Source organism: Sorex fumeus, unplaced genomic scaffold, assembly GCF_029834395.1.
Source record: "Sorex fumeus unplaced genomic scaffold, SorFum_2.1 ptg000061l, whole genome shotgun sequence".
Classification (NCBI taxonomy): Eukaryota; Metazoa; Chordata; class Mammalia; order Eulipotyphla; family Soricidae; genus Sorex; species Sorex fumeus.
In genome coordinates, this window is record NW_026606118.1 from 52690911 (window position 1) to 52759031 (window position 68121).

Sequence of the window (68121 nt, forward strand, 5' to 3'; positions counted from 1 at the left end):
AATAGCCTCAGAAGAAGTAAAAAGTTCTCTCTCTCTCTCTCTCTCTCTCTCTCTCTCTCTCTCTCTCTCTCTCTCTCTCTCTCTCTCTCTCTCTCTCTCTCTCTCTCCCTCCCTCCTTCCCTCCATCCCGGTCCTAGGCTTATCATCATGGTTTCATTTCTGCCCTAGGACCCACATTCAGGCTCAAATGAAGAATTAGGTTATCATTATGTGAGACCAGGCCAATTCCTTACTGGCAGTGAGTGCCAGCAAAATGCCCACTTGGAAGTATTTCTACAAGTTTCAGGCCTGGCCCTGTGTTTTGAGAATGGTTCCAGTTTCTCCACTCTCCGGGAGTGTTGAGAGCCACTTACTGCTTGAAAGCTATTATTCTTTACTTTCAGTGCTTTTCAACATTTTATCAGTCTGGACTCATACATGGCTCTGCTTCCACATGGATTGAATATCAAAATTCATAGATTCAAATATAAATCTGGGCAGTTTGGATAAATCCCACATGCTGGCTGCCAAATTTGGCTCTTTTTTTCCCTAAAGTATCAGATGCTTTTCTTTTCCTTTAGCAAAATTAGATTTTGTTCATTTGGGTGTGTGTGTATGTGGGAAGGGTGGGTGTTGCAAGTGGATGCTACTCTCAAAATAGAAAATACTTACAAAAGTGTAACTCTTTGTACTAAAGAAAAATACCCTTCTCTCTGAACAAGTTCACTGTGAGTAGTCAAACTCAGCTAACTTTGACTGCACGTGAGTAAACGCTGACTCACCTCTCGGAACAAGTCCCTGCCCTTTGGTTCTTGGGGAGGAGAATGGACCCTGATTCTTAGCCTTCCGGTTGTCTCAGACTTCTTCTGAAATACCTATGAGTTTGGAGCACAGCTTAGAGTGTCACTCTCACAATTGCCTCATATCCCCAGTAAATAGGGGAATTTTGAGACCCTAGTTCTCTTGCTTTTATATCTACTATTCATCGGATGAGGTTCTATTTTTACTGCTTCTAATGGTGCATGACTCATAATCATATAAATCTTAACAAAACCACCAGCTCTGGGTTTAAAGATTGCACTCTGAGTGCATACTAAGCAATATCATATGGTAGAATCTAGCAGGTTATAAAATCCTAGACAAGTCTTCAAAATGAAGTCTGCTCAATTTAATATAATCCTGTCAGCTAGGATCCAGCTGGACAAATAATTATTAGAGCAATTTCTGTGAACTAACTGGTGACCCAAAGAAAAATTCTGATTTTCTCTGAGTGCAATCAGATTGCAAATTACAAAATTCTTACCTCACTGAAGTGTCTACAAAAGCCCTCATCATTTTGATCCTTCCATTAGAGGTGATCTAATAAGATTCCTGCCTGAGAGTAAGGCTTATCTTGTCTTCCTGCAGGATGATTCCTATTCAAATAAAGCAAACACTTACTCTCTTTGTTTATGAGTACTATTTTCCATTCCCCAGCCATGGCAAAAACTACCAAGCATCTCAGAGCTGAAATTCCTAAGTCCTTCGGTGAGGAGTGGTAGAGCTATTGGTGGCCACATCACAGGACTCTTGATACCCTAATTGCCACTGTCAGAAATATCTTGATTATCTTCTACAGTTAAGGTAAATGGGCTTCTTGAAGAGCTCTCCTACAACCTGTAGGCAACAGATACAACTACAGAACCCACTGGGAATGGTTAGATGATTGTCCTCAATGTTAGTAACAAGAGTTTCTGTTCATCATGTGCTTTTAATATACAATGTGCCAGAACTAAGAGCTTTACAAAATGCATGCAAATTACTGACAACAAATGCTGATAAGGTAAGACTGTAGCCATTTCTGAGGACACTAATCAAGACATTTCTCTGCACCCTGTTAGCCCGCAAAAGAAATTATCTGAGCTCGAGATCAGTCTGCAAACTCTGAAATTGTTTTCTGTACTTTCATACCTTGCTGTTTCTCTGATGTCTGGAAAGAAATGTGTAATTTTTAGGGCCTCAAATCACCTGGCTAGCCCAATTTTGTTATCCTGGTTAGGAGAGGGTAGGAGTGAGAAAGAGAATATCTATGCACTTTCCCTCTGTATAAATTTAGAATTCAAACATCCAGAGATTGCAGAACAATTTTTGTTGTCCCTGGCAATGAATGAATTCAGCTCTAGGGAACTTGAATGCATGCACCATATTTCCTCCTCACCTGAGGAAAACTCAACTCCTGATACTTTGTAGTTTCTCAAAATATTCCATCAAAGTAAATCCTATTGGTGCCCTTTGTGTTCCATCCAAAAATTATTATAATTACTAAAAATTGAGTCAACATTTTGCCCCCAAGAAATCCCAAATTGTTATATAACTGTCTTTTTTGTATCTTCTGAAAAATTGTGGACAGTATATGCTGAGGTGCTTAGTAAAAGTGTAACGTTAATATTAGAATTCCAAGTGAGTGAATGTAGTATTTATTCACATTGATTTTGCTGGTGTTCAATAAATAAATAAAAGAAAAATTTTTTAAAAGTTCCTTTGCACTTTGAAATATTGGCTCTCATATTTTTATGTAAAGTATGTAATGTATACATGTCTAATACATATAGCACATAGTACATATGAAGATATATCTATAGTAACTTTTGATGTATGAATATCATATTTATGTAGTCAATATTTATTGTCCACATAGAGGTTATGATCAAAGTCAGAAGGTGCCTACATATAATTTCTACAATGTGTCTCATCTATCTGGCACTGCTCTTCTTTTTTGTTTTTTCAAAAATGTTCAAACTAATAATAATTTCTTTTACTTAAAATGGATGGAAAGCAAAGACTGGTTTGAGTTTCAATCTCTTGAAAAATAATTCTTTTCAGAATATGTTCCATACATATATAATTTATCTATAATCTGCTGAATATAAATCAGATAATCTTTGCAAAGAATGGTGCTAACCTGTAGTTTTAACCAGCAGTATGTGGCAGACATGCATAGCTTGGGATCCATTAAGGCTGTACTGCCCTCTAAAACATGCTCTCATATCAACTCCTCTATGGTTTTTACATTTTTTTGCTTTTTTTTTCACAAGAGACATATGAATTGGTCAACTAACTCCAGTCTTGGAGTCGTGGCATGGCTTGCTTTTTACAAAATGCTAATTTTTTTCTATACAGACAGATATTTCCTCTAGGTAAAACATTCCCTGGCATTGGAGTGGTCTTCAAAATATTTGTTCTGCAGACAATCAGAGATCCCTTCAGTATCTAGTCAATAGTTTTTTTTCGTCCCTCCCTCACCTTCCTTTTCATTTTTTTTTCAATTCACTCGTTAGTAATGTTTCCTTTGGTGAATGTAAAGTTTATGTGTAATAGTGCATTTTTCAAGGAAAACCTTAGTGATTCCAAAATTTAGTTTAACATTTAGGTTCTAAACAATCACAATTCTTGATTCTTAAGACAACAGTTTTGATAAAGATCAAATAATTGGGTTTTACTATATAAGCATTTCTATTCCCTACTCTATTTGGGAAAAAATCAAAACATTTGAATCTTATTATAAATCTTGAAATTCAATTTTTCACATTACTAGAGCATTTCTGCCCTTAATTTCATTCCACAAAATTTTTCATATATTCCTTTATTAAGTCATGTATAAATGTAAGTCTACAGAAAAAGAGCAATCCAAAATCAAGAACAAACCCAGAATATGATATCTTACATTCTCAAATTAATATTCTATCCCATGTTTCCGAATCTCTCCAAAATACAAAGTAACTACTCTTTTCATTTCAACAAGTCTCATTCTGTTTCCAAGTGTCTCCTACCCATTCAGTTATGAGAATCTAAAGGAGTATGAGTCCAAGACTTCAAGGTCTGTCTCACCAGGACACAAACTTAAATTGCTTTAAAAAAAAAAAAAACAAGCTAAAGCAAGCCTAAAATGAATTTTTCCAAGTGTTTGGTGACTACATAGTTTTCTCAAATCATTGTAAGTCCCAAAGAAAGGGTCAGAGATTTACTAACAGTCTGGTACACACAAGCCAAGGACCCATTCTTCCTTACTCCATTCAGGTCTAGTTTTTTACCTTTCCTATCAATCCTGACGGATGCCTTCCCTTCCTAGAGCATCATTAAAACATGTAGAACCACATTGCTGCAATGTTCACAATAGCCAAAATCTGGAAAATAACAGAGTGCCTGGAAACAGATGACTGGTTAAAGAAACTTTGGTACATCCACACAATGGAGTACTATGCAGCTGTTAGAAAAGATGTAGTCATGAAATTTACATACAAGTGATATCCATGGAAAGTATCATGCTAAGCAAAATGAGTCACAAAGAGAGGGACATACATAGAAAGATTGCATTCATCTGGGGTATATAAAGTAACAGAATAGGAGACTAACACCCAAGAAGAGCTGAGATAAGTACCAGGAGGTTCACTCCATGGCTTGGAAGCCAGCCGTACATGCTGGAGGAAAAGGCAGCTCAGATAGAGAAGGGAGCACCAAATAAAGGGTGTTGGGAGGATCCTCCCAGGATGAGAGCTGCATGCTGAAAGTGGACAATAGACTGAACATGGTTGCCACTCAATGACTCTTTTGCAAACCACAGCACACGAAAGAAGAGAGAAAACAAAAGGGAATGCCCTGCCACAGGGGTGGGGTGGGATGGGAGGATGGGGGGTGGGAGGGATACTGGAAGCATTGGAGTTATGGAATGGACACTGGTAGAGGGATGGGTACTCAATCATTGCATAACTGAAACCCAAGCACAAAAATTTGTATTTCTACAACTGTACCTCATGATGTTTCACTAATAAAAATTTCAAAAAAAATAATTAAAAAACAAAACATGTAGAACCATAGCATAGTTTACATTTTAAATCATCTTTTTAAAGCTGAAAATGGAAGTTAACTTTCAGATAGGCGCCCAACTCTCCTAGACTTTGTTTATCTGCCCCTCTCCACTGCCATCCAACAAACATACTCTTTCTTTCTCATAAATGTTTTCCAAAACACTCTGAAAAACACTAGATTTTTTTTAAAACTAGTTAAACAGTAGAGTATGTTTAAACAAGTTAAACATACTCTAGTTAAACCTATTTAAAAATAGGTTTAACTAGAGTATTTTTAAACCTAGTTAAACCTATTTTTACTAGCTTTGCCTCTACTCTGAGAAATTCATAACACAAAAAATATATAAATTATTACCTTTCCCTCATCCTACTCCTCCACCTGCAATTTTCCTTCTAAGTAACCAGTATCCTCACTTTTTCTTAAGCCGATTACCCATATCATCAAATGCCTCATCTTCTATTAAGTCAATTACCAGCATCTCCTATATATGAAAACATTTTAAATATACAATTCTCATCTTCACATTTGTTTCAAAATAGGAGTCATATTCAGCAACACTCATGAGGGCACACAGTGGGTGGCTTCAAACTCAGAATCTCATTTTGCTACTCGCTTCACTTGAATTATTTTCCACCCCCTCATGCTCATTTTTGTTTCTTGATCTGGTACCTCAAAAATTGTAATTTTTTATGGTGTTGACTGGTCTCCTACCTTCAAATATTGGACCCTACTTCCATTCAGGAGAGCTGACTTTTTATGTTGATATCAGATTGATCTGATTAAAACTTATAAACCTCATCACTTCCTCTGACACCTGAATATCAGCAGGGTCTCCTCACCATCTTCTATGTTATTGGGTCTGCCATGTCACTTGCCTGATTAACGTCCCCATACCTACATCATCACGAGGACAGTCTTAATTTTTATAGTAACTTTAAGACACAGGGGTGCCTCTTCTACTAACAGTCATAATGTGGGAACTGGAGCAATAGCACAGCGAGTAGGGAGTTTGCCTTGCACGTGGTCGACCCAGATTCGATTCCCGGCATCCCACATGGTCCCCCGAGCACCACCAGGAGTAATTCTTCCTGAGTGCATGAGCCAGGATCACAAAGTGTGACCCCCCAAAAAAAATCAGTCATAGTGCTAAGTGACAGAAGCATAGGATGCCCCAAAATATTTTATGCTTGAAATAGGCCTTCCTAAATTTCAGTCTGGCATATGGATTATTGAAAGCATGCAATGTAAAAACCATATGTAAATAAGTATTTACATCATTGTTATGTGCTGTCAGTGCAATGAAGGTCTTGAGAGTTTTAGAAGGATCTTCTTCACTTCCTTAGCTATTTAGCAAGATAAAAATTGAGAATATTATCCAGAACTTGGATTTTTTCCAGAAATTAATTTTTCCATCTGATAAAAATATCTATTATGGTAGGAATAATTCATGTCTAAACACCTAATGTTTGTCATATGAGTTATTCTCTCCTCATCCTACTCCTCTAACTTTGAGACCCTAGGCCCCTATCCCATTCCTTAGCTGTCACTGTCACTGTTCTCCCATTGTTCATTGATTTGCTCGAGCGGGCCCAGTAACGTCTCCATTGGAGACTTTGTTGTTACTGTGTTTGGCATATCAAATACATCATGGTAGCTTGCCAGGCTCTGCCGTGCCCATTCCTTAGCATAAGATAAATATTCTAATTTTGCCCCCATCTACTCTAGACTCTCCTTTCAGGCTGATTCTCCATTCCTATGCAATCCAGTTTGCTCTTTTCTTTCTACATTTTAGAATTTACCTAAACCCATTATTCACTCATTTCTCCAACTCTGGGGAAAAGAGAAATATGGGTACCAAAGATGATCACTGAGTCAGAAGAGAGGGTCTGATTCTTTGTAAATTCTAAAAAAGAATAAGATGGAAGAGTCTTGAGGGCACCAATAAGATATCTCTCTTTCCTCACTTTTCTCCGGTTAGAATCTCCATTCTTGCTGATTCTCCATACCTATGCAATTCAGTTTGTTCCTTTCATTCATTGCCTGGCCAGCTGGTATCAGAAAGGTGAGATCAGAAGCAGTGGTGAGAACTTGAGCACACAGGAAAGGAGGAGATAAAGGGGCAAGGAGTCATTCAGGTGATTCAGACACCTGAATCAAATATGAGTGAAAAGAATTGCAATGGAGATGATTCATGAGATTAGAAGATCCAATGGACAGTGAATTGAAAGTCAATCCCAGCCTAGTATTTTCATGCCTGCCCCTTCAATAGGTCTCTGGGGATCTGCCCTTGAAAATTATTCTATCTCATTTGTATCTGCATCTGTCTCTTTACCATTAGGCCTCACAAAGCTTTGTTTAAAAAAAGAAAAAGAAAAAGAACTAAGTGAACAAAGAACAAATTTTTTTAAAAAAACACTCAAATATGGCTGTTTTCATCAAACTTGTCTCCAATAATTATAAGGAGTAATGCCCTATTACATCCACTACAATGTAAGTAGATCTTAATGAGAAAAACTCAGGTGGGTAAAATTATCATCATTGGAGAGTTTTTTGTCCTCCAATTCTGAGACACACAAGTGTTTTCCACTTTAGGCATTTAAGGCAAAATTGATTTCCCTAGAGGACTACTTTGTGGGATTGCTACCCCTGGAGTAAGAGAAGAAAGTGGTTTCAGGAATCAGACGCATGAACCAGTTAAAGAGCCATGATCCCACATACTGCCTGCATGATCTCCCGCCTACATGAGCTCAGGGTCCATCTCCCTGTACTACATTAAGAAACAATCATGACAATGTACAAAAATAAATAACCTAATAAGTAAAATTTAAATAACTTAATAGTACAGACAAAATATACTGTTTGGCATGACAGTGGGTTTTCAGTACAAATCCAAAGAATATTCCAGGGAGGCACACCCTAGTAACACTTCTTACAGTAGTAGCCTATAATTGAATTCCCATTTGGTCATTTTAATTTCCCAGAAAATTCTGACTCAAAGAAAAAGAGAAAAGGTGTACAAAATATAAAAAATAGAATATAAAGAGAAAAATGTGATCACAATCAAACAGTAAGAGCAGGGAAGAGGCAAATAAGTGACTAAAATTTTGTCCATGAGAGATTCTGTGTCCATCTTCATACCTCTTGATGAATTTCCAGCACAGCAGAAGACTTCCTGACCGTGGTCACAGTATGCAGCCTAAACACAGAAGAAAACTAATTAACACCTACATGTGTTGCACACATACATACACACACATCTATACATATAAACCTCAAACTTAACTAACATAAAACTTAAAAAATAACAATTTAACTTATAATATTTAAATTCAAAAAAATCCTGCAGGCAGAGTATTCTGAAAATCGAGCCATCAGGTTGGGCCCTGGTAAGTTTGTTGTTGTTCAAGAACAGAACTCATTGCATACCTACCTCCTATTCGGTTGGGTTCTGTGTCTCAATTACTGAAAGGTTGCTCTTGGATAAAATGACATTCAAACAAGGACACTTGTGGGAAATTCAGTGACAATAGCATTGCCAAGTTCAAAACTCTGTTCTTTGTTCCCTATGTTTACTAAAATATAGGAAATGTGAAATGTTTCCATTGTCTGTCACACACACACACACACACACACACACACACACACACTATACCTTTTGAACACCACTAGCCCATCTGAGATTAGTTTAACTGGTCTATCTTGTTCCCCAGTGCCTCAACATATGTGTGTGAAGATTCTAAATGCCTGAGCTGCATTGCCCGCACTTTCTCTTCTCAGGCACTGAAGAATTTCAGCAGCTACTGTAGAAGAAAGCCATCTGGGAGAGTTCATAAACCTTACAAACAGTTGAAACTCAAGACCACTTAAGGCCAACCACAGCATGGGTGCTGTCTGGGCAATATTACTTCTTTCAAAGCTCATTGGAGTTCCTATTACACTGCCAGGGAAGAGAAGCACTGTTTACAAAATCCAGGAGCGTACATCTGGACAGCCAGGTGTGATGAATAATAACATTTCCAAAAGGACTCTTGGCCACATTTATTTTATCTTTGACTCGTCTGTGGATATCAAAGTCTCAGGGGATTCACTTCAGTGGAGAAAGATGAGTTAACATTTAATGAACTGTTAAAATTACTCAGCATTTATTCCAACAATTTCATATTCATCACATTAGCTTTTTTTTTATTTGAACTCAAAACATTTCCCAGGAGCAGCTTCCATAATGAGCAAATACATAATATATTTCAGAGCTTGGAAATTAAAGAACAATGAGATAAATAAATCCAGTTTCATTGATTTGGATTATAGAAACATATTACTAGCTTCATATCTCTTTATCTCACTCTTTGGGCTTCCATAGTACCCATTTTCCTAGCATCCTCGCAACAGGGATAAATCAGACAAGGTTGGGGATTCTTTGGAAAGTTAAGAAACCTCCAGCCACCACCTCAAATCAACAACTCATCACACCTCCTCAGCATTCCTTCCTGAAGATGTGTCAACCACTGGAATCTAAAAACTGCTCCAAGATTTAGCTTTTATGGTGAGAAACTCAAACTCTGGTGTTCGAAAATAGCCCCTATCTTCCTCGTGCAAAAGTAATCACTATATATTGTACAAGCAGCTAAGGGAAGCAGGCAAACTGATCTGTCTCCTGCTGGCTGTTTTTTTTAAAGGGTGGTGACTCCAAAAGGAGAGAGAGAATAAAAGGGAATGCCCTGCCACAGAGGCAGGGTGGGATGGGGGGGGGGGGATGGGGGAGTGGGAGGGATACTGAGATCCGTGGTGGGAAATGGGCACACTGGTGGAGGGATGGGTGTTTGATCATTGTATAATTGAAACCCAAGCACAAAAATTTGTAAGTCTACAACTGTACCTCATGTTGTCTCACTAATAAAAGTTTTTAAAACATGTTTTAAATAGATTAAAAAAAAATAAAGGGTAGTGATTCTAACTCACTTTCTTCCAGATAAATTTCCCTCCATTTTTGGATGTTGATGTGCTGCTCACATTGGTGGGCTAATGTACAGAATCCAGAGTTAGTCTAAGGCAAAGTTAAGTGAAATCTACCTTCAGCCATTCCTTTCAAATTCCCATCCCCACCAGATGAAGAAGTGGCTCATTATTTTCTCCCACAGTTACACTAGTAAAAGTGTTCTCCCCACCTGCACTGATCATGAGATATTAGTATTTTATAAGGTCAAAGTCTTATTACTTTCCAAATAGAGGGATTTTAGCATTTAAATTTAATTCTCAATTCAGTGTAAATGGTGCGTATCACTCACAATGTTTAAAAAAAAACGCATTAAGAGTTGCCACCTAGAGCATCTTCTCTCTCTGTTTTTTCCTGTGTGTGTATATGTGTGTGTGTTTGTGTGTGTGTGAGACACACACTGTGTGATCCTTACAACTTTGTTAGATATTGTTGGATTAGCCTTACAAACAGCTCATCCTAATCTCTAATTTGCCCAAAGATAGAGAGCTATTAAAATAGCAAGATTTAGAGTGAAAAATGGTCTCCAGACTCCATTCACAGCAGGATCTTTTATTTATTTCTTATTGTTTTTTTTTCATTTCATCCTTTGAGAACACCAAAGGTCAAAAGACTTGTCACTAGGCTGGGGATGTGACTTAGTGGTAGAGCACATGTCTTGCATGTCTGAGGCCCTGGGTTGGATCCCCTTAGCACCATCACTACCAGCACTATAACAAGAACTATATTTTTATTTGCCACATGGTGAGGTAAAACAGTAGAGAACATAATTAAGAGATCTAGTAGAACTGATAGGGGTGAGACAGAGCAGGTATGCTACTTATATCCAAGAATGGCATTCATCTTTCCATTGATCTTGCTTTTTAAAAATCATTAGCCAAAAATCAGTAAAAGAACATGACAAAAAGGGCTGGAGTGATAGCACAGTGGGTAGGGCATTTGGCTTGCACATGGTCAACCCGGGTTCAATTCCCAGCATCCCATTATGGTCCCCCGAACACTGCCAGGAGTAATTCCTAAGTGTAGAACCAGGAGTAACACCTGTGCATGGCCAGGTGTGACCCAAAAAGAAAAAAAGTAAAAAACATGGCAAAAAAGTCTTATATCTAATCCTAGCTTTATCTGCATTCCTTAGTTACTTAGGGAAAACTATCTAGACCCCAGGTGCATAGAATTAAGAGGGTTTAGTGAGTCTGGAGCTGTCTCAGAACGTTCATATAAACCTATGAATTCAGGTAATTCCTTCATATGCTTCTTAAATTTCTGGTCCACAGTGAACAGAGCATCACCAGGACCTACTCTGAGTCTTAATCATCGTCAGAGAAAATGGTACTTGATCCTCAGACTCACTTGTTCATTTGGGTGTCAGAAATAGCTTGAAAGAGCGAGTTTTAAAATTCAACAGTTCTAAATTTAAATTCCTACTCTACTACTTCACTGGGAAAACCTGGACAACTTCCAGAATCTTAACCTAACTTGCATCTCAGTTTCCTCATATGACAAGGAAAAAATTAATGTGAGACTCTTAAAAATATAGAACCTGAAAGACAGTAAAAAAAATGTATCTCCCTCTCTTAGTTTTTACCTCTTAGCTATTGATATAAATGTCCCCAAACAGAAAACATTTTTTGTTTATGAATTTAATTTTGGATCATTAGCAAGAAGACTGTTATTCAGAGGGAATAATTTGGTTCCAGATAAGGAAGAGTGAGGAATAATAGTAGATCAAATGTGCATACCTCCATTTTTTTTTACTCTTAATCTGGGGCCTGGGGACACATTCCCACTGTCAATCCATGTATCCAATCCCAACCTATCTAATTATTGGCTTTTACTACTTTTCATGAACATATAATAAAGTCTGCCTTATAAAACAAAGTGATTCGCTAAAGCCTACCTAGGATGACAGCATATCAGCTAGTGTGAGCCCTAGTGTGAGATTTTAAAATAAAATCAATCCATATTGTTTATTAACAACTTCTGAAATGTTACCTGAAGTCTTCCAAAGATTTCTTCTTGGTTGCCCTCAGACCACCAGATTGGCAACAGGCAAATCTGTAATCGATGACCTGATAAATGATTGGATTGTACATTGCTGCTGATTTTGCAAGGAGGGTTGGCACCACAGAGAGTTGAATGGGGATGGAGTTGGGCCTCCCAAAAGCTGACCACACAGAGACCACTGCATAGGGAATCCAGGCAATCAGGAAGCCAGCACAAATCAACATTGCCACCTGGTGAGGCAAAGCAGCAGAGAAGAGAATCAAGAGACCTGGTGGAAATGACAGACGTGGGGAGGAGCAGGTATCCTACTTACAGTCAAGAATGGCTCTTATCTTTCCATTTATCTTGCCTGTAGGAATCATTTCATATGGATCTCTGAGACAGTCAACCAGAATAAGTTATTACAATTCTTTATCCCATTTTCCTCTCCCTATTCATTCATCACTCTAAAATCTGAATACCCAAAATCCTGATGTTTAACCCAATGCAAGTTATCAAGAGTTGCACTACGAAAGAAACCATGCTTTAAAAAAATGTACTGCTCCTGAGATTTTCAGTGTTCTCAACGTATTGCCCCTTAAAAACTCAATGGAAAATGAGTCCACTTTGATGAAATTTTAAATCACCCATATCTGCCCCGGAAAACATAAAAGTCTGCCCTTATTTGAAATTCTAATGTAAATCTTGTTTAGATATTTTTATTAAATGTTATTTCTTTGGGCTCTAGTGGTTCTCAAGTTTGAGTGGAAATGTTCAAAGCACAAAGTAAAATCAAGATTTAACCAACATAGGTTTTATAAAACCACACTTTGCCAGGAAGAAATTTTCTCTCACAAATTTAAAATTATCTTAAGGGTCTCCCAACTTTTGGCCCAAAGAATTAAAAGTATCCTCACTGGGTTCTCATAATCTGAAATTCTGTTTCTTTAGTAACATCATCCTAATGAATGCACTGTGACTACCCAACCGTACAAATCATCTCCTTTTAATTCAAGAAACCCTTCTTAATAGTCTTTTGTGCAGGACATTATCCCAAGTGCATGAAGGCACCATTGCACATACCTTAGTTCCTGGCTGGTGTCGCCTTAGAATAGAAATAACTACAGTACAAGGCAGAATAAGATTTAAGTGCCAGCTCAGAGGAGGACAATATTACATCCTATAGGGGAAAATTAAGAACAGTTTCATGGAGAATGTGCTATTTAAACACATGTTGGTAAGTAAATAAAAGAACAGTAGTTTAAACCAGCATGAGCAACAGTGTAGACAAGTATGTATAAGACTTGTTTGAGAACTAGTGAACAATTCACTTTGGTGTAGACACGTATGTGTAAGGCCTGTTTGAGAACTAGTGAACAAGTCACTTTGGTATATGAAAAACAAAAAAAACAACCAAGGGAGTTGTGGTGGAAAGAAAAAAAACAGCAAAGTATTCAGGCTTCCGTGTAACATATCAGCTGGCTTGCATTGAATTTCATGTGTGCTTTGAGGTATTGAGAGACTCTTGAGCATAAGTGCTGTGCTTAGGAAGTTCTCATGCAAAATCAAATAGAGTAGAATGAAATAAAGGCGGAAAAACATATGTAAATCATTCAATAAAAATGGTATTAATGAGTGTATGCATTAAAGGGGGATAAATCAATGAACAAAGGAGACGTACACCCAGCCTGCATTTTAGGAGGTTTACATAACAGTCTGAGAAATAAAAGGCATCTTAATATAAAAGGAGTATTGTCACTGGAAAATAAAAATCCATGCTTTGGACTTTAGGGCTGGAGAGATAGCGTAGCAGGTAGGGCATTTGCCTTGCATGCGGCTGACACAGCTGACCTGAGTTTGATTCTTCTGCCCCTCTCGGAGAGCCCGGCAAGCTACTGAGAGTATCTCGCCTGCACAGCAAAGCCTGGCAAGCTCCCTGTGAAATATTCGATATGCCAAACACAGTAACAAGTGTCACAATGGAGACGTTACTGGGCCCGATCGAGCAAATCGATGAACAATGGGAGAACAGTTACAGTGACAGCTTTGGACTTTATTTAAATTTGAACTATCCCATGTTCAAGTATGATAATGGAATGTAAAATGCAAAATACTGGGGAAAATGTATACTAGCAGTAATGGAATGTGTTACCCCTTAAATAAAATAAAACCAAAAATAAAATCCCCCCCCCAAAAAGAGAAGTTGAACTAAGTTCACTGTCAGTATACTTATACTAGATTATTTTTTTCTGTAAGGTAAATAATAAAACTACAGTGAGATTAACTCTGTGTAATGAATGCCTGGTTTTTTGGTTTGCATTTATTTTCCTTTTCCCACTATAGTTTCTAACTTAGTTTTGCCAGTGTTTCTCACAAGAGATTTTTTGTTGTTGGCATGGGACGCATCATATGACCAAGACTAAGCAGAAAATGTCATACCTCTGACTACAGCAGTAGAACAGGGGAATACAAGGGTAGAATGAACATAATTAGACCCATTTGGGGGGTTATCAGGGAGCTGTTGGAATTGACTTTCTTTGTACTTTTCAGTTACTAAAACTTGAAAAGATGTTTAAGCTGTGATTATGTGTCTTGAAAGCGAAGAGAGTTGTGTATGCTTTTGTGTTTGAATAATTTAATTGGAAATCTTTTTATTCATAACATGGTCATTTATGCACCAGTATATTTCAATATGCTCTTGTGGAAACAGCACTATCAAAGTCAAGAGAACGGCTTTATAACCCCACTTGGTTTCCAGAACAACCTCTAAATAGGGTGTGTTTACCCTGGGAGCCCCACAGCTGTGGTGTATGTTAGAAAGAAGTATAGAAAATCCACTTTAAAGTGTCAGGTTCCCAACTTCCAGCCCCAAATGTCAAGGTTCGTCTCTAAAACTGAACTGTAGCCCAGAAGCATCTTAGAGTCCCCACCTTGTATTTAGTGATTCTAAGTCCCCAAGAGATGAATCGAGTGAACCCAGAACTCCAGCTTATCATAAACCCTGTGTTAGAGCACAGAAACCTCATGTTTGAGTCCTGAACCAGCTGATACTTGCATCACAGTCATAAAGAGCCTAATTCCCACATGTCATTCTCCCACCTCTTGGTTTTCCATCTTCCTGCAGATGCTTATCCCAGGAATGCTAGTATTTGGTTTGGTTTCTATGACTTTCAATTGTAAATGCAGTGACTACCTCCAAGCTCACTGTGAGCATCCCTTTTTTTTCTTTTCTGCATCCCCAAATAAACAATAACTATATAAATAAAACTTGCTTTAGCAGATGTCTGGGAACTTAACATAGCTGCATCCTTTCTCCTTTGGTGAGTCATATGATGATTTCACAGTATCTCAAAAGCTGTTTTCTGTGTTGCTGCCAAAGTCATTGACAAAAAATAGATTAGCACTTAGTCCATAATATTTTCTACATTTTACATATCTTTTACTTTAATGGGAGTGTGCAATGGGGTACAGGAAGGAAGACTTAAAACATTTGCATTATGTTATCCTTTTAAGAAGGACATAGGAGAATTAAGTAAACCATGGTTTAAATACCTAGCAAATGAATCATTGTGGTTTTACTGAGATTAGAATAAAGTTAAATACTTTAAATGGAATGACTTGAAATCAAGTTCAAAATAGCAATAAAACCCTAAATCTAAGAGGCACTAAGCATGTTACTTACATTTTTGAAGTGTATACAACATTAGTATATGACACATTTTCTATAGCATCTCATGTAAAATATACTCTACAACATATTAAACATTAATATATTAAATATTATAGCTAAAACATACTAGACAAAACTTTTAAAAATTAAGAGTTAGTTACACTTAGTTTTCCCAGCACTTTCTACTCAACTTGGAAATGTTGAATTGTATTTCATCTTTTTCCAACGTGTTTCTAGATTTCTTTACTTCTTTCTGTTCTCCAACATTTCTTCCCCAGATAACCTTAAATCAAGTCTAAACCAAGCATCGTTTTTTATCCATAAACATTTCTTAAATTATTTGTTTTTAAATTGCTTCACTTTTATCAGTGTCTTCGGGTTAACTGGAAAAACAGTGGAACTTTAAATTCTTAAATTAGACGTTTTTGTGGGAGGACATTCACAGAATACATGTTTAGCATCTACAAAAGAATCACACATCTGCAGCCCAGTTCATTTTAAATATATCTTTCTGCATAGGACCCAGGAATATCAGTGTACTCCAGATACAGTTCAAGTCGGCATTACTGTTGCAAAAGCAATAGAGTCTGCATTCTTATCAATTCCACTGAAATAGTTAACTAAATTAATAGAAAACAGGGATTATGAGTAAATGTTCCATATTATGTAAGGGTGTTTGGACCCGGTGCCTAAAAATTGTTCCAACAGACAATGGTTCCAAATGACGCAGTTCCAGTCATCTCTTGGAGTCGAGGTAGAGCCCAACTGTGGGGAAGTTATAGAGGAACAAAACTTCTGATTCACTAAGAACAACTATTCCCAGGCCAACAAAACTCCGTCATTTTCCCTGACTCCCCTAAGGAAGTCTCAGCCTAAACAAAGAGACCCAACATAGGCAAAACGAAAAACACTTATAAAGTAAATCCTTACCCCCAAGCTATTGATGACACTATAGTCTCTCTGGGGAATCCTGTTATCTCTTGGAAGCATTTATTTTTCCTCATTTCTTTTAACAAAACTATTTCACTTCAAAGAAACAAAACTCAAAAACAGCGTTTTACTCCCTTCCACCGGATTCAGTGCCCAGAGAATGGGAAAATTTTAGAATTACTTGAAGCTGCATACTACTTTGAATAATAAAAGAAATGAGAAAAAGACATAGAATTGATGTGTAAATGAAGACTTCTGAGAAGAAGCAAAGGCTATCTTACCCAAAGCAATCTACAGATTCAATACAATCATTATCAAAGCACTAGCATCATGTTTCAAGGAAATAGACCAAATAATTCTAAAGCTTTTATGGAGCTACAAACACCTTCATTACCCAAAGAAATTCTAAGGGAAAAGAAAAAAAATAAAATCATTCTTTGACTTTACATGCATTTTGAAAAAATAGCAATTAAAATCAAGTGAATTTGGAACAAAAACAGGTATAGATACCAATGAACAAAATTAAAAGACCAGAAATAAAGTAGGGAAGTCAAGATCATATGATGGAGGAAAAAAAAACTCTTCCTCTAAATAGTATTGGAAAAACTGGGTTTTCAGGTAAAAAAAAGTCAAAAACAAATTAAAAAGAAAACAAACAAACCAAACGACTAGATCACAAGATGAATAAAATTATATTAAAATGCAGCAATGCAACAATAAACTCCAATTATGAAACTTCAGTCCTCCCTCCAAGAGGAAGCCTAGTAGTTAGTGGTACTACCAATAGCAAGGAGGAAGTTGGGGAATTGAACAACTATGACCTACCTACAATGTCCTCATGTATATTAAAATAAGGGTGGTGGATCAGAAACATGACACTCTCAGTCCACTCAGGTTCAATCCTCAGCACCATAGATGGTCCCCAACCCCTCTAGGAATGATCCCTGAGTATAGAGTTAGGAGTAAGCCATTAGTTCTGCTGGTTGTGGCTCAAAACACAAACAATAGTAATAAAGCATAATAAGCGTTGGTAACTTTCCAAATATTTAGTAATTTGTTCAGCTCTATGTATGTATGGTTTGAGTATCTTCATTTTGTTGACAGAATGACAACTGTCCCAGACCCTCTTTCATACACTTACAAATAAAAAATTTTGAAGTCTACCCATATTCTACCCTGATTGTGATCTAAGTAGAAACTACTAACATGCCTTTTTCTAAAGTAAAAGAAGAATTTTGCACTTTTCTATTGCAATTTTCTCTAATCTTAAAACACAACAATTCTAAACAAGCAAATGCTGTGATTGAAAGAAGATTGTGTAAACTAGGTCATGCCACTATCTACATCTGTACAGATGTCCTTTGGTGTTTTGATCTAAAACTGAGTGCAAAAGTCCCATTAGTCCATATAATATTGTATACTTATACATCATTTTCTCTTCAAAGATCAGGAAATAGTGTGTAAGTATACAATTAAAAATAAAACAAGGAAGACTTTACCATTCATTACAGATGAACCAAGACTTTGTGGTAGGGAGTCATCTACTCAGAAGGTATTCCCAAAGACCTTTAAATAATACAACCATTCTAGTCATTTTCAGTGACTCCTGGAAATTTAGAAAATAAGCTAGATTATTTAATTCCTCCCTTCACTGAGGTGAAATAAAAAAAATCCAGTGAAGCTGATTGCTTGCCCAGAATAAGTAACTCAAGATACAGAAAGTGACTTTGACTAACTTATGCAGAATGTGTTAGTAAAGCATCACTGAAGATGCTAGATTTAGACCTGACGACCAAAATTATACTCCCAGACTGTGACCTGAACTGGCTCTGATGCAGAAACCACTGCTTCTAGAGCCATTTCCTCTGAAGAGAGCTCCCTGTTCCTTCACTTAATGTCACTACTTCTTCAGACAGGCAGATGGAGCTGGTACCTAGCTAGACTCGAGCTGCAAAGTGAATTTTGGAGAATAAATGACCCTTTTGGTATCTTCTAAATTAAAAGTTGATCTTCGCACAGACACATTGTTTCTCCCCCCACAGAACTCCCTTGCAAAACTCAAAATGTTGGAAATTCCTTAAAATAGAAATCTAGGATGCAAAAAAGGAGTTCAGCCAGAAGCAGCAAAAATAAATAACAAATGTTAGTAAAAATTCTCAGAGGCTGTCCCCAGTTTCAAATTCTTTCCACCAACCAATACATAGCACATCCTCAGACAATATTTTTGTTTGGCATTGATGAGGGAAGAAAAATATCCTGGCCAACCTACAAAAAAATATTATGTGAGGACATGCTTTCATTATGCACTGTTTTGCTTGAATTTAAAATTTCCTAGAACCTATGGAGAAACTTGTGTTGTGTGAACTACAGAACAAAGCTTATAAAGAGGTGCAAGTAGAGAGGTGAATGACAGAGGACCTTGGGACACCAGAGAAGTGGATAGTGGGAGAGGGTGTGGTGTTTGAACATTGCATGCCTGAAACTTCATTAATAGCATTGTAAATCTTAGTGCCTTGATAAAAATTAGAAAAATAAAGGAATTGCTAGTCTTCGGAATACTAAGTGAAGAAAAAGATACACAGCTTCGTCTCATGGACCTTACTAAATAAGGTCCATTGAACAAAATAAGTATGTCATTGAACAAAAATAAGTATGTCATTGGCATACACAAGAACAAGTATTTCACTGTTGATGAATTCTAATTCATGACAAGTTTTAAGAAATATATAGAGAAATAGCAATGAAATATTATAATATTGGGACTTGAATTTAGTATGGGGATGCTTCCTTGGGATGTGACATTTCAGATATGAACAACTAGAATGAACAGAGAGATGGAGTTAGTTATTTGGATTTTTAAAAAATCAATACAGTTCAGTACCCCACAAACCTTCCTAACGGTCCATGTTGGTAAGTATCTCTGAATTGGAACCCACAATGAGAAATAACATCCTATAAACCATAAAAGAGGAGATCATTTGAGAGAAGTCTACTTCTGAGGTTTAGAAAGGCTTCATTATCAATGTGAAAGAACAAAGAAAAACAAATGTCTCCTCAGGTACAAAACAAACCAAAGCACTCAAGTCAGGAGGGACTGCTTTGGACTCATCAAGGCAATTAAAGTATAGATCATATTCAACAACTGACCATGTTCATTCTAGTCATGTGGATTAAGCATTAGCAGGCACCAGGCAGGGTGGTGAGGGGACAAGGAGCTTGTGGCTGGGAGATTGAAAACAAACAAGAAATGAAGCATTTGTTTTCTATAGCAAAGAGTGACTAGCACCATTTGGTAAAAGACATGTTCTAAGTGCTCTGATAGCCAGGAGGGTTCAGAAGGTGTTCTAGGAGAAATAATGGAATTGAAGAGAAACCCAGAAACTAAGTATAAGTCTGAGATACTAATGGTGATCTACAAGAGTTAGATGAATAAATGAGAAGTACCAATTAGCATATGCCATGGTCATATTTGGAAAAATTAATCTTTGCTTCTGTCTTTATCTTCCTGTCACCCTCATCTTCTCCCTCATTACAGGGGAAGTTATAGTGTTCATGGTACTATGTGAAGGCTTTTATAAAGCAGAAATACCTGAAGAAGTAAAATACGGTTGAAGTAATCATAAGAATTCTCAAAGCAATCTCCTACCACTTTGTGACAAGCACATTTCCTCATTATTTTACACTGAGGTATAGAATTTTATGTTAGTTTCAGGTAGACAGCATAAAATGTTTAATCGATCCAAACACCCCACTATAAGCTAATACTGCAGTTACCTTGGTCAGTTTCATTTCCAGCACATGGCTGCTATGAATCCGACTGTCGAAATGAGCTACTTCTTTGGAGGAGGACTTAACCTTGGCAATGATCTTCACATAGGAGAATACGATCACAGCCGTTGGCAGCAAGAGGCAGAAGAAGAGGATGTTCAGGATGAAAATCTGGCCCCCTACTGAGGCCTGGGCCAGCCACCAGTCCAGAGTGCAGGAGGTTCCAAAGGGCTCAGGTGCGTAGTCCCCCAGACCTACCAAAGGCATGGTGGTCCAGAAGGAAGCATAGGCCCAAATGACTACCAGGCAGATGTAGGCGTGCTTTCTTTTCAGCCAAACCCCTGGAGATGGAAGAAAAGCATTACCAGGATGTAATCTGCCTACACCCAAATACCTCCCCTTGATATGTCAAATTCCACATCCACAGAGTTATTCCATTGGATTCTGGGAGAAAAGGTGAGATAACTGAAGTCTGAGGGAGGGTGGAATACAGGGAGAAAGTTCCAGAGCATGGACCTTCTTTTCTTAGAAAATAACATGGAAAGCAAATTCACAGGAAACATTTTCTTTAGGCATATGGGAGCCTGGGGAGGGGGAAAATGACAAAAGCTAGGGAAAGGTGACACTAAAAAAAATGAGCGGATCCCGCAGAACATGGACAACCTTGGGAAAACATCTGGAAGGGACTTTGCAATCTTAACCAACGCATGATGTCATCAGATAGAATAAAAGGACCCAGCCTAAGAGCGTATGTAAGTGGGTCATCCAAGGTAAAGTCCTTTGGGGAAGGCGAGAACAGATAAAATATTGCTTGCAATTCTAGCTTTCTTCCTAAGAGGCTCCATACCTCTCATCTTATTTTGTTTTCCTAAGCACTTGTCAAGTGTGGTTGACAGGCCATGATGATGACTGTGTAGTGTGATGTTAGCTGCTGGCATGGCTGGGCCAGCTCAGGGAGAGCAGAGGTTTTTTTTTTTTGCTTTTTGGGTCACACCTGGCGATACACAGGGGTTACTCCAGGCTCTGCACTCAGGAATTATTCCTGGCGGTGCTTGGGGGACCATACGGGATGCTGGGAATCGAACTCGGGTCAGCCGCATGCAAGGCAAACGCCTTACCCGTTGTACTATAGCTCCACCCCTGAGAGAGCAGATTTTTAACTCTTCAGCCATTATTGATACCAGCATCACACTCACACAATCATAGCAGGAGAGGAAGAGTCTAGATGGAGTGTCTCATGCTCTACCAAAGTAATTATGTGAACATATTTCCAGGAAAACAAAAATGAGCTCCACTTTTCAGTGCTAGTTTCCATTAACCAAAAGAGAACTTCAAGAGGGAGAAACAGTGCTGTTTTCTAAGACAAACTGTAGGCATTACTGATTGTTGTTGTTTTTCTCCAAATTCAACATAACCACCAAAGATATGTTATGTCAGCCTGTTCTAAGTCTGCTGCCTGCATAGGAAATTACCTTCACACCCCACTTATCACCTCAAACTAAAAGAATCCAAGAAGGGATTCACTCCTAATGTCTTGATGTTGTACAAGCAGAGAAGAAATATCAGAACGTAGTCAATAAAAGCTGAATGATTGATTTCTTAATAGCAACTAAAGACCTGCCTATACTTAATGCCACGGGAGGTTTGGGAAGTCAGAAGGTCTAATTCTTTTCATTCCTAGATTTACTTCTTCAAGTATCCTTTTTATATGCCAGTGTACTTAGCAGTAAAATGGAAAAATAACAATATATTACTTACATGTCTTAATAAGACAAAATGAAATCATGTAAGTTCCACTTTGCAAACTATGAAGACCTACCTTTGTATCATAAAATACAAATTTCTTGAGTCCATTCAGGTAGGGGTAACAATCATGTAGCCACAATATTTTCAGCACTTATTTATCCCTTACAATGGATAAGACATTGGTACGGGTAGTCACATATATCTATGGGAGTTGCATAGGCAGAGGGATAAGCATTTATGGTTAAGGTTCTCGGTGAGGTGTTTTATACTTACATTCGAGTGTGGTGAAAGGCTGGCAAGTACAGGAGGGAGTAGATTAGTAGATTGGTTCTGTGTTGCTCCAGGAGTCAGAACTAGGACCAATGGGTGGAGGTTACTGGGAGGCAGTTTTGTCTCAATATAAGGAATAACATTGTAACAGTGAGAGCAGACCCACCGGAAAATGGGCTGCCTTGTGCAATAGTAAGCTCCTGGTCACTGGTCATTGGAATTATTCAAGAAGAGGCCAAGTGGCTGTCTGTCAGGGATGTCTTAAAACAGTTCATCACATTACATGGGAGAAAAGTCTACATGCCCCCCAGCGACCTTCCTATTCCAACGTTTTAAGACACTGTGTGAGGGTTGGAAAGTGCGTCCGATCGAATGATGGAACCATACTACAGAGAATCAACCTTAGATGGAGCTGGAAATACACATATGCTGTTCCCCATTTCCCATAAAGAGTTATGCTTTGCCACGATTTCAAGGGTAGGCAGTAATATCTCTTTAACAGACCCAATATCTTTTTCCCTCCCGTTGATCGTCGATTTGCTCGAGCGGGCCCAGTAACATCTCCATTGGAGACTTTGTTGTTACTGTGTCTGGCATATCGAATACTCTCGGTAGCTTGCCGGGCTCTCCAAGAGGGGCGGAGGAATCGAACTCGGGTCGGCCATGTTGGCCGCTTGTAAGGCGAATGCCCTACCCGCTGTGCTATCGCTCCAGCCCCAAGATCTAAATTCAAGAAAATATTTTACAAGAAAGCCCATTCTAACCTTATGAAAATAAAATTTAAAAATTAAAAAAAAGGAAAAGAAAACCCATCCTGCAAATATTCCCAGGAAGCTGACTGTTTGACCTTCTCTTTGGTCAATCTAAAGTTATATTTAAAAATGTTTGTAGGACCAATAATAAATTTACAAAGAATAAAAACGGAATCTAAAATTATCCCAAGTACGTAAAATTGTATATATTTGTTATATTAAAAATTTGGATTCAAGCTGTTTTTAATAGGTGAATTTAAATTATTTAGAAAGAGGAGATAAATTATTTTAATGTGTGAGATTATAAAGAAAATGATTCATAAAACTACTCTCCCTTGAGAATGATTTCCTTGAAGTTTGGGGCTTTGAACTATCAAAATATAAAAAAAAAGGGACTGGGGAAATTACATAAGGGTAAGGTGCTTGCCTTACAAAACAAAGACAGCAGTTAGAATCCCCAAGACCTTATATGATTCCTAGAGCACCATCAGAGATCACTACTGAACACAGAGCCCAGAATATTCACTGAGCACCCTCTGCTGTGTTTAGCACAAAAATTCGCTTTCCCCAACTTCTTTTGACTTATAAAATTGGTTTATTTATAATTTGGTATTTTTAAATTGTTATTAGAATTTTAATTTTTCTGTATTTCCCTGGAAGGCATCCTCTGTTTCCTTAAATCAGGAGGCAAAGGATAGGAAACCTCAGCAAAGTCTGAATTTAAGAGATTTACCTGCTGCTACCATCAGTAAAAGTAACTGTTAACTGCTGATAATTAGAAGAACCAAAAATTCTTTGATGCATTCAAATGATGTCAACGTAATTTAAAACTTAATGATTTTTAAAAGATTCATAATTTTAAAACCAAATTAGTTAAATATAAAAGAAAATTCCATCCCCTTAAGTGTGTCAAGCCATGTGAACTTCCCCACTTTACATTCCAGGCCATGTTTTGTCCACATGGCCACACCCACTTTGACAAAAGAAGGAAGACCTCTTTATCTAAGAACGTCAAATCTGTGCCGGGTTCTCAGTATTAATGTTTTAGGGAGATTAAATAAATTTTCAGGACTTAAAAAAAAAAGCAAATGTAAATAAGCATCTAACTTTTAGCATATAGGATCAGCTAATTATTTTTAAATAATATAAACATAGTGTCTGACATCTTCCTGATCATTTGCTGAACCCCTCACTAATTCTTTCATCTTTCTACCTACCAATATCATAAAAACAATTCTGAGTGATGTATCTGTTCCCGTGGCTTTTCCTGCAGGCACAACTCCACAGCTCTGGGATCCTGCATCCTTGAATTCACAGTGAGCCTGAACATACTAGAAAACACTAAGAACACCATTTTTTTTTTATCATTACCCTTACTATGTGGTAACCAGCTAAACATCATGAACCCAACATCCTTTCATTGTACTTCATGTCTTCTGTGTGATGCCAAAATGTGGTAGAAGCTTACATACACACTCACACAAGGAAACTCATCTAAAAGTACCATAGCCAGACACCAGGCATTGCTATAAAAGTAACACGTTCAAGAAACCTACATGGACACAAGTTCAAATCTTCAAACACAGGTTAGAACAAGATAGGCTATAAGTAGAAACACTCTTGGCATGTCTGTGGTTATTAGTAAGTTTTGTCAATTACCTGCGGGTAAAATATGTGTAGCTCTGACACTCAATTCACCTAACTTTTGACAATCACGGAGGGAGGAACCTTCATACTTACCATAAGAGAGATAGCAGATTTTCAGGTATCGGTCCAGGCTGACAGCAGTCATAGTGATAAGACTTCCACAGCCAAAGAAAAATCCAGCCCATCCATACCATCGGCAACCCATCCAGCCAAACACCCAGCGGTGACAGAAGCAAGAGATGATTGTGAATGGTTTACCTACAACTAGAGCACCAAGCAAAGTGTCATGGGAATGTCCCTCTACAGGAAAAATTTAGCCCTATCTCAACTAACTGCTGTCTTACATTTTATCCTGACAAGTGATTGCCTTTTCAGTCTGATGTGATTATAACCAGGCTTGGATTTCTAAGTTGTCAATGATTTCCCCATTCTCCTTTAGTTCTTTTTCTACAAAGCTTGCTTCTAGTTGAACTCATACCGTACCCTGCACTGGCACTTATTCATTCTTGTCTTCTCTGAAGAGAACGTGCTAAATGCTCCCTCTTTGGCTCTCTGAAACCAGTTTTCGACTTATGATAGGAAAACCAAGTAACTGATATTTATAGTCTCTAGACCTGGCCCAGTATTCCCTTCTTTGGTATGCAAATATTGAATACCCACCTCCCACCCCACAGTAATGACTCAGTGCCTAGTAGGTAACAAGCCCAGAGCAATGCGCTAGAAGGACAAACCGAGGTCAACCAGAACAGCCTTAAACTTAACAGAACAAACAAAAGAACCAAATAGTTCATAATAGGTGGCTTAAATGATGAAATGATAGGGTTGTGATGAATGGCATGAAATACCAAAAAGAAAAAGTAGACAGAAATGTTTCATTAATAGGAACTGGGAAGAGAGCTCTGGGAATGCAATCTTTAGGGACATGCCTGAATCTGTGGTTGAAAGTCAAGCAAATATTTAGAGAAAAACATATTCCACTGAGACTAACACCCAAGAATGGCCGAGATTAGTACCAGGAATTTTACTCCATGGCTTGGAGGCCAACCACACATACTAGGGGAAAAGGGAGCTCAGATCGAGGAGGGAACACAAAATAAAGGTGTTGGGAGGATCCTCCCAGGATGGGAGAAGCATGTGGAAAGTAGACTATAGACTAAACATGATTGCCACTCAATGCCTCTTTTGCAAACCACAACACCCAATAAGAGAGAGAGAACAAAAGGGAATGCCCTACCACAGAGGCAGGGTGGGATGGGGGGATGGGGGGTGGGAGGGATACTGGGATCCGTGGTGGTGGGAAATGGGCACTGGTGGAGGGATGGGTATTTGATCATTGCATAATTGAAACCCAAGCACAAAAATGTGTAAGTGTACAACTTTACCTCATGATGTCTCACTATTAAAAAATTAAATTAAATTAAAAAAAATATTCCAGTAAAGATAATGCAAACTCCAAGCCTAAATGAAAGGTCTGCTGGGTGGTTGGCAAAGGCAGCATATAGTGAGTGTAAATGCCTTGTGTTAGTTAGTGTGTGTATTACTGTCCATGATATCACCTATCAGCTAACACTCTTCCTGGGTAAGGAGACCCATTAGCTTTCTTCTGGAGTGGAGATTTTGATGAACGTTTGAAATGCCATTCACAAATATAAAGTATAGGAGACTAACACACAAGGATAACAGAGATTAGGGCCAGGAGGATCGCTTCACGGCTTGGAGCACAGCCTCACATGCTGGGGGGAAAGGCAGCTGGGTTGGAGAAGGGAACACTAAGTGAATGATACTTGGAGGGCTCGCTCAGGATGGGAGATGCGAGCTCAAAGTAGACTATAGACCAAACATAATGGCCATTTACTACCTTGTATTGCAAGCCATAATATCCAAAGGAAGAGAGAGAGTAAAGGGGAATGTGCCTACCACAGAGGCAGGGAGATGGGGTGGGGTGGCGGGAGAGTTACTGGGAACATTGGTGGTGGAGAATAGGCACTAATGGAGGGATGGGTACTAGATCATTGTATGACTGAACACAATCACAAAAGTTTTTAAGTCCATTGCTATCTCACAGTGATTCATTAAAATGACGCCTTCAGGGTCAGGGGAAAGAGACCCATTGTAATTACTGTAATTACCTCCACTACCTCCACTACCCAGCCTCTGCCACCCTCAAGGACGCTTTCCAGATTCATTAAAAAATTATCAAAAATTATCAAAAATTTGAAAAATTTAAAAAATTAAAAATAAATAAAATGAGATGCCACCTACAATGTCTCTCTCTTCTCGATTAGTGAAATGGTGTTGAACCCAATGTACACAAGAATGACTGGAACATTGGTTTGCTTTTTTTTGTTGTTGTTGCTTTGCTTTGCTTTATTTTAAAGAATAATCCGGGTTCAAAGCCCCAGTTATTCTAACTTAATCTGTCTGGAGTAAACCTACACATCTCCCAGGTGGATTTTAATACATATACACAATAAAAAGTGACTTTTTAATTATAAAAATTTAGTTGTATAGATAAAATATTTCTGCTTCTTAGATTATAAATTGACCCAGGCGGGGTGGCCAGATGGGGACGATGTGGGTAAAAATTCCACAAAGTGGATTGGAATGGAAAATGTAACAGAAATAGAAATACTCAGAGGTTGAAGAGTGATCAAGTTTTATGGCCACAGAGAAAACTATTGTCTGGAAGAAAACACTTAATGGTGAATTGCTCTAAAGCTGAGTAAATGAGGTGGTTTGTGCAATTCTAGTGCAGATTTTGTTCGGTTGAAAGCATTCTCAATGTGTCGAGCCCATTAAAGGGATTTTATTCAAGCCTAGTGTGAATCCAGTTCACTGGTGAGGGGTGTAGCTGAAAGGACAGCTTTCATTCAAATATTTCATGTTCTGTGAGAACCTTCAGGGATCAACCGGGTGAGCTGAACAGGAAGCAAAACATTCATGTTGCGACATCGCCACCGCGTGGTCACAGTCAAAATAGCAGTCACTTGTCATTTTCAAAATTTCCCTTTTTGGCCTTGACTACTTTCACAGCAAAGAGCCGACATGTGATGCTCCTCTTGCTGTATTTTTCCATTAGATCTCAAGACTTTTTCAGTCTGTGTATACTGAGCAAAACTTTCCCCAAAAAAAACACCTACCTCAATGAGGACAATGAGCTCTGTGATAGTGACTCAAAAGAAGGAAGCTAGTTAGTAAAGGCTTGTATTTTAGACATTGGCAGTAGCAGAAAAAATATATATTTATGAAAAACTTTTTAAAAAAATGTTTTGACTTTTTGGGTCATATCTGGTTCTGTTACTCCTGGCCCTTCATTCTGGAATTACACCTGGCTGTGCTCAGGGGACCACATGGGATGCTGGGGATGGAACCCAGGGTGGCCACTTGCAAGGCAAACACTCTACCCGCTTTCCCATCACTTCAGTACCCTAGAAAAATACTTTTGAAGGGGAACTTTAGACAGTAAACCACGGAAAGTTTTCCAGAAAAAAAAAGAGCTAATGAAAGCTTCAAATTCAATCTCTCCCTCTCTGTAATCAATAACAGAATATTGTTATTCAGAGGTATGTTTTAGTGGATCTAGGCAGTTTTGAAATTTTCTAGACTAAAGAAACAGGATGGCCTCACACCATAACATTCATATTTGTAGAAATAAAATACAGTAAGAACTTAGATTCTAAATCCTTGCTGCATTGCCAGAAAAGTCAAAGGAACCTGACAAGGATCAGAGGTTTACAATTTGGACTGCATATTGAATTTTAATTATCCTGATGACAAAGTAATATTTACAACCATTTAAATCAAAATGTTACTCTGGTTTAATACCCAGGACTACTTACGGTTTTCCCAGCACTACTGGGAATGATTTCTGGTCACAGAGCCAGGAGTAAATCCTGAGCATCCCTGGACATGACCACAAAAAAAATTTAAAAAATCAAAGTCTTGGGGTATGAAATTCAAATGTGGGTTTTCTTTTTGTGAGTTCCCCACACACTCCTCGTGGGGAGCCAAGTTTGAAAAGCACTGACTGGGGCTGGAGCATTAGCACAACGGATAGGGTGTTTGCCTTGCACGCAGCTGACCCAGGTTCGATTCCCAGCATCCCATATGGTCCCCCGAGTACCAACAGGAGTAATTCCTGACTGCATGAGTCAGGAGTAACCCCTATGCATTGCCAGGTGTAACCCAAAAATTGGGGAAAAAAAGAAAAGAATAGCACTGACTGTTACATTGCACTTAACTAGCTCCTTCTAGATCACCTCCCACCCGGTAGCCATTCTTACCCTTCAAGGCCTGGACCTCTTGATATTTATTTTAGCAAATTTCTGTTAGGTACAAAGGAGAGTTAAAAACCATCCTTTTGTTTTTACCTGTCTATTTATGATTTCCAAATTGTTTCTACCACTAGACTTAAAGTATCTAATAACACATCTGGGGCCCTGTATTATTCCAGATTTTATACTCAGCCCCTAACCTGTCTGGTACATAAAAAGGAGACAATAGATGTTGTATTCATGTTCTCTGAACGACACTATGGTGATAGTACTTCAAACTCTGAGAAAGACGATTTGTGAAGGGTGAAATAAGGCGGTTTGTGGACATGGGGTGGTCTCTGAGCCAGTGACTGCCATAACAGGGAATGGTTCAAAGTCCCCAAATAAAAAATCATGACTCTGTTACCTGAAATGCCCAGATCACAGACTGCTAAATTGATAGTCATTATTTCAGCAGGTCTCAGCTTCTTCTTTCGTCTAGAAGACATATAAAGGACATACCCATTTCCAAATGTGGACAGAATCCCTACAAGGAAAAATATATAAATTCCCATCATTAAAATGAGGATATAAGCACAAAAGTATTAAGAAACACTTCTCAATTTCAAAAAAAATGGACACCATAGATTTAGAGGGTGGTGAGAGGACTCTAAATAAAAATCTAAATTAAGAAGATGAAATAAAGAGCATGAGTTGTGAGTGAGTGACAGGTGAGGGTTGGGTTACCTCCAAAGGGAAAGGAGTCAGGGGTTATAAGACTGAACTTACCCAGAAAAAGGAACCACTAACTTCCCAGTGAAGCTCAGGAGGGTGTGGGAATCCCAATGGTCAGTTCTTGTACCGGCCCCCAGGGTGGAGTATTTCCTTAGCCACTTTTTGTGGAGTATTTATTGGCTTTATAGAACTCCCTCCCGCTGATCGGTGGGGTTGATAAATTCTGAAGATGAAGAGACCCAAACCCAATGGAGTGTTTTCACTAGCACTGTGGACTCCCGTGGAAGCATCGATATTCGGAAGAGGCACAGGCCAAAAAGGCAGGCACAGCGCCCTGCAGGGAGAGGATCGTCTCCTGGAACCACATCCCAGGCCCTTTGGCCTCCGAGGACAACGTGGACTCGATATCTGCAGCTGCAACTGGACTAGGTCTCAGGGGGAAGTAGGTGACATTGATAATTTGGGTTCTCCCCCTCCCACCAAAGGGAGGGAAAGTGACCCTCAACCCACCAACCTACTAGCAATAGGATAAGTTTTTATATCCTTTTATTAACTACTTGTCTTGGCATTACAATGAAACTGTTCAAAAGTTCTTGTAAACCCAGTTTAAATCCAAAAAGACCCAATCCCTACTGACTTTATTTAAGAAAAGAATACACCTACTTCCAAAGCTTAACATGTAGAGTAGATTTCTTCAGGAATTCTTGCTTCATAGTGTAGCTGTGTATAAATGAGAATCTGGTACAGCTGCCTTTAGTAGTAAGGAATAAGGAGAGTATTAACAGGAGAAACCCAGATTTTTCTAATTTAATTTCTACTTCTCCACCACAATTCATTGGGGGCAGGGGGGGCAAGGAAAAAAAATGTGTGTTCCAGTTGATGGTATGAAACCACCGGGAACTAACTGCATTGTGCTCTCAGGGAATTCAGAGTCTCTGGAGTCAGTGATGCCTAGTGAGTGGTCCAGTTAAAACCTCTTTTAACTTTCTTAAGAGAGAAGAGGAAAAAAATAGAAAAGATTATGGAGTTCTAGGACAAACCAGCTAAAACAAAATTTAAGTTAGTTTAAAGGAAACCCGCTAACAAGGTACACTGGGAAATTAAAAATGTGAAAGCATGGCTTGAAAAGGTATAAATAAATGCCATCTACTTTGCATCCAAGGAGACTAACAATAATAGGTAGACATATGCATTTGGTACACAAAGTTCGCTGAAACACCTTTGTTTTTCTATATTTTGTCTGACATGTTTAATTTCTTACTTTTTCTTATATTAGTATTAATTCTGTTTTCTAAGGTTTATCTGAGTTCTTCCAATATTATTTCAAAAAAGTTTACTCTCTGAGCAGCATATAGATTATTTCCAAAGATAATCTTATCTATAGGGAAGATTTAGAAAATGCTTTCAGGAGACTTAAAGAAATAAGATTAAGAAGATAAAGACTAAAGGCAGAAATGTTCAGATGATCAAAATCCTGGTTCTATGAATACAAAAAAATCTCATCTATAGACTTTTAATAAATTAAACATTTACACAGTGAAAGTGTAAAGTGAAAACTGGTATGCAATTCTCCTTCATTCCAAACTTAGCCTTCTCTTTCCACCTTCTGATTTTCCCTGGGACTTCAAAAGTCCATGGCTTTATTATACGCAAATAATGAGAGAGAAGAAAGTGACATGAAAAAGGCAATTCCATTCACAATTATGCCTCAGAAAATCAAGTACCTCGGAATCAGATAAACTAAAGAGGTAAAGTACCTGTACAAAGAAAACTACAAAACACTACTTCACGAAATAAAAGAGGACAGGAGGAAATGGAAACATGTCCCCTGTTCATGGATTGGGAGAATTAACATTGTCAAAATGACAATACTCCCCAAAGCATTGCACAAATTCAGTGAGATCCCTATAAGGATACACATGACAGTCTCAAAAGAAATGGAGCAAACACTCCTGAAATTCATATAAAACAATAAGCCCGAACGAATAGCTAAAGCAATTCTTAAGAAAAAGAAGATGGGAGGCATCACCTTCCCCAACCTCCAACTCTACTACAAAGTGGTAATAATTAAAACAGCATGGTACTGGAACAAAGGTAGAGCTGCAGACCAATGGAACGAGTTGAATAACCTGACACAAATGCTCAAATATATGATCATCTAATCTTGATAAGGAAGCAAGGAATGTGAAGTGGAGCAAGCCTCTTTATCAAATGGTGCTGGCAAAACTGGACACCTACATGCAAAAAAATAGGCACAGATCTCTCCCTAACACCATGTACAAAAGTTAGATCAAAATGGATTAAAGACCTCAACATCAGACCAGAATCCATAAGGTTGGCAAAACCCTCCACAACATTGAAGCTAAAGATATCTTTAAAGATGCTCGCCACTGGCCAAGCAAGTGGAAACAGATAAACAAATGGGACTGTCTTAAACTATGAAGCTTCTGCACCTCAAAAGAAGCAGTGACCTAAATACAACGACAGTCTACAGAATGGGAAAGGATATTCACCCAATACCCATCTGATAAGGAGTTGATATACAAGGCCTTGGTTGAACTCTACAAGAAGAAAACATGTAACCCAATCAGAAAATGGGGCAATGAAATGAAAGGAAGCTTTATCAAAGAAGAAATCCGAATGGCCAAAAGGCACATGAAAAAATGCTCTACACCACTAATCATCAGGGAGATGCAGATCAAAGCAACAATGAGATATCTCACACCACTTAGACTGGCCCACATGCAAAAGAACAAAAGCAAGCAGTGTTGTGGGGAGAAAGGGACTCTCCTTCACTGCTGGAGGGAATGCCAACTGGTTCAGCTCTTTTGGAAAACAGTATGGACAATTCTCAACTAATTAGAAATTGAGCTTTCATTTGACTCAGCAATACCTCTTCTGGGAATATATCCAGGAGAGGCAAAAAAAAGTGTAGTAGAAATGATATCTGCACTTGTATGTTCATTGCTGCACTGTTCACAATAGCCAAAACCTGGGAAATACCTGAGTGCCCAAGAACAGATGACAGTTAAAGAAACGTTCATACATCTACACAATGGAATATTATGCAGCTGTTAGAAAAGATGAAGTCATGAAATTTGAATACAAGTGGATCAACATGGAAAGTATCATGTTAAGTGAAATGAGTCAGAAAGAGAGGGACAGACATAGAAAGATTGCACCCACCTGTGAAATATAAAGTAACAGAATAGGAGACTAACACCCAAGAATCGTAGAAATAAGAATGAGGAGGTTTTCCTCACGTCTTGGAAGCCAGACTCACATACTGGGGGCAAAGGCAGCTCAGATAGAGGAGGGACCACCAAGTTGGGAGTACCCACTCAAGTTGAAAGATGCTGAAAGTAGACTATAGACTGAACACGATAGCCACTCAATACCTCTATTGCAAAGCACAACACCCAAAAGGAAAGAGAGAAAATAAGGGAATGCCCAGCCACAGAGGCAGGGTGGGGTAGGGGGAATGAGGTGGGGATGGTGGGAGGGATTCCGGGATCATTGGTGGTGGAGAATGGGCACTGGTAGAGGGATGGGTACTTGATCATTGTATGACTGAAACGCAAACACGAAAGTTTGGAAGTATGTAACTGTACCTCATGGTGATTCACTAATACAAAAAAAAATTTTTTTTAAAAAGCTCACCAAGAACCTTGGTTCCACTCTGGCTCCTTTGAGGAATCCAAGCAACCTCCCTTAAATCCATCCCATAAGGAAATGGAAACAGACAAAATAAGTCCCAAGCTTCGCTCCAGTATAGAGCAAATCTCTCCTGCACACTCTCCCCTCACACTTAGGGAATCTTCTAACACACACTTCTGCCTCTACCTACTGTGCCCTGACGCACCTGATACTCCCTTTGAGTATATTCCTGAACCTCATTTTATAGCTCCTTGTCTCTGTGATGAATATGATAGTGGACTTTATTTCCAACCCCACGCTCACTGAGTGAAAATTCTCCTGGTTTCCACATCCAGCCAGCTCTACTGACGCCCCCATCCTGACTTCACATAAAGCCCATCTTCTTTTGCTCCATCTTGCCAGGGTGGGAAATGGATTGATCCACCTTTCCATTTTGTATCATCTAGATAAGTTAGCTAGGTTAAAGATGCTCTTTTTTCTTTCTTTTTGGGTTACACCTGGCAATGCTCAGGGGTTATTTCCTGCTCTGTTCTCAGGAATCACTCCTGGCAGTGCTCAGGGGACCATATGGGATGCTGGGAATTGAATCAGGGTCAGCCACATGCAAGGCAAACATCCTTCTGGCTGAACTATCGCTCCAGCCCCAAAGACACTCTTTTAAAATGTATTCTTTATAATAGATTGAGACAGATTCAATTCAATCAATAAGATGTTTACTTTTCACTTTCATTGAAAGTGTTTATTAAGCTTCATATTTTTTTAAGCGTTGATTTTACTGCTGCCATATACAGAGAAAGTTTGCCCCTTTTGGCTACTGCTATAATCCCAGCAATTTAACGAATGGGCACTAAATATTGTACTTGTGTTTTAAAGGACATGGGGTCCATTTTAGGAAATGTAATTTAAATAAGGATGATAAAAACTAATAATAAAGTCAAGGAAATTTCTTTGCAGTAGAATTTCTGTTTCATTCTCATTGGTTTCAAGCACTGACTATAAAGAGGTCTGCAGACTTTTCTAATGCATTTGACCAGTTTCAAGAGGTTAAATGAAATTCTTAGCCAGTAATAAATAGATGAGAGAGAGAGAGAGAGAGAGAGAGAGAGAGAGAGAGAGACGGGAGAAAGGAGAGAGGTGAGAGAATTAGAGAAAAAAAGAGAAGGCTTGAGCCAACATCTGGAAAGATTAAAGGCAGACACACCTACAGACATAACCCACCTGCATACTGGTTACCCAATTTAAAACAACAACTTTGAATTTAAGAGAAGTAGTGTGGTTGAATTCTAATTGCCTAGACTATTGCTGTCAAATAAAAATAAAATGTAGGCAGAAATGTAAGTCACATATATGTTTTTTATCATAGTCACATGAAATAATAAAAATGTTCCTAAGTAACATTTCAAATATATTTGTTAAGCTAATATCTCCAAAATGCTATGGATTTGACATGGAGTCAATTTTTACAAAATTATTGAGGTATTATACCTTATATTTTTCTAATTTTAAATCTTCTATACCTAATATGTATTTATACCACTGTATATCTCAACACGGCACAGTTCAAGGGCCTCATAGGGTCACCACATTGGACAGCATAGTCTGGGTGCAAATGTACCACATTGCAAATTATGCACAAAGGTGCATAATTTTAACCCTGAACTGGATTTCATTCACCATTAGATTTTTCCAACTGGCACCAAAATCACTAAGTGATGCTACTGTGATGCATCTTTAGAAGAAGTAAATTTACTATGCTCATTGTCAATGCTAGCCCCTGGGACAAAATTTCCTCCTTTGTGGAAGGAGAACTTTGAATTAGATTATTTGAGATTTATGCTAAACTTATAGTCTCATGATTCTAGCAAAAGCATATTTCAAAAATTAAAACACTCTGATTAAATAAAATATCATTTGCATTAATTTTGTTATCCAGAGGACAGACCTAGTACCAAAGCAACCAAAAATAAAATGCCACCTCAAAATATATTATTTTGTTATTAAGAATGTCAAGGGATTATTATCCCTAGCATAAAGAGTGGTCATATCTAGAAGCATTGTTTGAACTCTGCAATACCTTCCTATTTTCTGTTTTTCTCCCTCTCTTCACCTTGACTCAAAATATTCACTGAAGTATTAAAATCTCCGTGCAAAATCAAGTGTTAACAACCCCATGAATTTTCTAGATGCAACCTTTGCACAAAAAAATTAAGAAAGCTTACCAATTATTGTCAGGTAAAAGCCAGCCACTAAATCCGCTTCCCAGGAAAGTTTGGAAGCAAAGGGATCTCCATCTCGAAGGTAATGGGGCAGGTTCTCATCCTGGGGTAGGACTGTGTGGTTTAGCGCCATGCCGACCTCCAGCCACCAGGAGTCTGTAAAGCAGATTCACAGGAACTCAGCAATCCTGAGTATGCCAACTTGAGCCCTCTCATAACTGACATCCCACTGTGTTTCTAGCAAAAGAAATTCTCAGGGTAAAGTTTGATTTGCTAATTGGTGAACATTTTCACATGTTTCTTCAATGATTCCAGTATACATTCATTTATTCAGCAGACTATGCAAGCTATATTTTCTCATTTCTTCATCACATGACTTTTTATGGTCCTTTCATCCCTTGCTAAGACAAATAGAGGTTGAAGGTCAAATTCTGACCACTTCATAAATATATATATGTGATTTTTATTCTATTCCCACCAATGATATATGTCATTATAAATATACTGTGTAATTATGTGTACATAAATAAGTTATTGATAATAAAGTCATAATATATGATTATTATATAAATGCATAGAATTATATATACGAGACATACACATCATAATTATATGTATGCTTATCAAAACAGAGAATTCTGCATAAATATTTTAAATATATTATAACTATGATAGACTACAATTAGGACCTACAATTAAGCTATTCTCAGATAGCTGTATATCTTAATGATCATTTTAGATATGAAGATATGGGTTTCATTATTCATTGATTTTGTTTTATTGGTCATAGGAGTTTTTTTGGGGGGGGTTAATCCTACTAACTCAAAAGATATTTAGAACTCTTAAGGGTAATAAGGAGTGAGAAATTTTTCAGATAATTCCATAATGAACTGTTAAAGGAACAGTCTCCATCAAGCATTATTCATGGTCAAAAGGACTATTGATTAGGATCTGTGAAAACAGTGTAATTATTTTATTGCTTAAAGGATTATAATAATACAAATAATTGTCTTTACTTATTGCTAAAGGTTTAAATTAAATCTTTGCACACAATCATACAAAATCATAAATTCAGAAGGTCATTTATTTTATTTTCTACTCTCAGACAGGATATTTCTTCCCCAACCTCTTCACATTTTCCTTGAAATTTACTCTTCAAAGAGGCACTTCTAGGATTGCAATATTTCTACAGCAGCCAAAAATGTTCTTTCAGTTTAATATTGTTCCTCTTTTAAAATTCCCAGTAACAGAAGTGTTCTTTTAATTCTTGGTTACTTAATATAGTTTTAATAAACCAACTTTTTATTTCCTTCCATATACAGTCCTACCTGAAACCTGTTATTGCAAGGAAATTTCTGGGTTACAATGTTTGAAACTCTACATATTATGGAATCTTTTTAGAAATTATCTTTCTGTAATTATCACAGCCTCTAGATGTTGCCTTCAGATCACAGTATAGAACAAAACAACTAGGAAATCACAAATTAACATACAGAAAGGCAAAAATAAATACAGAGATGATTAGGATATACAGTTATCTGAGAATCATTGGTCTTGATTGTAGTCTTTTATAGCTATATGAAAAAAAGAATGGCAAAATGTGGGAAATAAACACATTAAATTAGTATCAAATATGAGTCATATTGTATTAAAATATTTTCTTAGAAAATTGAGAAATAGCCTCAAAAAGTAATAAACAGCACATTTTCATTATGGTATGGGTTAAAGTATGAATTTAATCATAGCCACTGTTAGTGCTTTCTCCTGAAAATTATCTGAATGTGATCTGCCCAGAATGAGCTTTCTCTGTTGGCCTGGTGTGAAACTTTCACCGTTGTTGTCTTAAGACATAGCAACCAACAAATGTCTTTCTTGGCATACATTATCTGAGAACAATAGATTTTCATTGACCTATGACACTTTCAACATGAGTTTATACCAATTGTTGCTTGATACCTAGCAGAAGCCAGGGGACCAGAAAATAGGTGTTGCATTACATCTGCATTAGTTCTATCCACTCTGGAAACAGCCTAACGCATGCACACCCTTGAAAGAACAAGGAACGGCATGGAATGTCGAGTAACAAAGAAGCATTCAAGAATTAGGGAAAGGATGCCATAAAAAGAGAAACCACACAATTTTAAATATTCGGCATCTTGAGGAAACATTTATTAATCTATATACTGATTAAATGAAAGCAAAGAAACAGTTTGGGGGGGAGAAGTCTACTAACTGCCTCTGACATGTGGGAGAGCTTGCCCATTTCATCCTGCCTTTAAGGACGATCCAGAACAAGCTGACAAGAGAAAGGGGGTGTGGTCACTCCAGAAAAGTGAGTCACCCCTAGGTTTTATGGTGAACTCCAAGGCCAACTTCCTCTATCCTCAATTTGATGCTCTGCCCAGGAGAGCCACTGCCCGTGCTTTGTTCAGGAGTACTGAACACTCCTGAAGTGTTGAAGTTCAACTAAAGGCCAGAGACTAAAGGGTTTTCTTTGGCTCCTTTGCCTCTCTTTTCTCCACTCCAACACTGAGTTCTGCCTTCCCTATATTGCACATAGTATAACGTGAGTGCAAAGACCGTGATGGCCTTAAGTCACTTCTCTCTCCTTCCCTTTTGAATCCTTCTCTGAAAAATGAGAGTTGATCAAATGTGTTGGCCTAGCAGGATGCTCACAATATACCTGGTGGGGTAAAAATGGAACAATCAAAGAATTATGAATTTTTTAAAAGCAGTATAATTCCTGAAGATGCATGTGGAGAACATTTGTGTCTAAATAGTACTAGTGTTATTCTGTAGAAATGATGGCTTGAGTATCATGGAGAAGGGTATTTGGAAAGTCCATCTTCTAATTATCTAACACAGGTAGAGTACTATTCTAATAGCTATTGTCTTTGTTTTAATAAAGCTTGTCTTGCACAGTATAACATGAGTGCAACGTTTACACTCACCCATTAGTTTTACTTGACTATAGATTTTTTTGTGGCTGCTCCTACTAAATTCAGGGGTTTCTTTCCTTGGGGCCATGGTGTTAATTAGGTGCCCCACAGGGGTTTGTATGAAAGATTTTTCAGCAAGAAACTCAATTTAGAGCTCTGAAATCTCACCACACGGCTAACAATTCCCATTTGTGCTCATGACCATATACCTAGCACTGCCTTGGATCTTTATCATCCCCAGGTGACACCTTGGGGATCATTTCCCAGTAATTGTGTCTCTTCTTGCTCACTCAGTGTTCTCAAAATTCAATAAGCATGAGTTGTGCTCTTCAAAATGATGTTTTCCTGTGTCACCAGCTACAGATGCTTAATGTGCATCATGGAATATATCAGTATTAACATGCTGTAGATCAAATCTATATTCTAGAAAAAAAATTGAATTATCTTGGCATATATAAGAATATAATTTTTTGATAATTGATATAGAAACATGTGAGCACTTTGACAGGCAAAATAGCAATTAAGAGATAAATTTGGGAACTCAAATACCCACAATCCAGATCTTCAGAGAGGTAACCTTTATCAGCTCATTAGTGCTAATGAGATCCTTGCCTTCTCCCCAGGGAAATTGTTCACAGCTACCATAAAGGGAAAGAGAAAAGAGAGAGAGAAGAGAGAGAGAAAGAGAGAGAGAGGAAAAAACTAGCGATCAAATAAGATTGGTTGTTAAACAGAAATATACATACACTCTTTGGAGTTTTCCACTATGGTTCCAAATGACATTAGAAAATAAAAGAAAATACCTTTTTCAACCCATATAACTGAATCATGGCAAGGAACAGGAAAGAAGGAAGGGAAAGAAAAAAAGAGAGAGAAAGAATTTTCTACAGAAGCAAGAGAACGATCAATTCAATTCAATATCTTCAAAGCCATTTAAAAAGGGGCCAGATATGTCTTTTGAGAATAATAACAATTCCCTTGTCAATTTATTCCTAAGCAGTTCTGCTTGAAGCAAATTGACAAATCCAAGGGAACAGGAAAAATGTAAGTAATAAAGAAGTCTTCTTTTATATTATTTTAGACTATTACTATTAATTTTGAAGTGACAACTAGCACATAACTGTGATCTATTTCAAATGTTTATCTGAACATTTGAGTAATGAATTTCAATTAAATTATGTTTACCCAACACAGTTTTCCAACCAGTTCTCCCAGACAAAGGGGAGATATAAATTTCACATCATAATGAACAGTTCACTCACGAGCACTCAATACTTAGCAATCAACAAACCAGAGGTTCCTCTGACTCAACTACCAAAAGATGGTATTTCCCAGTGGTGACAAAAAGTTTATCCAACCTTTTCCTTTGGGGTAATTTCCTATATCCCAGAGCATTTTCTAGGGAAACAATGAAATATCCCTTACTTCTGCAATGTTATCACAGTAACACCTGGTCAACAGCTTAGCTTAAGAATGTGCAGAAAATTGCAAGCCTTTAAGTTAAAACAGAAAACTCAGGATTCCTGTCAGCAGTAGTTTGAAGCCCAGACCTGCAAATTCTCCTCAACGTGGAATCACCTTTGGTATAAGCACTATAAACACACTATTTCCTCATCTTGTCCTCAAATTCTAGTGTTAGAGAGTTACAGACAGAGAAAGACAAAGAGAGAGAGAAGAAAGGAGACTTGGATACGATAAAAATCACTTTGAATTAAAAGATCAGAAATTCCCTATTCATCTTCCAATTTAAATACTGTCTCAGAACACTTGAGCCCTGCAGTCCAGTTGCAAAGTGGCACTCGCCAATACTAACAGCATGGGGTGCATGCAGAATTTTAAAAAACTGAAATCTGCTCACTCCTTTACAAACATAAGTCAACTATGCCTAATGCATTTTTTAAATAATAATGATAACAATAAACATGATGGAAGGAGTCAACAGGTTAATAGGCTAAAGACACATTTTTTTTTAGAAACTCAGCATGCTTCAGACAGATTGGAAACGGCAACTTTCCCATATTCTACTTGGTTCTTCCTTGGTTTATCCCTGATCTGAAATTCTGTTTCCAAGATGCCTTTTAAGAAGTTAACTGATGAGCATTAGTTAATAGACTTGGGGGGGGGAGGGGATCCAATTGATTTCATTAATTACAGAGTGGTATTCAGAATAAAAAGTCAGGCAGAAAGACTCAAATTTATTTCTCACTTATCTTACAAACACACACAAGAAGAGGGTACATTTCCCAAAAGTGAATTAAGAACCTTTGTCTCTGTGCTCATCAGCTACTTAACATTCTCATCCAGGAAACATTCCATTCAAAATTGTACTTCCCAAATAGTAAAACTTGTACAATCTGTTGTTTCAGTGTCAATTTACCCCTTAGTTAAAACTCACCGTTCTTAAGGACCTGCCAAAAAGAAGTCTCTTTTCCTGGGCTTCTTGAATGGGTTTGCTCAGGTCTTGCCACGTCTTTTGTTGTTGGTTCTTTACAAAGCAACACTCAAGTTACTCTGTGGCTGATTTTAGACATTGTCAAGGGAACAAACGGTATTGGTTTTCTCAAAGACTTTGCTGCTGTCTCCTCCTCCTAGGCTAAAAGCACCAATCAGGTCTTTGGAAAAAAAATAATTTCATCTTATTGAATTATGAGCAGAGATGCAATTTTTGGAAGCTTAACTTATCGGTGATTAAAAAACCAGCAGCAGTTACTTGGCCCTTTATTGATCAGACACTAGAATAATGCTGTTTGCTAACTATTCTTTTAAGACACCATATCCTTGATTTTTCCTTTTCAGATTTAAAAGCCTCAGATTAACCTGTAAACAATCAAAAATTAAATCAGAAAGCTTTATGCCTATTTGGGCAATTTGGAAAAAACAAGATATACTCTCTTCCATTACTAAATGATAGAGTAAAACCAGAAATATGGAGAAAGGAAAGCTCACACATAAATTTTTAAAGCAGAAAAATTAATGCTATGTCTTGACCCTTTTTACGGCCCTAAAGGTCTGTCAGAATTGAAACGAGGTTTGCATTAAGCAATCACAAGACTAGATCCCCATCACTGCCTCTGTACTTAACGTTTCACAGCCGTTACTCTGCTATTGCTCCAGATGACAATGCTATACTGTATTGTTAGCCTCACTATATGGTCAATAAAAATACTATGATTCAGAGTCTCTTACCTCTCATAGGTTTAGTTCTTTGTAGAACCTCTTGAAATGCTTTTGAGTACATCAGCAAACAAATCTTTCACTGCTATAATAATATAGCTTCAGGGAAGCATGTGGGGCAGGTTTTTAAAAAGTGGGGAAATTCATTTAGAAGATTATCATGATCACGATCATCCTGTTGTTTGTCGATTGCCTCGAGCAGGCACCAGTAATGTCTTCTTTGTCCTAACCCTGAGAAATGCTCTTTCAGAGTTAGGAGAATGAGACCCATCATTGTTACTGGTATTTGGCATATTGAGTACGCCACGGGGAGTTTGCCAGACTATGCCTTGTGGGCAGGAAATTCGGTAGCCTGCCGGGTTGTCCAAAGTAAGAATGAGATAATAAGATGTCGTGCGGCCGCAAATGTGGCTGCACACTTCCGGGAGCTGAGTTTAGAAGATTTATATCAATAAAAAACAATAAGCTAAGCAAGCCTCTTAATATAAAACGAGCTTATTTCAAAATGACTCCCCCAAAATAAATAATTCCAGATTTTCCAATATAATTTTAAATAGCTTATCCCAACCCTAAAATTGAGCTTCTCTTATTATGTCATCTGTTTTTTAAAAAAGCTTAGCTTTGAGAGCAGAGAGTTTAATGGGCTGAATGCATGCTTTGCACACTGGAGGTCTGATTTCTCCCCTTTGTACTGCATGCTCCCCTAGGCAATTTCAGGAATGACTCCCAAGCACTGAGCCGGGAGAAGCCACTGAACACCACAAAGTGGGGCTGAAATATAGTAGAGGGATTTTGTCAGCTGCTTTTGAATGCAATGGACTCGGGTTTGAGTCCTGGTACTACATATGTTCCCCTGAACACTACCAGAATGATCCCTGAGCACAAAATCAGGAGTGATTCCTAGCACAGCTGGTGTAACCCAACAACCCAAACACTCACCATCAAAAAATTCTCAGTATTAAAGTATTGCTAAAATAAATATAAGTTAATCAATCTATATATCATGGTGATTTGATAAGTGAATGCATTGTACAAGTATTTCTTTCCATATAGTTAACACATCTAGCACTTTACTCCATAAATATACATACATATGTATGTATATTATTACATACATCTATATATATGAAAAGGTGACCGATGTCCTTAGAAATTAAAATGCAAATATCCAAGGAGAAACCAAAATGCTGGAATTGTAAGGAACAAGACAGACAAAACTTATTTCTGCCTTCATATGGCATACTTATTAATGAAAGTGCCAACTCATGGCACAAAATCTGTTTTATTATAGTTGATATAACTACCTGTCTCATAGTCATTCATAGAAATTACAAATGTCTTCAAGTATTGTGATCCCTATCAGGCAAACAGGCCAAGGGAAGTGAAAGATTGAGACAATATGCTCCTTGAGGGAGTCAACCTCAGAATAAAGGTCCTATTTCTATGTTCAACATTTTATTTCTGCTGGGATCTGGATATGTGCGAACCTGTGAAGTACACATTTATGAGTCCCAGAGTCTCAGGTGCCACAATTCTAATGCTATCAACAGACAATAGATATCCCAGGAGGTGGTCCAAAGAATTGTTTTCCCTTTACATATTTCCAAATAATTTTGAATTTTTTTTGTAAAACCAGTGCTTAATCTGAAATATTTTCACTTGTCGCTTGAACTATCATAAATTGTATGTCATTTCTACCATAGTTTCTCTAATATTCACCTCTACCCAGATCCCTGTGTCTTACCCAAAAGAGGACAACTTCGATCTTGGATGAGAACAAACTTGAAAATATCTGAGTAACTTTAAAAGATGTATAGCAACTTGTTTTCCTAAAAAATATCTTTGACCAGCCAGGGCCACAGACCAATGGAAGAGGGTACACACAACCCCAAATGTATGAACATCTAATCTTTGATAAGGGAGCAAGAAATGTGAAGTGAAACAAGGAAAGCCTCTTCAACAAATGGTGCTGGCAAAACTGGACAACCACATGCAAAAAAATGGGCTTAGACCTTGACCTAAAACCAAGCACAAAAGTCATATCAAAATGGATTAAAGATCTCAACACAGGCCAAAATTTATAAGATACATTGAAGACAAGGTCGGCAAAACCCTCCATGATATTAAGGCTAGCAGTTTCTTCAAAGACGATACTCTGGAAACAGAGATAAACAAATGGGACTATCTTAAATTAAGAAGCTTCTGCACCTCAAAGATACAGAGACCAGAATACAAAGACAACCTACAGAATGGGAAAGGATATTTACCCAATATCCATCTGATAAATGGTTGATATCAAGGATATACAAAGCACTGGTTGAACTCTACAAGAAGAAAACATCTAACCCCATCAAAAATGGGGTGATGAAATGAACAGAAACTTTCCCAAAGAAGAATTCTGAATGGCTAAAAGGCATATGAGAAAATGCTCTACATCACTAATCATCAGGGAGATACAGATCAAAACAACAACGAGATATCATCTCACACCACAGAGACTGGCCCACATCCAAAAGAACAAAAGCAACCAGTGTTGGCGTGGATGTGGCGAGAAAGGGACCCTCCTTCACTGCAGGTGGGAATGCTGACTGGTTCAGCCCTTTTGGAAAACAGTATGAATGATTCTCAAAAAATTAGAAATCGAACTCCCACTTAACCCAGCAATACCACTCCTGGCGCCATGTAATCCCATCAGCGGCCAAGACTCAGAGACTATAAAATCCAGATCCCGGACGAGAACAGTGCAGTTTCTGCCCCCGCGCCTGAGTGTTCCTTCCCGGAGTCCCTTGGAGGGGAGCGGGTTGAGCTTTCCTCCCCGCCCCGACCAGGGCTACGGCAGCCGAAGACCTCCAGGACCAGCCAACACCATGCTGAGACCACTCTCCGCATACATGAAGGTACTGGCAGAGGGAAAAAGCCACGCGGGTTCCGGAGCCGAGACCTCCAAGCCTACTCGAATTGGAGTCGAGCATCTTCCAGAACTTTTTTTTTATGACATCTTATTGTCTCATTCCTACTTTGGACAAACTTGCAGGCTATCAAATGTAGCCTGCCCACAGGGCAGAGTCTGGCAAACTCCCCGTGGCGTACCAAATATGCCAAATACCAGTAACAATGATGGGTCTCATTCTCCTAAAGAGCCTTGAATATAATCTCAGGGCTAGGATGAAAGAGACGTTACTGGGGCCTGCTCGAGGCAATCGACGAATAATCGACGAATAACCACTCCTGGGAACATATCGCAGAGAGGCAAAAAAGTACAGTCAAAATGACATCTGCACTTTTATGTTCATTGCTGCACTATTCACAATAACCAAAATCTGGGGAAAAAACCCGAGTGCCTGAGAACAGATTAATGGTTAAAGAAGCTTTGGTACATCTACACAGTGGAGTACTAAGCAGCTGTTAGAAAAGATGAAGTCATGAAATTTACATACAAGTGGTACTACATGGAAAGTATCATGCTAAGTGAAATGAGTCAGAAAGAGAGGGACAGACATAGAAAGATTGTATTTATCTGGGGAATATAAAGTAACAAAATGGGAGACTAACACCCAAGAATAGCCGAGATAAATACCAGGAGGTTTACTCCATGGCTTGGAGACATGGGGGAGAAGGCAGCTCAGATAGAGAGGGGAGCACCAAGTAAAGGTTGTTGGGAGGATCCTCCCAGGATGAGAGATGCATGCTGAAAGTAGACTATAGACCAAACATGATTGCCACTCAATGCCTCTTTTGCAAAGCACAGCACCCAAAAGGAGAGAGATAACAAAAAATGCCCTGCCACAGAGGCAGGGTGAGATGGGAGGGATACTGGGCGCATTGGAAGTGTGGAATGGGTACTGGTGGAGGGATGGGCACTCAATCTTTGTATAACTGAAATCCAAGCACAAAAATTTGTAATTCTACAACTATACCTCATGGTGTTTCACTAATAAAAATTTTTAAAAATAAATAAATAAAATATCTTTGACCTATAGAAAATTAGCTGATAAGGTACTGCAGTGTTTAAGTTTTATTACAATAGGTTCTCCTTATTTTCTCTTTTTTCTTACGGGCCTTGGCCTTGTGTCTGGATAGAAGGTCAAAGTTCCAGAGAGCTCTCACTTCCTTTATGCTCTGCTTCAACGAACTCTCTACAGACTGTCATGCCCAGGGCACCCGGTATATAATTCTCCAATTTTCTGAACACTTGATAGAGTGAGAGAGTTTCCAGGTATATGTCAGGGAGAAGAATCTAGACTGAGTCCAAGAAGAATATGGTGACTAGTAATTTCAGGACAGTTTCAGGTAGGAAAAATCTATACAGAGAGAATTATGGAGATTTGCAGAAGGCCTCCCTTGCGTATTCGGATGTTTGGTATATACATGAACATGAGGGAGTTACAAGGAGATGAATAACAAACTATGAATTAGAATGTCTAGTGGGGTCCTGACATATGTCCCACTCATAGATCATTACAATTAGAGAAAAATGGAATATTTTACAGAAAACTTTTTAACAGCCATTATTGGTTTTAAAAAGGTAAAGGCCCTCCCGTTGTTCGTCGATTTGCTCGAGCAGGCCCAGTAACGTCTCCATTGGAGACTTTGTTGTTACTGTGTTTGGCATATCGAATACTTCACAGGGAGCTTGCCAGGCTCTGCCGTGCAGGTGAGATACTCTCGGTAGCTTGCCGGGCTCTCCGAGAGGGGCGGAGGAATCAAACTCGGGTTGGCCATGTTGGCTGCGTGCAAGGCAAACTCCCTACCACTGTGCTATCGCTCCAGTCCATTATCGGTTTTACTAATATTTAATTTTAGTAATATTTAATTTAGTTATTTTTAAAAAATATATTTCACCTATAGCATGTAATGCCCTTTTGTACACAAGTATAAAAATACTGAATTTCGTCCTAGGAGATTGCATTTGACCTTGATTAATTTTCTATATGGTTATGCAGAGGTAATTAAACAGTTTCCATAGAGTGAAAAATTCCTACAAAATAAATGGTGTAAATATCAGGAAAGCAATAAATGTAAATAGAGTAAGATCCATCCTTTTCCACATTTTAATTTTCCCTCAATCATGACATGAGGTATCATCCATGAAGTACCAAATTATGGTTCAGTGTCTTCCCAGGTAATTCCACCAGTATAACAGAATCTGAAACATAACTAAACATGGAACCAATCACACACATTACCAAATATTAGTAAAGACCAATGTATTTTTAAAAGTGAAAGCAGGACAGAACTCTCAAGAGAAATAGATTAAACAGCTTCAAGAAGAGATTTATCACTACTACCTAATATATCTCTTTTTATCTAATAACTATAGTGACAGTATAAAAACAAAAGTTTCAATTATAATAATAATGATAATGTCTATAATAATAATAATTCCTACAACTTGTGGGTTACTATTATAAACCAAATGTACATGTGTGTGTGTGTGTGTGTGTGTGTGAATGTGCACTTACATAGGAAAGAACGGAATTTACCTTAATGTTGCTTATTCTGTAAGTCTATATACACAAACAGCACCTAGGCTTAAAGGAATAATTTATTGTAGCTCAATAGTCCAATTGAGCTAGGATAAATTATTTTATCCTAGCTCATAACCATATTTTAGTTTATTCAGCACTATTATTTTATCCTTCAGTCACATAAAAATCCCTAAAAGGGCTGGAGCAATAACACAGCGGGTAGTGCATTTGTCTTGCACACAGCTGATCCGGGTTCGATTCCCAGCATCCCATATGGTCCCCCCCAATCACTGCCAGGAGTAATTCGTGAGTGCAAAGCCCGAAGTAATCTCTGTGCATCGCCGGATATGATCGAAAAAAAAATCCCTAAAGGACTCTATCAAATGAAGACACCTAGGCCTGGGAAGTTGGGGTTCTGATCATATATTCTATCCAAAAATTCCAAAAAAAGAGTTTGTAAATGCTCCCAAAGAGACAAAGTTAAAGTTGCTTGCACACCAGCTGCAGATCGTCAATCTACAAAGCTTCATGCCCCAAAGAGGCAACAAGAAAAAGAGAGTTAAAACCAGCTGATGTATTACCAGGCATTTACCTATACACAAGTATTACCAGTGCTAGGCATTTCCCTGGAACGGATGCAAATGCTGAGTGTCATGATTAAATGAAACACAGAGCATGTCAAATAAGAAAACTTGAAAAGGAGAGATGTGGGCGTATGTTTTGAAGGAAATTTGTTAGAGCTCTCATCAAATTGACTCTCTGGAGATTTACAGGGAGCAACTTGTATAAATTCTTCCCTCCACAGTTTCAAATGAGGATGGGGAAATGTGATATATCACATTATATATGTATATTATATATCACATTATAAGCAATATTTTAAGACCTTTTTTTAATTCCAACTGAATTTTCCATTCATACATAGAGAAACATTCAGGTGACACTTTCATGCAGTCAAATATATATATATATATATACACACACATATATACATATATATATATATATATATATATAATGACCACGGTATCACGGTCTTCCCATTGTTCATCGATTTGCTCGAGCGGGCCCAGTAACGTCTCCATCATGAGACTTGTTGTAGCAACAAGTCTCATATATAATGATATGATGATAGAATTTTAAATTTTTATCAAACCTCAAATTTTATTTCTACAGTTTAAAAAAGTCTTAATCTCTTTCATGGTAATCACTTATATCACTCGTATCACTTGTCATCCTGTTGATCATCAATTTGCTTGAGCAGGCGCCAGTAATGTCTCCGTTTGTCCCTGTCACGTGCTAGTGTAGCCCAATGACATCTGCTCGCTCCAGGAACACGAAGAGCCTCAAACTGTTTGTTCAGGGTTCTGACGAAGAAATCTGACCATCTCTGAGGTGGGCGGTCACACATCCTTTTGACATCCCGTAGAATCCAGTTGGTGATGGCTCTAGTCCAGCGGTTGTCTCCAAATTGCATTTAGTGGCTGGCCCATCTGATTTTTGACACATTGCAAATGAGACAGCATCCCTGATTCTTGATCATCAACAATGGTGCCAACTCCAGATTCCTTCTCTCACTGAAGTGAAGCATGATTGTCCAAGCATCACTGTATCACTATATCACTGTCATCCTATTGTTCATTGATTTCCTCGAGCATGCACCAGTAACGTCTTCTTCATCCTAGCCCTGAGATTTTAGAAAGTGCCACATTGGCAGCTCTTTCAGGGTCAGGGGAATGAAACCCATCATTGTTATTGGGTTTTGGCATATCAAATACACCACGAGGAGCTTGCCAGACTCTGCCGTGTGGGCAGAATACTCTCAGTAGCCTTCTGGGTTCTCCAAGAGTAAGAACTAGATAATAAGAGGTCACAGCAGTGTACTTCAGGGAGCTTGGTTTTATAGTCTATGGGTCTTGGCCATTGATGGGATAACACGGCGCTGGGGGCAGTTGTTGGATATAACGCCTACCTCCTGGAAGATGGGGGATCTGGATGGAAGAGGCCCAGTCCCGATCAGAGCAGGCTTGGAAATCTCAGCCCTGGTCCCGCAAGCCTGGGTTCCTCTGCAGTTTCCTTCACGTGTGAGGCTTATTTGAATGTGTGGAGAGTGGTCTCAGCAAGGCTGTGGCTGGGTCCTGGAGGTCTTTGGCTGCCAGGGCTCTTCTCGGGGTGGGGAGGGAGACTCAACCCTCCCCCCTCCAAGGAGCCCCAGTGAGGACAGTCAGATGTGGGGGCAGGAGGCTCTGCGCTGTTCTCTTCCGGGAGCATAACTCTTTCAGTTCCTCTTTGGGATACCCAAATAGTGTTCTCGTCCTGTTTTCGTAGGGTCCAAGTCTCTGAGGCATATGTTAGTGCAGGTCATGGCCATCCGGAACATAAAAATGGCATCCAGAAAATAACCATGAATATCAGGTATGTGAATTACAGCATTTGTTTAATCTGATCCAAGAGCTGGAGAGAGAGCTCCCAGGTAAGGTGCTTGCCTTGTCTGAGCCAACTTCAATAACAGGCACCCTGAGCTCCTCCAGAAGCAATCCACAGCCAGGAATAAGCCCTGAAGAGAATCAGGTGTAGCTCAAAAAACAAAACAAAACAAACAAAAAGAAAGTGGAAAAGGCAAAAACTATTATTTGAGGCCAGAGCAATAGTACAGAGTGGGACACTTGCCTTACCTGAGTCGATCCCGAGTCCAGTCTATAGGACCACATAGGATTCCCCAGAGTCTGCCAAGCGAGATTCCTAAGTGGAGAAATAGGACTAAGCCCTGAGCACTTGGTGTTGCCCCCAAAGAAACAAAAATCTGAGCCAAGTTCTTACAATGACACAATACTAATCAAATTAGTTACCTGGGCTCCCTAAAATTAGAATTTAGAGCTATACTACAATGGGCACAGTGCTTGCTTTGCACTCGGATGGATCCCAGGTTGGATCCCTGGCATTTCATATACTTCCCTGAGCACAGACAGTAGTAATCCCTGAGTTCAGAGACAGGACTGACCCCTGATCATTGCCATGTGTGGCCCCGAAACAAACAAAAATAGAATGTAGAAAAGAAAAGATTAAAATATAGAAATAACATAGTTTTTGAAGATCGTCCATGTCTAAATTTTTTTTGTTTCTTTGCTTTTATTTTATGGGGGGTAGTTAGGGGGGTGTTGGGCCATACCTGGGTTAATCATTTCTGACAGTGCTCAGGAGACCATGTGGGATACCATGGATCCAACTCAGGTCAACTGTGTGCAAGGCAAGAATCCTACCTGCTGTACTATCTCTCTGGCCAGGGAATTTCCTTAATTTTTAGGACTGAATAATATTCCGTGGCATAAATCTGCATACATACAAAAATAACATTTTCTTTTTCCAATCATCTATTGGTGGATTTAGATTGTCTTCATCTCTTGAATAATGTGGATAATGCTCCAACAATCATTGAAGTGCAATTATCTTTACAAGACAAAAAAAGTAAAGGCCCTCCCGTTGATCGTCGATTTGCTCGAGCGGGCCCAGTAACGTCTCATTGGAGACTTTGTTGTTACTGTGTTTGGCATATCGACTACATCACGGGGAGCTTGCCAGGCTCTGCCGTGCGGGCGAGATACTCTCAGTAGCTTGCCGGGCTCTCTGAGAGGGGCGGAGGAATCGAACTCGGGTCGGCCATGTTGGCCGCTTGTAAGGCGAACGCCCTACCGCTGTGCTATCGCTCCAGCCCTTTACAAGATAAACCTCTCAATTATTTTAGACACAAGTCTAGAAGTGGGATTTTTGAATCACGTGTAGGTATGAAACAAATACCAAACAAATATGAAACAAATACCAATCTACTGATCTCAGAATGTAAGCAGTCAAACTCATAAAATCAGAATCTAATGTCCTGGTTGCCAAGGACTTGGGCAGGGGGAGAGAAAATAGGAAATAGTTATCAAATGAATTTAGAGATCAAAAAAATTCTAGATAATTATTGTGCAACAATATATGTATTAGTAACAATACTTGGGCCTTATACATGTGCAAGTACCTTGGCAGGCGAGGTAGTTGCCTTGTGTGTGGTCAACCTGGGTTTGATCCTCCATACCATATATGATCCCCTGAACACAAAGCAAGAATTCAGACCTCAGCGCTACCAGACATGAACCCCCAAACAAAAACAATACTACTTTATCTTTTTGATATGTTGTTAACAAGGTTGTCTCATGTTTTTGTTTTTGCCACAATTTGCAAAATGCACATATACAGAGAGGAAAATTAGAGATGTCAGTATGTGCAATACAGTAACTGCCATAGTTACTTTGAAACAGTGTGGCAGTTTCTTACAAAGCTAAATATATTCTTACCATATGATCTAGCAATCACACTCTGGTATTTACCAAAATTAGTCAAATCTATGTTCACACAAAACCTGGCAAGTGGATGTTTATAGAAACTTCATTCATAATTGCCGAGGCCTGGGAGCCACAAATATCCTTAGTGATTCAAAGAGATACTTATTATTCATTTCCTAGGTGATCAACATTAACAACAACAACAACAAAAGGGTAGCTTATGATGATATCAGTCAGAGATGTTATCTCTATGGAATTTTAGTATGATAAGAATGGAAAAATCAGACCCAGAGAAAGAGCACAGGCATTGAATACAGAACCAGGCAAAGCTCTTAAGAAAATTGAAATGTGTAGAACAACAACCACATACCTAGGTAGGAAACAGTCTCTGGCTATAGGCTGTGTATTCTGTGGAACTTGGGGACTCAACCTGAGATACTAGACGACTTAACAGGTAAGATGACCTCAAGTGTGGAAAACTAAAGAGTCGCTAAAGTATAAATATAGTTAAACTGTAACAATAATGAGTTTAGCTTCTATAGTCCTTTATGGGCTTAAATTCCAACTCCACTACTACTACTTGTGATTCTTTGGATAAGTTACTAAAAATTAATTAATTAATATAGAAAGTGTTTAGAATAGAGCATCATCTATCTAATTTTGTGTCAAAATGTAAACTAAGGATAGTGAGGATTAATGAATTTAGAAGATGTCTACAAAAGGGAACAATATGATAAAAGTCAACAGACAATAAAAATTAAATACTGCATATATAAAAAATGGGCTGGAGCAATAGCACAGGGGGTAGGGCATCTGCCTTGCACTAGGCCGACATGGATTCGATTCCTCAGCCCCTCTCAGAGAGCCCAGCAAGCTACCAAGAGTATCTCACCCGCACGGCAAAGCCTGGCAAGCCCCCCGTGACGTATTCAATATGTCAAAAACAGTAACAACAAGTCTCACAATTTGTTGTGAGATGTTACTGGTGCCCACTCGAGCAAATCAATGAACAACTGGAGGACAGTGACAGTGATATAAAAAAATAATATATAGTAGAAGATGAATATCCATGGCCAGGATAAACAGGAGCTAGGAGGACTGGTCAGTGGTTGGAACTAACCACAAGTGTGTGTGGAACTGAGGGTCGATAAGATAAAGAGACCATTATGACAATAATATCTGGGAATGATCATGCTGGACAAAATCTGAGTATTAAAAGTAGGTAAAGGGATATTGATAAACTTTCAGTATCAATATTGCAAACCACAATGTCCAAAAGAAGAGAGAGAGAGGAGAGAAAGGAGAGAGAGAGAGGTGGGAGTGATGAGAGGGAACCTGGGGACACTGGTGCTGGGAAATGTACACTGGTGGAGGGATGGGTATTGAAATATTGTATGACTGAAATCTAACCATCAATAACTTTGTAATGGTCTATTTCACAGTGATTTAATTAAAAAGTAAATAAATAAATAACCACTGCACGTGTGTTTATGTGTACCCACCCACAGAAATACTGTAAATATTGCCTCATTGTGCAGAAAAGCTCAAAATCTAAATGGTTAATAAACAAATCAAGAAGTTTCTTGTGTGTTAGAAACATGTATGTGGCTGTGATCTGAGGAAGATGCTGATGGAACCAGAACAATATAGTACAGCAGGTAAGAAAAGTGCCTTGGGTTCCATCCCTAGCACTCCGTCTGGTCCTCAGAACACCACCAGCAGAGATTCCTGAGCACAGAGCCAAGAGTAAGCCCTGGGCACCGGAAGATGTGGCCCCCCAAATAAGAAAAAAATAATTAATTTTAAAATGCTTTAAAGAAAAAGATTCTGAAACTTTTCAAATTTCACGTTCCCATAAGCAAAATGGGGATAAGGGGATGATTCTCATATTATGCATGGTGATGTGAAGAGCAAATGAGATTTGGATATATAATTTACCTGCTCAAGAATATTTTTAAATTATTTTCTGAAACCTCTTTATGCAAATATTTTTATTTAAAATGTATTTTGGCAATTCCTTATCTACTTTAACGTCTACATAGACTTCTAAGCCTCAGCGTATTGTCTAGCTTAAATAGGATTTTTATCATAGCTTTTTATATGCTTCAGTTGTTTTATGAAATATTTGTCACTCTGTTCTCCAAAATCAGATCAGTGTTACCTATTCCATTTCTTTTGGTCATTTTCTTCAATATGGAGAGTATCTTCCTCATTCAATTCAGTTCTCAATATACTGACTGGCAATGAAAACAAGCATCCTATGCTATCCTTGTTAATCTTCTGTGCCTTTGCTGATCTTTTGTTTGTGCAGTTCTTAAAGAACATTTTTTTCTCATTTTTGTCTGTCTCTCACGTCTAGCCTGCCTCCTAGCAAACCTTTTCTAACAAAACATATGAATACATTGGTCTTTGATCATCCCTAAGAAGGTAGGGAATCTTGAGGACAGCAATAACTTATTTGTTTTGTTTTTAGTGTATCATTTATGCTGATTTCTCTGCTCCTATCACAAATGATAACTGGGCATGGTGCAGAGCTTAAATTGTGAAAGTAAGCATCCTCCTTGGGGACTTACCTTAAAGTTTCCTGATTTGTACCAATTTTTGCAGGACTCATAAGGAAGGAAGCTATGGGGTCTGAGGATCTCTATTCATCATGCTTCTTTTACTGGGAAGTTTGATATTGATGCTTTCCTGTTTATCTATGAGTTGTTTCTGTATTTAAATAATCCATTGCTTTTTCTAAGTAGGGCACCTACCACTGCTGATGGCCAAAAAAAAACAGACACACAAAGAAACTTATTGGAGATCTAATCATGGTCAAGTAAACAAAGCTGCAGGGAGGTTTCAGAATGGACTAAGTCATTGTAAACAGTTGTGAACTATTAGGAGATGGTCTGTATCATTCTCAGAGGGACAGAGCTGGCTGCAGGAGACAGAACCACTTCCAGACATTGTTTTACATATTCGTTTGCTTCTGTCATCTGGGTATGTGGCTTGAGCTTCAGAGTGAGACCTTTAATATGTATACCTTGTTTATCAATAAAAATATTGTCCAAGTGATTGTATAAAAAACATGTGTAAATGAGTAATTTAAATAGAAACTTTTATGGCATACTACATCAAAGGCTTCCTTTTCCTTCAACTCAATTTCTGAATCTTTATCATCAACATCTACAAACTGTATTTATTAAAAAAATTCATAATGAAAATAAGAACTTCAAGGGTCTGATTTGGTGAGGTTCCATTTTAAGAATTTTACTAATTGTATTTCTCTAATATATCAAATGTGACAAGTAGAAGTTTGCATTCATTGTCTAAAAGCTTCTTTAATTTAAAATTCCTTAGACACTTTAGATAATTTGTTGGCATGATATCATGGAGGAAGCATTCCTGGAAAATGGTATTAGTCATTCTCATCACCAGGCTACAAGATTCAAAGCTGACATTTTTCATTGTATATGTTGGCAATCAATTATCTTGTCCTGGTCTCAAGCATTCTTAGATAATTCTCAAGTATTTTTTTCTAAAGAAACTTACCAGAGTTTAAAGGGACTTTTCTTTTTTTTATTGTGGAACTACACTTTGTATCAAAAACCTCAGATCAAATATTTCATATTTGATCTCAAATCAAATTTGATCAAATATCAGATATTTGATCTCATTTGATTCGGAAACACATTCCAGTTTCAGTATGTGTGTATCAGAGGGCTTGAGGAAGCAGTTTTTACCCAAACAGGCAAACCATTTTTTTATGCAGGGTGTAGTACAATCCATCTCCTTCTGCCCTTATTTACATCTGATTCTAGAGATTAAGGGTTCAGTACTGTACAACTACTTTCCTCCACCTGGATTAAAAACAACCTCAAACTACTATCTATAGTTCAAAGATCAGCCATAAGTTAGAGGTCAAACCCTACTCCTTGAGTTTGATAATTTGTTAGAGTAGCTCACCGAACTCAGAAATGTTTTACTTGCTGGATTGCTGCTAATTATAAGAAGAAGGAACCCAGAGACAGACATGGGGAACGAAGCAAGCCACTCTACAAACCCTGTCCTTTGGGGTGAGGGTGAGGGTGAGGGGGCTGTTTTGTTTTGTAAATATTACTAGGTAGACTTGATGAATCAAATCGTAGGTCGCTAGCAATTGATTCCAACTCAGTACGTTAGCCCTCCCCACCAGTTAAGTAATGGATTTGAAAGTTCCAATCTTCTAATTACAGAGTTGGGTCTCCTAGCTTCCAACCCCCATTCTTACGTTTTGGTCTCAAAGTCACCTTGTTAGCCTAGCAAAAGACATCTTTGTGAACTCAGCGTTTAGGCATTTCCAACAGCATGAGGAGCTGTGTTCCAGAAAAAGGTAAAAAACAGAGATATCTTTTTTTTTAAATTACAAATCACAATTTTACCCATCACATCTATCATTTCAATGAGAGCCCAATGAAGTACCTGGATCTTTTCCATTTCCAAGCTCCTGGTAAATTCATAGTACTTTTTATGTTTTTGAAATAAAAATGTTTTTATTATTGGAATGAATGCCCAGAAAGGTCACATCTGGTCAAGTCTATGGGCATTCTTTTGAAGGACAAATGCATTGCATAATTCAAAATCTTCCTTCACTAACTCCAACCAAGAATAAAACCCTACCATTGCATAGGTACCCTTTTCCTTCCTCTTCGGTGCATTTGCGCTCATAATTCTTCCAGTTTTCTTAAATCCCAAACCCCATTTGTAGGTTTTCCTTTCCTCTCAGTCTTTGTGGGGGTGGGGTAAGAGGAGTAGCTGAAATACTTCGTCTTGCTGTGACATTCAGAGCTCCTGAGGTATCAGCATAAACTTGGCCCTGCAATTATTTAAGACTGTCTGTAATACAAATATCAACTGGACTTCTAGAAACTTGAGGCTATTGTATGTTGGTAATAAAAGAAATTGAAAGGTAAATATTTAATGTGTGGGAGGGTGTGGGGGGAAGGGCGATCTAAAAATCTACCAGACCTTTCTGACAATGATAAATAAAATGTTTATTTATTATTGAAATGTTTATTTATTATTGAAAATTAGGACAAATCTTTTTTGTGGGGGTTTGGTGGCCCTAGTTGGAGGTGCTCAGAGGTAATTCCTGGCAGTGCTGGAAGAACTATATGTGGTGCTAGGGATCATACAGTATTGAAAGTAAGTGCCTTTAGCCTGACTCTTATTTTTTTTCTGAGTCTTATTTTTAACGCAAACTAAAAGAGTAGCATTGAATTTCAGCTACTTAATAGTTCATTATACTATTGCCTTCACTTTAATTTGTGTTAAAGATTTTCTAGAGTTAGAAGTTTACAAAAAGAAGTATGTGTACACATAAATTATTTACTTATTTGGGCAAATTGCACATATAAGAAACTGTCATAAGTAAGTAGAAAACATTTTGCAGATATAGGCTGATTATCGCATTACTTTAAATTGTAGGAATAAAGCTAATCAGATTTGTTCATATTTACTATGTTGATTAATATTTAATAATAAGATATTTTAGTGATAAATTTGAATTGATTACATTATAAATCTCCTGCCCCCCGCACCTGGCTGTCCTCACCGGGGGCCCCTTGGAGGGGGGCGGGTTGAGTTTCCCTCCCTGCCCCGAACAGAGCTCTGGCAGCCGAAGACCTCCAGACCAGCCACCACCATGCTGAGAACAATTTTCACATGCATGAAGGTACCGGCAGAGGAACAAAGGCATGTGGGTCCCAGGGCTGAGATCTCCAAGCCTGCTCGGATCGGGGCTGAGCATCCTCCACCCAGATCTTCCATCTTCCAGTAGGCAGGGGCCACACCCACCATCTGACCCCCAGCGCCATGTAATCCCATCAACGGCCAAGACCCAGAGACTATAAAACCCAGCTCCCGGAAGTGACATGTTATTATCTCATTCTTACTTTGGAGAACCTGGCAGGTTACCAAATGTTACCTGCCCACAGGCTGAGTCTGGCAAACTCCCGGCGGTGTACCCAATATGCCAAATACCAGTAACGAAGATGGGTCTCATTCTCCTAATCCTGAAAGAGCCTTGATTATGACATTTTTTAAAATCTCAGGGCTAGGACGAATAGATGTTACTGGTGCCTGCTCGAGGCAATCGACTAACAATAGGATGATCGTGATCATGATAAAAAGTATATGTGTGATTTCACTTAGTCAAAATATATGGATATATAAGAACAATAGTACCATATAGTCAGTTTAGGCTGCTATAACTATGTTATCACACACTGAGTAGCTTAGCAACAAAAATATGTTTTTTCATATGTTTTGAAGGCTGAAGTCTGAGATCAGAACATGCCGATATGTTCATTCAGGAGAGCATTCTTTTCTTGCCTTTTTGATAAGTCAGGAGCGATAGCACAGCGGGTAGGACGTTCACCTTACAAGCGGCCAACATGGCCGACCCGAGTTTGATTCCTCCGCCCCTCTCGGAGAGCCCGGCAAGCTACCGAGAGTATTTGATATGCCAGACACAGCAACAACAAAGTCTCCAATGGAGACGTTACTGGGCCCGCTCGAGCAAATCGACGATCAACGGGAGGGCCTTTACCTTTACCTTTACCTTATGGTAGGGGGAAAGACAGAAATATCTTTGATGTGTATTCTTTTTTTTTATGTAAGAGTACTGCTATTTATTCAGCCACTGATTAACTGATTGAATTGGGCATGAACTCCACCTTATGTTTTTTAAAATTTTTTATAATTTTATTTATTTTATCACCATGAGAGCAGTTACAAAGCTTTCAGGTTTAAGTCTTGGTCATACAATGAAGCACCCGTACCTTCACCAGTGCCCACTCTCCACCACCAAAAACCCCACTATACCCACATCCCACACCCTCCCCCTACCTGTGGGGCAGATGATTTCCACATTACTCTCTCTATACTTTGATTACATTCAATATTTTGACACCAGACCCACCATTATTATTTGGGATTTTACCCCAACATTCAGATCTGCTGAAAAGGCAACAGTAGACAAGATGTTTTCTATTGCTGCTTATGAATAATATATGGTGTCGCATGGCCGCAGTAGTGGCCCAGAGATTTTGAAATTCCAAAATTTTAACAATTAAATCTGGAGGGATTTCAGCCAAAACCTGCTGCGTTCCAAGATTTGTCCCTGAGTCTCTTGGATCATGGCTGTTTAAGCAGCTTGATCAGGAGCCAGAGAGGCCGTTAGTGGGCAGCGACCTGAGGTCTTGTAGGACGGGGAGGAAAGGGGCCGATCCACCCCCATCCTGTGAGGCCCCGCATGTCTCATCACTGAGGGCCCAAACCTGACTGTCCAATGACCTCAGGAGGTTGGCGGTCACAGAGCCACCTAGGGGTCTGGTTGTATTTCTGCCAAAAGTCACTGGGTATCAAGATTTGTTTCTGAGTCTCTGGGGTCATGGCCATTAAGCAACTTGATCGGGAGCCAGAGAAGCCATTCGTGGGAGATGTTTCAGGGTCTTGTCGGGACAAGGGAGGAAAAGGCCGGCTCCACCCCCATCCCGTGAGATCCCGCATGTCTCGTCACTGCAGGCCCAAACCTGACTGTCCAGTGGCCTCTGGAGAACGGCCACCATCAGGCCGCCAGGGGGAACAGGTCAAGGCACAAAACCTTTTCCCACCTGGGATTGCCCAGTGCCAGTACCCTACCACAAGGAATGGATGCATTTCTGCCAAAAGCCGCTGGGTTCCACAATTTGTTTCTGAGTCTCTGGGATCATGGCCATTAAATGGCTTGATCAGGAGCCTGAGAGGCCGTTTGTTGGTGACGAGTCAGGGTCTCATTGGAATGCAAGGAAAGGGCCAGCTCCACACCCATCCCCATGAGGCCCCACATGTCTCATCACTGTGGGCCCAAACCTGACTGTCCAATGGCCTCTGGAGGATGGCAGCCACGGAGCACCAATGGGGGAGCAGCCCTGGGTGGCACGGTGGCGACAGTAATCTACTGCTCAGTCCAGATGCATTTCTGCCAAAAGTTGCTGGGTTTCAAGATTTGTTTCTGCGTCTCTGGGATCATGGCCGTTAAGCAGCTTGATCAGGAGCCAGAGAGTTCATGCCTCCAATTATATAGCTGAGCCGGAGGTGGTTTGTGGGTGTAACTTTTGGCCATTTACTTTCCTGGTAAACTTTGCCTCGAGTTTTGGGGGTCTGTCCAAAGGCACAGCAGCAATTTTGGGGTATCTGGAATTCTGAAGGCTCCATCAGGTTGTTAGTGTATTCGCCTCACAGGTACAGAATGACCTGCTTGCAGTACCATACCCCAATAATGTGTGTTCTTAAAAGAACTCTAATCCCATCAGACCTAAGCCCTATCTTTGCTCAATTTATTCGCAAAACTTCATCTCCAAACACCATTATATTGAGGATTAAAGTCTTCAACATATTTGTTGAACACAAATATTTTGTTTACAGAGTATGCATGATTGTTAAAAATAATGATCTGGAAGATGAATGGCTTCTTTAACTACTTTTTGTCCATTTTGTTAATGTCGATGTCGACGACTTAGAAAAACTTCTTCCAACTGTAAAGATTTATTTTGGAAATACCAATTTTCCCAGTAGGAAATTCTGTGAAATATTCTTTTAAATATCTAACTGGGCAGATGGTAGCAGTGCATTTTCGGGTTACAGCATGGCCCTGTAGGGCCAGTTCCTGAAGGAGTGACTTTGCCCTATGGATTCTGAGAATCCGAGAACATGGAATGCTATCTATGAGAAAGAACTGTGAACCTTCCAAGAATACAGAAATAGCAGAGAAGTCTAAGCAGGAAAAGATAGTGAAAATCAGTTAATAATGTGGACACACACCAAAAAAAATCAAAATTTCAGTGGATGTTTCAGTGCTTGATATTGGAACTGGAAATGGTATTTTCCTGGTGAAATTTATCAAATTTCCCCCCCCCCCGAAATTTATCAAATTTAGTTTCTTAAATATCACTGGAATTGATTACTCTCTGAAATAAAGTTTTCTGGAAATACAGAGAAAGGAGGTTTATCTAACAATACATTGAAGGTAGAAGACTTTTTAATCTTTCCACAAAACTGTGTGGATTTCATATTTGTATTGACAAGGGGACCTTTGATGCCATAAGCCTTATCCTGGCAATGCAATTGAGAAGAGGCAGAAATATGTGAAATCTCTCTGCAGGGTGTTTTAAGTGAATGGTTTTCTTCTAATAACCTCACATAATCAGACCAAGATAGAAATGCTGAGTTAACTCAATGAAGGATTTGCATTTTTTGAAGAGACTCCAACACCAAATTCAGCTTTGGAGACAGATCTGGAAACAATTTAGCAGCCTTGGTTTTTCAAAATGAGTGAGACTTACCAGTGGACTCGTTCAATTAGCCTTTTAAGAAACTCGAGCTGCAACCCAATCTGTGTACAGCACAGGAAAGTGTAAGGAGCACTTTTGTATGTAGTCAGCAGGCACATGTAGAATCAATAGGATGGATTAAATATTTAAAATGTTGAATCGATAGAATAGATTGATTTTTAAAAAATTACAAGCATTTCAATGATTGGGTTTTAGGATCAATCAAGAAACATTTTAAATTTTCTTCTGTAATTAGAATGTGATTTTTATTTTCTCACAAAAAAATGTCCTATAAGAGTGGACCAGTTGGAAGCTTGAAAGCAATTAATTTACAGAAAGCATGCATTCTTTATTTTTGTTTCTGAGGAAGGTGAATTGAATCCAACTATTTGTGAAGATTTAATTGAACTGTTTCATGACTGGGCTAATCAAAATAAGTTTTCTTAGCATTTTATTGCATTCTTTCTAAAACAGAATATCATTTGGGGTTGAATGGTGTTTGTTAAAAACAATTTTTAAAACTCTGAATAAAATTGTCATCATAGTACCTGTCATCATAGTACCAAAATCAGCTAATACCTGAGAGTCTGAGATTATAGTGGAGAGTTTACATTCTTCAATACTTTTCCATTAAAGACATTTGTGAGTTCACAAGCTATGTTTACAAGGTGATTCAGAGTATGAACAAAAATGGAACAAGCTACTGAAAAGGTATATTTGAATTTTTAGAGCCACTAATAAAATCAGAACTTAAACCAATATCTTGTAGAGACTAGGAGCTCCTAAAGGTGAGTTTGATGTTTATTCCAGTGAAGTATGCCTACTGAGATGCTGAATGTCTGGTAAAAAATATTGGCAATCACCTTATGCTATACAAATTAAAACTAGAGCAACATAGCTGTTTATTTGGAGACATACCGATAACCAATCTAACACTTTGGAAAGACAGCACCTTTAGAAATAAAGGTTAGTAGAAATGAGTCAGGTCCTTAAAAAGACTAAAATCAAATTTAGAAATGAATAAGCATATGGTGTACTCTGTCTAATACAATATCTTCTAATAACATGTGACAATAGAAAATTTGAAATGTAGCTAGTGCAACTGACTCTTTATCATATAGAGTTTTAATTTTATTCAAGTATGAAAATTGAAGCAAACTAAATATTTCTGTTAAACACAATTTTATTGTTCTGGTAGGGTATCATTTTATCTTACCTGTTGAGAAAATATATTCCTATACAAGCATGTGGTTCTGGCATTGTTTATAAAGATAAAATCTAACTAGTTGGTGTTCAACCGATTGATTACATTTGGAATTATTTTTTCTATATTATACTTTAATGTGCCCACTTAAATATTTTATGAAAATAACAAGAATAAGAGTTAAAATAATATAAATTGCACTGTTTACTAATAATGTTAAAATAGTGTAATTAAAAATACGTAAATATTTTTGTTTAAAATTTAGTCATTTCCACAATTACAGATATAAATACAGAAGCAGAAACTAATATAATTGATATTATGATTATAAGGTTTCTCATTATAAATGAGAAAATAGTATTACAAGTTTCGTACTAAAGGACATTTAAAAGTTTTTATGAAAAATATAAAAAACTTTATTTAAAAAATTAAGATAAAGTGAAAATTATTGAGACAAATCATTCTTATATAAGAAATTTGCTCTCAAAAGTCAAAATAGAGTTGACAAAACTGGCTACTTGAAATTAGAATTGAATGTCCAAAAAAGAGAGTTAAGTAATTTTAGTAGTAGCTAGTCTTGTAACTTTGTCCAGCCATAAAACAGCTTGGATTTTTCACAAAATAGAAAACTATTCTTAGTTAAGAATATGAAAATACAAATTATAATTTTAGACATAAAATTTCTGTTATAAAGTTATGAGGTAAAGCAAGAAGTAAACTCATATTTTACAAAAAGTAAAAGATCTTTAAGTCACCATCCCTTTACCCACAAAATACAAGGTTTCTCTAAACATATAAAAGATTAATCAAGGGGCTGGAGCGATAGCACAGTGGGTAGGGTGTTTGCCTTGCGCACAGCCGACCCGGGTTCGATTCCCAGCATCCTATATGGTCCCCTGAGCACCACCAGGAGTAATTCCTGAGTGCATTAGCCAGAAGTAACGCCTGTACATCTCCGGGTATGACCCAAAAAGAAAAAAATTAATAATAAAATAAAAGATTAATCAAAGTCTGGAAATTTTTAAACACTTTTCTTTAGCTTCAGTTGAGTCATATAATAGATCTTACAGAATTAATATGTTTAGTATGTTAAGTGTGTTTTCTTTTTCATACTTATCCACCAAAAATATTAAAAAACTAAAGCTATTCTTCAGTTTTGCATATGTGAAGCAAAACAACCTTTTTATTTTTGGGCCCCACCTGAAGATACTCGTAAGCTAATCCTCAGTCTGCACTCAGCAATTACTCTTGGCAGTGCTCAGGGAACCATATGGAATATGGGGATTGGACCCAGATCAGTGACATGCTAGGCAAGCTTCAGCCCTACCCACTGTAATATCTCTCCAGCTCATCAAGAAAAAATTTAAGTATACTTAGAAATTAGTTTCAGGAGTCAGAGAGATAGAAGAGCCAGTATGTTCTTACACTGCACGTGGCTGACCAAGATTTGATACTCCAACACCCCAGATAGTCCGCTGAACCCTACCAAGAGTGATTCCTGAATACAAAGCTCTGAGCACTCTGAACACTTCTGGGTGTGTCCAAGTAAAAGAAATAACAACAACAACAACAAAAGTAAATCAAGTCTAAACAAGAGGGAAAAAAATTATATATATATATAGTATTGTATATTTCTATTGCATCAACTTGACTTAATGAACACTGCACTTACCAACTACAAAATACATATAATTCTATATGCACATGAAACATTTACCAAAATTGATCCTATATTAAGTCCTAAAGTTAGCACCAGTTATTTCTACTATATACTTACTATAATAGAAAAATAGAAGCAACAAAAATGCCCAGTGACAATATAATATGCAAGAAAACAAAAATGGTTGGTTGTAGATACACAGAGACATATAAAAATAAAGATTTAATAAAAACATAGGTTTTTAAGTAATATACAAACTTACACTAAGTTAATGTATTTTAAAAATAAACATACAAAGGACCTTAAAAAGTTATTTGAGGGGCTGGAGAGATAGCACAGCAGATAGGACGCTTGCCTGGCACATGGCCAATCCAGGTTCGATTCCCAGCATCCCATATAACCCCCTGAGCACCGCCAGGAGTGATTCCTAAGTGCAGAGCCAAGAGTAACAACTGTGCATTGCCAGGTGTGACCCAAAAAGCAAAAAAAAAAGTTATTTAAGATGTTTTTAGTAAAATTGTTAAAGACTGTATATTACACATTTTCAGTGCTCAGAAAAGTGAGATTTTACCTTCTTATTTCTATGAATTAAAAATTGAAAGGTGCTATAGTATGATAAGCATAACATGATCTAGAACTTCCTAACTATATTTTTTTAAGGTTCAACTTACTTTCTAAGTTACAGTTAGAACTTCCAAAATGGTCTCTCAGAATCTACTACTCACCACAAATCTTCTCCTCTAAAATGTCACCTAGATGTTCCTACTGCTATAAAATAACAATACTATATGTTTTCATTGACAAAATAATTTCTTTGATTTTTCTATTACATAAAATATATTTTCTTACTTTTTGAGCCAATCAGTAAATAGACAAAACAAGTTTTCTTTTTTTGCCTTTTCCTTTTCCCCACTTCTTTTTATAAAATAAAATAGAAGCTACTTTTAGAAAAAAAAAATGAACTATTCAGGTTCTCTTAGGTTCGATACCTGCACAAATAGGATAGAAAAAAAGCCATTATAGAAACTAACACTTTCCTTTATATTTGCACGTTCAGTACTTGTTTTGCAAAGACCAAGAATGTGTGAATGTTGTCCACCAGTTGACTGATTTAGAACTGTGCTCTACAAAGTCGCAAGCAGCCTAACTTTTAATTGGATGCTGGGGGAGGGGGGAATATCACCTGCAGTAATCAGAAAATTCAATATTATAAGTAAAAAGATAACAAGCAAGGAGCCATCAAAAAGCTATCTTTATTTAAAGAAAAAAATTAATTGGCTTACTAGGGTGAGTAAAGTGAATTACAGTAAATTCTCCAGAGCACCAGGCCCCTATTAACGCATTAATAGGGTCTTTGATCCATGAACAACAACAAAAAAAGCCACTTTTTTCCCACTCCCTGTAACTGTAGGACGGTAAAGATCACAGATTGCTTTATTCCCTAAGTTTCCCTTCATCTGACCTTGCTGTTTTACCAACATCTTTCCTGCCTTACTTTTAGCTTAAATAATTCTCTCTTACTGCCATCTCTTCTTAAGCTGCCTCGTATACTCTATGGAATATCATGGAAATTAGTGCAAAATCGCAGTAAATAGATCTATTAAATAATATACATACCTACATTTTCTATTAACAAGATCCTGTCACATAACCATTAACTTTGCTTCCTAGTAAAATAATCTTTATTTCCTCTCTTAACTTGGGTTTTATATTTAAGCCAATGAAAGTTGTGGTCTTTACCACAATATTTTTTATCTCCTCTGTGTATTCATTCATTCTTTTTCTTTTTAATTTTAATTTAATTTTTTTAAATTTTTATGAAACACCATGAGGTAAGTTGTAGACTTACAAATTTTTGTGCTTGGATTTCAGTTATACAATGATCAAGTACCCATCATTTCACCAGTGCCCATTTTCTACCACCACTGATCCCAGTATCCCTCCAACCACCATCCCCCATCCCACCCTGCCTCTGTGGCAGGGCACTCCCTTTTGTTCTCTCTCTCCTTTTGTGTTGCTGTGGTTTGCAAAAGAGGCATTAAGTGGCAATCATTCTGTCTATACTCTACTTTCAGCATGAATCTCGCATCCTGGGAGGATCCTCCCAAAACCCTTTATTTGGTGCTCCCTTCTCTGTCTGAGCTGCCTTTTCCCCTAGCATGTGTGGCTGGCCTCCAAGTCGTGAAGCAAAATTCCTGGTACTTATCTCAGCTATTCTTGGGTGTTAGTCTCCTATTTTGTTACTTTATGTTACCCAGATGAATGCAACCTTTCTATGCCTTTCCCTCTCTTTCTGACTCATTTCGCTTAGCATGAAACTTTTCATGTAGTGCCACTTGTACGTAAATTTCATGACTTCATCTTTTCTAACAGCTACATAGTACTCCATTGTATAGATGTACCAAAGTTTCTTTAATCAGTCATCTATTCTTGGGCACTCAAGTTTTTTCCAGATTCTGGCTATTGTAAACAGTGCTGCAATGAACATACAAATGCAGATGTCACTTTGACTATGCTTTTTTGCCTCTCTGTGATATATTCCCTGGAGTGGTAATGCTGGATCAAATGGGATCTCAATTTCTAATTTTTTGAGAATCATCCATATTGTTTCCAAAAGGGCTTAACGAGTTGGCATTTCCACCAGCAGTGAAGTAGGGTCCCTTTCTCATCACATCCACACCAACACAGGTTGCTTTTGTTCTTTTGGATGTGGGCCAATCTCTGGTGTGAGATGATATATCATTGTTGTTTTGATCTGCATCTCCCTCATGATTAATGATGTAGAGCATTTTCTCATGTGCCTTTTTGCTATTCGTATTTCTTCTTTGAGAAATTTTCTGTTCATTTCATCACCCCATTTTTGATGGGGTTGGATGTTTTCTTCTTGTGGAGTTCAACCAGTACTTTGTATATCCTTGATATCAACCCCTTGTTGGATGTGTATTCGGTGAATATTCTTTCCCATTCTGTAGACTGTCTTTGTATTTAAGTAACTGTTTCTTTTGAGGTACAGAGGCTTCTTAGTTTAAGATAGTCCCATTTGTCTATCTCTGTTTTCACTTCCTTGGCCAGTGGCATAACATCTTTGAAGATACCATTAGCTTCAATGTCATGAAGGGTTTTGCCAACTTTGTCTTCAATGTGCCTTATGGATTCCAGTATGATGTTGAGGTCTTTAATCCATTTTGATCTTACTTTTGTACGTGATGTTAGGCAGAGATCTGAGACCATTTTTTTTTGCATATAGCCTTCCAGTTTTGCCAGCACAATTTGTTAAAGAGGCTTTCCTTGCTTCACTTCACATTTCTTGCTCCCTCGTCAAAGATTAGATGATCATATGTGTTGGGGGAGATATCAGTATATTCAACCCTGTTCCATTGGTCTGCAGCTCTGTCTTTGTTCCAGTACCATGCTGTTTTAATTATTACTGCTTTGTAGTAGAGTTTGAAGTTAGGGAAGTTGATTCCTCCCATTTTCCCAAGAAATGCTTTAGCTATTCGTGAGTGCTAATTGTTCCATATGAATTTCAGGACTGTTTGCTCCATTTCTTTGAAGAATTTCGTGGGTATTGTTATAGGGATCGCATTGAATTTGTACAATTCTTTTGGAAGTATTGCCATGTTGACAATGTTAATTCTCCTGATCCATGTGCAGGGATATCTTTCCGTTTTCTCATGTCCTCTTTTATTTCCTGAAGTAGCGTTTTGTAGTTTTCTTTGTACCTGTCCTTTATTTCCATAGTTAAGCTGATTCCTAGGTATTTGACTTTCTGGGGCACAATTGTGAATGGGGTTTTTTTTCATGTCACTTTCTTCTCTCTCACTATTTGTGTATAGGAAAGCCATGGACTTTTGGGTATTGATTTTATAGCCTTCAATTTATTATACAAGTCTATTGTTTCTAGGAGTTTCTTGGCAGAGATTTTAGGGTTCTCTAATTATAGTATCATATCATCTGTGAGTAGTGAGAGCTTGATTTCTTCCTTTCCTACTTTAATGCCCTTAATATCTTTTTCTTGCCTAACCGCTATTGTAAGTACTTCCAGTACTATATCGAACAGCAGTGGAGAGAGTGGGCATCCTTGTCTCGTCCCTGATCTTAGAGGGAAGGCTCTCAGTTTTTCCCCATTGAGGATGATTCTTGCTGTAGGTTTGTGGTAAACGGCTTTAACTATATTCAGGAAAGTACCTTGTATACCCATTTTGGTGACGGTTTTCATAATAAACGTGTACTGGATCTTGTTCAATGCTTTCTCTGCATCTATTGGTATAATCATATGGTTTTTATCTTTTCTTGTTGATATGATGGATTATGTGATTGATTTCTGAATGTTAAACCATCCTTGTATCCCCGGGATGAATCACACTTGGTCATGGTGTATGATATTTTTGATGATATGTTGAATTCTATTTGGTAGTATTTTTGAGAATCTTTGCATTCATGTTCATCAGGGATATCGCCTTTAGTTTTCTTTTGTTGTGGTGTCTTTGTTTCCTTTTAGTTAGAGAGACACAGGCTTCATAGAAACTCTTTGGAAGAGTTTCTGTTTCCTCAATTTCCTGGAAAAGCTTG

General features: G+C 38.1%; 1 protein-coding gene and 1 pseudogene across 1 annotated transcript; one reads left to right on the plus strand and one right to left on the minus strand.

Moving 5' to 3' along the window:
• Positions 1–7956: 7956 nt before the first annotated feature.
• On the minus strand, positions 7957–35577 carry OPN5 (opsin 5). Its single transcript, XM_056126396.1, has 6 exons — positions 35448–35577; positions 29264–29383; positions 24677–24847; positions 20175–20509; positions 11810–12051; positions 7957–8020 (listed from the first exon to the last, which is right to left on the minus strand). The coding sequence occupies exons 1-6, from the start codon at positions 35575–35577 to the stop codon at positions 7957–7959; spliced, it is 1062 nt and encodes a 353-aa protein (XP_055982371.1).
• A 24623-nt stretch (positions 35578–60200) lies between these two features.
• On the plus strand, positions 60201–60690 carry LOC130034394 (EEF1A lysine methyltransferase 2-like; annotated as a pseudogene).
• Positions 60691–68121: the final 7431 nt, after the last annotated feature.

Excerpts from the sequence above, each read along its gene's own strand:
- OPN5 (XM_056126396.1), bottom strand. The coding sequence starts at position 35,577 with ATGGCGCTAAACCACACAGTCCTACCCCAGGATGAGAACCTGCCCCAT. Across the intron at positions 20,510-24,676 it reads AATCTGCTATCTCTCTTATG|GGGTTTGGCTGAAAAGAAAG; the intron begins GTAAGTATGAAG and ends TTCCATCTCCAG. Across the intron at positions 12,052-20,174 it reads TGGAAATGAAACTGACCAAG|GTGGCAATGTTGATTTGTGC; the intron begins GTAACTGCAGTA and ends TTGCCTCACCAG.